The sequence below is a fragment of the Lactuca sativa genome, chromosome 4 (genome assembly GCF_002870075.4).
Source record: "Lactuca sativa cultivar Salinas chromosome 4, Lsat_Salinas_v11, whole genome shotgun sequence".
NCBI classification, from domain to species: domain Eukaryota; kingdom Viridiplantae; phylum Streptophyta; class Magnoliopsida; order Asterales; family Asteraceae; genus Lactuca; species Lactuca sativa.
The window spans coordinates 368,308,082-368,380,170 of NC_056626.2; the positions used below are offsets into that span (position 1 = coordinate 368,308,082).

The 72,089-nt window shown below is 36.0% G+C and overlaps 1 protein-coding gene and 2 long non-coding RNA genes across 5 annotated transcripts; 1 reads left to right on the plus strand and 2 right to left on the minus strand.

Moving 5' to 3' along the window:
* Positions 1 to 11,314: 11,314 nt before the first annotated feature.
* LOC111891516 (uncharacterized) lies at positions 11,315 to 14,874 on the plus strand. The gene is made up of 6 exons (XM_052770650.1): positions 11,315 to 11,696; positions 12,475 to 12,713; positions 12,791 to 13,049; positions 13,922 to 14,101; positions 14,222 to 14,377; positions 14,452 to 14,874. The coding sequence occupies exons 1-6, from the start codon at positions 11,667 to 11,669 to the stop codon at positions 14,617 to 14,619; spliced, it is 1,032 nt and encodes a 343-aa protein (XP_052626610.1). The 5' UTR covers positions 11,315 to 11,666; the 3' UTR covers positions 14,620 to 14,874.
* Positions 14,875 to 31,921: 17,047 nt separating this feature from the next.
* On the minus strand, positions 31,922 to 33,455 carry LOC128133945 (uncharacterized). 2 transcript variants are annotated; one of them, XR_008232264.1, is made up of 3 exons: positions 33,283 to 33,455; positions 32,861 to 32,929; positions 31,922 to 32,108 (listed from the first exon to the last, which is right to left on the minus strand). It is a non-coding gene; the product is annotated as an uncharacterized LOC128133945 (long non-coding RNA). The 2 variants fall into 2 exon arrangements; XR_008232265.1 differs by having other exon boundaries at positions 33,279 to 33,455.
* A 3,555-nt stretch (positions 33,456 to 37,010) lies between these two features.
* LOC128133946 (uncharacterized) lies at positions 37,011 to 38,558 on the minus strand. Of its 2 annotated transcripts, none has more exons than XR_008232266.1 (3): positions 38,386 to 38,558; positions 37,964 to 38,032; positions 37,011 to 37,211 (listed from the first exon to the last, which is right to left on the minus strand). It is a non-coding gene; the product is annotated as an uncharacterized LOC128133946 (long non-coding RNA). The 2 variants fall into 2 exon arrangements; XR_008232267.1 differs by having other exon boundaries at positions 38,382 to 38,558.
* Positions 38,559 to 72,089: the final 33,531 nt, after the last annotated feature.

Consider the following 72,089-nt stretch of genomic DNA (forward strand, 5'->3'; position numbering starts at 1 on the left):
TTCTTCTTATTCGTTCTGCTATTGATTTAAACTTTTTCAATCAATTCATAAGTACACTTAATCTTGTAAGCATAATCATATTTACTAAACCTTTAGTAAATCATGACGAATATCATTGTTACTCTTATGGTGGACTTGATCAACACACAACTTTGTGTACTCGATCTCCTAGTCCTTCAGTTGACACTTTGTCAATGAATTAGTCTAATTTCCAAATATGAAATTTCTCATTCATCGTGCAACCAAGTCGCGTGATTCCAAGTTTCTGTCCAATTGAAACTTGGGCGATGAGAAACTTTCCGTATTCGGTAAATTCTTCGACATTTCCACAAATAACATAATAAGAACCAAATCCATTATTGCTAATAATAGAAACATTCAAACATCAATTTTTCATATACGCCATTGCAAGGATAAATAAATAAAATCAAAATTTATTTTATTGCGTAAAAATTCGTCCTTACAATGCAATTCATTGAAAAACTATGCTAATACATATTTCTTAGCAATCTAATTCTAACTCTAAGTAGCAGCTCAAGAATCTAATCTTCAAGTAATGCGATCGAAATCCATTTCTTCACAGTTAGATTCTGCTCACTTCTTCCATTAAGCTTCCTTTCTTTTCTTCGATCCTATAAAACATCAATTGTAATCTTATCACATTATGTATTAAGAATCTAGGATAGGAGCTTAAAAGAGTTAGTCAATGGATTTTACCTAAAGCAAAGCCATACGTTTTGACTCTCCCATCTCTTAGATCTCTTAGGTAAATAGGGCAGCTTCGTCTCCAATGCCCCTTCTCTTGGCAATAAAAGCAAATCGACTCTTTTGGAACAGCACATGGAACTACTTTAGACATTGCCTTTCTCTTATGTTCAAACTTTTCGATCATAGCATGTCTTTTGTTGCCATTTCCTATATCCATAGAGGTCTGGAAGGCAGATTCACCAATCAACTTTGCTTCTCTATTGCGCCAAACCATTGCTGATTCAACATCAATAAGCATATAGGTGAGATCTATGAGGGTCACATCGCAGTTCATCATATAGTACTCTCTTACGAACTCACTATATGAATTAGGAAGTGACTGAAGAACCCAATCAACAGCCATTTTCTCACAGAAAACGGATCTCAACATTCCTAACCTATCAATGTGTGACTTCATCCCTAGGAAGTGTGCATACACCGACTTTCCTTCTTTATGTTTACTTGCCAAAAGGGCTTGAGTGATTTTTGAACTTTTCAAGCCTTTGAACTTGTGGGTTAGGGAGAATAATTGGAGGAGGTGGAGGAAGTGAAGCATGATTTCTTGTTCCTCGATCGAATCGTGGAATACCATCTTCATGTGGAATGCTTGTTCCACGGGATTTGGGAAGACCATAGTTGTCGAACTTTGACATCTACAAAACGGGAGAAAACAAATTCAAGTTAGTTGATTGATTGAGTCCTTAGTAAATCACCTAAATGAGATACTAAGGCTAGGACCCACCACAATATTCTACAACTCAGGAGAGGGATGCCGTAACACAAATTGCAGAACATTTGAAGGTAAGTGAATGACGATTAACTAATTCCACCATGAAAAACGAAAAAGAAATTTAAGTTTTAAATCTATGAAAACTCCTAGATCCTTTGATATTCATTGAACATTTCAATGGCATGTTTAAATCTCGATATGCCCCTCTTGTTTGTGACTTGGATGCCGAGGATCACAAAGCGGGTGTGAATAACCATGCAAACTACATGGTGCCCCCACATGTTACAGTCACCTATTCGATGTACCGGTAAACCACACACGCTCCACCGAACTATGACAAACATTGAGTCACCCTTTGCTACCTTTGCTTAGAACCATTTAGTGTGTCGGTAAACCACACACGCTCCACTAACGTCTTCGCAAGGGCACAAAGTGTAATTTCATGGAATTCATCAATTCACTTTTGCCTAAGTAACTAAGATTGGGGATTTGTAAAACATTTAGTTACTTTTGTAGTTCATTATACTTATAATAGAAGGTTTCGTCCTATCCTACCCGTTCGGCTAACGACCCTCCACTAGTCAAGAGTGCGGTGGGTAAGAGTGGATACCCATTCAATCGTCATTTTATAGGCAATTTCCTTAAACACCCCTTATAGACCAGCTTCGTGAATGATGCCTACTAACGGTAAGACTGACTTTTACTCATACATATATATAATGTTAGACTTTTAATGTTATATATAGTATAGGGTATATTTTACACTTTTAAAATATTAGGTGGTCAAATTTAACAATTATACTTTTAATTCAATTAAATTGTAAACCAAAACTTTTATGGATTTATTAAGCCTCTTTTAATTATACACCTTAATTAATTAATAAAACCATAAGGGTGTGATTTGAATCTTTTTCAAAACAATACTAGGGTTTTAGAATTTAACATTCCTAAATTAAACCTTTAATCAACTTTTAAACTCCAAAACTTGAGGGCAAGTTTTGAAACATTTCAAAACATTAGGGTTTAGAATTTAAATATACATCAAAATTAAACAATTAATCAAAATTTAAATTCCAAAACTTGAGGGCAAGTTTTGAAACCTTTTTCAAAACATTAGGGTTTCAACTATTTAAATTTCAAAACAACAAAACTTTTGAGGTCAAATTTAAACTATAAAACCTAAAGGGGAAAATGTGAAACTTTTCATAACACAAGGATCAAATAACAAATAATATAAATTAACAATTAATCACATAATTATCCATATTTGATTTATTTAATGATTTCTTGCAAAACAATTTACCAATTTAATCAAAATAATTAATCAATTATCACATAAGGAAACAAATATTTTATTAATTGCTAAATATCTTCAATTAGATCAAGAATATAGTCATATATATAAAAAAATCGGATTTATATTGATCTAATATGATAAGGCAAGTATCCTCAAGCAAAAACAGCAAGAAATCCCGGTTTTCCCTCATTCTGACCAGCCAACTCGTCGAGTCAGGCATGGACTCGTCGAGTTAGCATGGACTCGGCGAGTTCATCTAAAAAACTCGGCGAGTTCAGCAAGCAGAACCACAAAAAACGATTTTTTTCAACATACAAGGCATCAATACAATAGAAACAAATCTAGTCTCTGATACCACTGATGGGTTTTGGTCATAAGAACATCCTATGTGCTCATACAAACCCTAATGCTTGAATCTAGGTTTCTCTATTGTACATGCAAGTTATCCAAGATTATAAACCCTAGATCTAAAATATGACAATCAATATAAGATATAATTAGGGTTTAGATCATACCTTGATTGTTATGTAGCAATAACAATCTCAAATCCTCCTTGTATTGACTTTAGAAAGCTTAGAGTCACAAATGTCACTCCTCTAATGGTTCACAAACACCAAGAGCAAGAGGATGAAGAGGAGAGGTGAAGGAGGCTGCCCTAAAACGTGTGAAACCCTAGAAGGATGCTTAGCCACGGTTTTAGGTTATAAGGGATCTATATATATAGGAGGCTATTAGGGTTATGTAACAAGGAAACCTTAATTTGGATGCTTAAGCCCTAAGCAACCCATGGATCCCTTTCCTTAAGGCCTTGGACGATTTCTTACGGGCTTCCCCATAGAATTCGTCCACTCCTTAATATAAGGCAATCCATGGCCCAAATTGCAATTATCTTATAATTACAATTTCTAGTCCCTTAAGTTTAATTAATCTCTTTCAATCACAAAACTAATTACTAATTAATTCTTGACTAATATTAATTAAACAATATGATTTCTCCTTTAATATATTATTCTCATAATATATTAATAAATCATATTTAATCCTTTCTCTATGGTAAAGGCAACCCAAAAGGACCATGCACCATCGGGTCAAGTACATACCAAAATAGTTATGGACTTAGACACTAATCCAACAGTCTCCCACTTGGATAAGTCTAATAACTATTCTGCGTATGACTTCAGATCCCGATCTGCAATCGTAGCTTTCCAAAGCCGCAGTCAACTCTGATCCTATCAGATACGCGTGTCCTTTAGATAAGGGATCATATATTCCTCCATTCTAGATATCGTATAGACTGAGACATGGATCTAAATCATTCTCTCTGTCTATGTGTTGTTTCCCGAATTCAGATTTATGACGACTGACAACAGACTACAATTGAACACATCAATTTAGTCCCGGCTTGGCCAAGCACTTAGGTGCCATCACTAAATCATCGAGGGGTCCACAGATATCGCTTTCATCCCACTTTGGATAAAAGGAACGGATAAACTTTGACTCAATGCTCGCTTGCACTCACTCACCAATCACACACAACAATATGTTTTATAACACCAAGTTACTGATGCGTTTACATATTATCAATGTGCAACCGACTCGCAAGATACAACTCACACATCTCGGTTTCAAGAATATAAGATGTTATCGTCTCACCAATCACTTGTGATAAAATCCATGAAGTGATCCAAGTGAGCGTGGGTTTAATCCAATGCTTAAATCATATTCATAAGCACTCATGAACGTTGCAGCAAACATTTGCTTATGTCTAATGCTCTTTAGACAATCCACACACCAATTCACGACAATCTTCATTCCTATCTACTTCCAACATATGAACGACTGTGGCCCGTTTGAACAATTTGACTGTTCTAAACCAATTAAGTTATTCAGGAAGTCAAAACATGCTAAGTGAAACACAAGAATAATACTAATCCCATATGACCTCTGATGAGTTATTAATTAACTCTTTGATCGATTAGATCTTTGTAACAGGTATGCGATGAACGTAAAAACAATAAACAAAACACAAGTATGAATCAAGATGTGTCGAATGATTAGATTACTCGATCCTCAGTAGAGCTCGACTAAGAACTTCCGCTGTAGAGGATTCTAGGGTTACAAAAAAAAAGAACGATAAATTTGCTGAACAATAAATCTCTAATCGTTACTAATCGTCTTTTGTTCTAGGATGCATGCAAGCATCTATTTATACTAAACCCTACAAAACTCAAGGATGGACATGCCATACCGGAGATACATATTTCGTTAGCTAGTCCAATATGTATGTTTTGACTTCCTGAATAATTTAATTGGTTTAGAACAGTCAAATTATTCAAACGGGCCACAGTCGTTCATATGTTGGAAGTAGATATGAATGAAGATTGTCGTGAATTGGTGTGTGGATTGTCTAAAGAGCATTAGACATAAGCAAATGTTTGCGGCAACGTTCATGAGTGCTTATGAATGTGATTTAAGCATTGGATTAACCCACGCTCACTTGGATCACTTCATGGATTTTATCACAAGTGATTGGTGAGACGATAACATCTTATATTCTTGAAACCGAGATGTGTAAGTTGTATCTTGCGAGTCGGTTTCACATTGATAATATGTAAACGCACCAGTAACTTGGTGTTATAAAACATATTGTTGTGTGTGATTGGTGAGTGAGTGCAAGCGAGCATTGAGTCAAAGTTTATCCGTTCCTTTTATCCAAAGTGGGATGAAAGCGATATCTGTGGGTCCCTCGATGATTTAGTGATGGCACCTAAGTGCTTGGCCAAGCCGGGACTAAATTGATGTGTTCAATTGTAGTCTGTTGTCAGTCGTCATAAATCTGAATTCGGGAAACAACACATAGACAGAGAATGATTTAGATCCATGTCTCAGTCTATACGATATCTAGAATGGAGGAATATATGATCCCTTATCTAAAGGACATGCGTATCTGATAGGATCAGAGTTGACTGTGGCTTTGGAAAGCTACGATTGCAGATCGGGATCTGAAGTCATACGCAGAATAGTTATTAGACTTATCCAAGTGGGAGACTGTTGGATTAGTGTCTAAGTCCATAACTATTTTGGTATGTACTTGACCCGATGGTGCATGGTCCTTTTGGGTTGCCTTCACCAAAGCAACTTGATATGATGAATTATGGAGAGAAAGGATTAAATATGATTTATTAATATATTATGAGAATAATATATTAAAGGAGAAATCATATTGTTTAATTAATATTAGTCAAGAATTAATAAGAATTAAGTTTGTGGCTAAAAGACATTAATTAAACTTAAGGGACTAGAACTGTCAAATGTATGATAGTTGAATGAGCTAATGGACTCCATATTAAAGGGGTGGACGAATTCTATGGGAAAACCCATTAGAAATCGTCTAAGGCCTTTAAGGAAGGAGCCCATGGGTTGCTTTAGGCTTAAGCATCCAAATTAGGGTTTCCTTGTTAGATAACCCTAATAGCCTCACTATTTAAAGAACCCTTATGCCCCAAAAACGTGGTGAACTTGTTGATTAAGGTTTCCACACGTTTTGGGCAACCTCCTTCTCTTCTCCTATTCATCCTCTTGCTCTTGGTGTTTGTGAACCATTAGAGGAGTGACATTTGTGACTCTAAGCTTTCTAAAGTCAATACAAGGAGGATTTGAGATTGTTATTGCTACATAACAATCAAGGTATGATCTAAACCCTAATTTATATGTTATATTGATTATCATATGCTAGATCTAGGGTTTATAGTCTTGGATGAATTGCATGTACAATAGAGAAACCTAGATCCAAGCATTAGGGTTTGTATGAGCACATAGGATGTTCTTATGGCCAAAACCCATCACCAATACACTTTCAAGCATGATATCTTCTATTTTAAGTTTAAATGAGATTTCAATTGATTACCTGCTAATTTTCATCATATTGACTTGTATATATATTTCAAACCTTTTTAATAATCGATTTACACAAACATTATGTCATAATTCCCATGTAGAAAACAAATGCAAAAAAACTTCAACCTTCCCATCAGTCTGATTAGTCGAATAAATGTATGTATTTCTTCCTTAAATCATTTTAATCTGTAAGTTTGATATTGTTTTTGAAATTATATGTTTTTACTCATTCGTATGGTTCTTTGTTTAATACATATAATTTGGATGTATAATGTTGTTTTTGAAATTTTTTTTGATGTTGTGTTTAGTTCTTGGTTCCATCTTTTTAATCGGTAACTATGATCCTATTTTCGAAAATAGTAAACTCAATGTTAAAATTGGATGTTATATACAATGAAATTATGATGTTACATGTGTGTGTATACCTTTGTAAAAAATCAATAGACAAGACAAGAGATGACATGACATAATATAACAGACGGGTTGTACAAAAGACATGAACGCCCTCATTAGAAAGTTTTTTTTATGTCTCCGGTAGTAACAAAATAAGAATAAGAAATATACCTTCTCAACAATTGATGTGAGCTTTAAAGTTAAATATAAGCATGTTGTGAAAGATGAAAATAGGTTCTCGTATTTTTTTTTTCAAAAAGAATTGGTACCATACATGGGCAGGTAAGAATGCACGGTATAATAGAAGTGTGCACTGAACTAGAGTCACCATTTGACCCTGAAATACCAAAAACGCGCCTCAGAACCTTCTGAAAAAAAAATCAGGTATACTCAAGGACCAAAAATGTAATCTACTCTAAACTTAAGTAAAAAAAAGAAAAAAAAGAAAAATATAAATTTTGTTGTTATGCTATATGTTTTTTAGTTTTGGTTCAAAGGCAAAACGGTGATTTAAAAAAAAACTAATAGCTAGGTTGTTAACTTAGACAATCATAAAAGTTTTATGAAACAGTGAAACAAGGTCCAAAAACTACAACTTGATTCTTTTAGGGACCAAAACCAAAAAAATCAACTAAACACAGGGACCAAATATGTAAATCACTAAAAATAAATGAAAAGACATTTTTGTTTATACTGATCCCCCCCCCTCCCCCCCCCCCCCCCCCCCCCGCGCGGCCGGTTTTGAGGTCATGGTAGTAGATTGAGCTTCATCACTTCTGCCCCTAATTTGCTATTTGCTTTATTGTAAGGAATATTCTTTACTACCATTGGATCATTTCTTGCATGTTCAGGATCCATTGATATAATTCCTGTTGTATTTCAAATTCAATAACAAAATTGTAATTAATTAATTTCTCATTGAAGTTAATAATTTATAAATTTATCTCACTTCCTGCTCATCCAAGTTTTCTCATTGCTATAGCATCACGAAGTTGATCATATCACATATTTTTCTAAATAAGAAACACTAATATCAACAAAAGAAGCTATTTAATTTTGTAATAAAGTTGAATTAAAAAATAAGTAAATAAATAAATAAGAAATAGAGGAACCTTGTATTACCACCATATTTTATGTTTGACCTCATCACCATATTTAAATCCTCCCATAATTTGAGGCATTGTGATTAACCAAAATGCAACAATGCTTGGATCTTTCATGCTATCAATAATATGCTGAAACACAAAAGTAGATGTTTTGAAGTGAGATAATTGCTACAAGAGGAAAAGGGGTAGAATCGTAATTGGCATTTACCTCATAAGGGTTTTTTGTTTTTTTCATTATGTTGTAAGCTTTGCATGGAGGCTCGATAATTTGCAAAGTAAATAAAACTAAAGGGGTGTTTCTTTTTTTCTTCATTAAACTCTATAGTGAATGACTATATGGATAAAGTGTTCTATACATAAAGATTGTAGATAAAGATGGAAAATAAAACGCAATGGATTATGAGAAATCGCAAAAAAATAAGAACCAAACCTAGGAACCAACATCGAACAAAAACCCTACTTTCTTTACTTCAAAAAAAAAAATCAACATACCTGCAGATACTCAAAACCGTAGAAAGAATTTCACAAAAAAAATGTTATTTCATAAAAAAAGGAGCCTGGAAAAAAAGATGGTGGTAAACCGAAGAAGGCATATCAAAATCAACAAAAAAAACGAAGATATAAACATAAATGATGGACCTGATAAATGATTTCTGTCATATTATCCCTAAAATAAAAAAGAAGTCATCAATGAATCTTAACATTGTCAATGATAGTGACAATAACTTAGATTAAGGAAAAAAAGATATGATATTAGAGATGAAATGGAGGGAGATGATTAGCTTCATTGCAGATTTATTGGTTATAGTTTCTTTATATTTAATAGTGTGTGGGGTTTTATGTGGTTCATTTTAAAGGAATATAAATAAGTTGTTATTTTTTGAAATAAAAAGTTATATTTCGCAATATAGCCATAAAATAACAATGTATTTTGAAAGTACATTGTTAAATGTTGGATTATACTTGTGTAGACCCATTTTCATGCATGGTTGGCTACATATAGTTGTTTTCCGTGTCACAAGTAAAAAATGTTTGAAGGTACTTATATGTGATAAACAAGGTCATTGAACTAATAAAACAAAAAATATTTTCTATAAAGAGGTCATTTAACGCTATATATATTTACCTATTTTAGTGTAATTTTTAAACATTTCAATAATACCAATAACCATACTTTTTTTTATAATTTTTTTGTAATATCTATATAAATTTGCATTTTATTTATGTGTTTCTCACGTTTAACGCGGGTCATAATCTAGTTTTTTCTATATAATATAGATTGTCTCAACTCAAATATATGACAATTTAACATATTTAACATGTCATATTTTTAGTATGAAATCTTTATATTATTATTAAACACAATTTTCTTTTTTGTATAATTATAAGGTTTTTTTTTTTTTATTTTTTATTTTTTTATTTTTTTTATTTTTTATTTTTTTAATAATCGCAGATCCGGATGTATCATTTATAGCATCTTATTTTTACAAATAATTAGTTTATAAGTTAATTAGTTTGATTTCTATCATAACATTTATTAAATAACTAGTGGGTGAACCTGTGGTGAACCACGAGTCATCATTGTGGCTGTTTTTTACGTTTATTGAATCCGTTATTACTGAAATGCGTTTTGTTTTATTCACAAATGATGATGATGAGAAAACGATGACAAAACAAGGTTCAAAATGGAACCACAAATCGATAGACAGGAAAGGGACAAAATGAATGTCAAAATGGTCAAATGACTGAAAGTGAGAAATATTAAAATACATATGGCCAATTTGTTATAAAAAATAAGTAGTAAGACGAAAAAAGGGACAAAAGGAAGGCAAAAATGGTAAAATAGACTTAAAGTGGCAAATATTAAAGAAATGACACCAATTTCTAATTACAACATGTGAGGGACCAGAATTGTCAAAATATACACAAAAGGACTAAAATTATCAAAGTATACAAAGTATTGTGGTAAATTGTTAAAATATACAAAATACACTATTCCTAATGTCTATTAATATAGTATATAAATACTTGGTATAAATGTGAATATATAATAATATAAATTTGTCTCAAGCCACATATTATCAGCCTCAAATCCATTTTTATATTATTATAAGCTATGTTTTTTTTTTATATAGTTATAAAACACTTTTTTGTATTACAGATTGACTAATATAAAGTTCTATAAACTTTCAAGTCCTCGATACCTTGACCAACTTTTATATCATTTGCAGTTGAACCTAATATCATAAATGTCATCACATTTCGAATTATATAGTTATAATCTTTTCTAGAGTTTCAGCTTAATCATCCCGGATGGCTACCTTGAATTCAAAGACACTCGCCAACTCAAAGCCCCCAAGAAACCACAACTCAACAAGAGTACATTTAGGGGTGTTCGTTTGGATGGATCGGTTTGATCCGATCCAATCAAATAAATCCAAATTGATTTCGGTTTTCAAAACATGGATCCGAATAGTCCAATCTAAATTCAAATCCGATCCGATTACAATTCGGTTGGATCGGTTTTTTATAATTCGGTTTTCAAAAAACGAAATATTTTAAAACGATATATAATTATAATATTATCCAACTTTACATAAGAACTAAAAACAAATTATTTAGTTGCGTTTTGAAATTTTTAGACAACTACTAAGAAGATATATTATAGTTAAATATTTTATAGATAGAAAACTTTTGAAAGAAGATACATATTAATGTTTTTTTATCGAATGAAACGTTTTGAACCTATTTAAAAAATAAATTACCAAATTAATAAATAACTATGGATATATATTATAAATAGATAAATAATAAATGTTTATTCGGTTTTTTTGGATTATTCGGTTCTTATTTTATAAACCAAAACCAATCCGAAATCCAAAATAACAATTCGGTTTTGTTAGAAAACCAATCCAAAAATCCGAATATCGGAACCTAATAGTCTAATCCAAATTGTCCAATTGGATAATTCGGTTTTATCCAGATAGTGAACAGTCCTAAGTACATTAGATGCATTTTTTAACAAGTAAAAGAAGAAGGATGCATTATGTAAACATGGTAAAACCTCAAGGGGTTTTGTCTGAAACTCGACATATTTTTGTAATGAACGCATCAACAACAGTCGCATTAAAACACGGTCTTCGGTCTCATGACTCTTTCCCCCAAATAAAAGTCAAAATATTCAAAATCTTCCGCTTTAAACGCGAATCGTACCAAATTCATCAAGATTTTGCCATATGGATACGAAAAACAATACGAAATTTATACTCCAAAACCCCAAAATAATTTACAATTTATAGTCTCGACTCTCGAAAAGCCTCTGACGAAGGGGCACACACGCCACACCAGCTGTTTGTTAAATCTCACCGATCTTCCAAAGATCTCAGCTCAGTTATGTCTGCTTCGAGGAATCGGCTATTGAATGCTGCTAAGAAGATGATTCAGTGAAGAAGAAGAAGACAAAGAATTTGTGAACTCTACTTCAAAGATCACTTTAATGGCAGAAACTATTGTGTTCTTGAATAAGGTATTCCTTTTGTTCTAGTTTGGGGTTTTAACTGCTTTATGATTCTATTGGATAAAAAAAGTTCGATTTTTGTTAATTAGCTCTATAGATAAGAATCTGAAGTACATAATTTTTAAATGCTTTTGTTGTATTCAATTGACTGTTTTTTTTCCCTTATTACGAGGATAGTTTTTTTGCCCAAAATTGGAAACTGAAGGTATCATAAATTGTTTTGATTATATGTTTGTAATGAAATCAAAGTGGATTCGATTTGAGTACTATTTTTATGTTCAAATCAACTAAATTTAGTGTAAAGTTTATATTTTTAGTATATGCGGTTGTGGATGCCTTAAGATTCATCAATTTTTGTCCTTAATACTTTCATTTAATCGCTTTTATATCTTTTTCTCGCTAATGATATGCATAAACATTTCGTTTGTGAGTAATGACCATAATTTTTTTGTCCAAAATTAATTCCTAATTTCTTATGAACTGAATGATGCTTTTATGTTTAACTCATCTGATAATGTTTTAAACTTCTGTTCATTGATGTACACCTCTTTGATTCTTTGTTATTTAATCTCTTTAAGAGTATTATTCTTTTATATACTTTTCCCCTTTTTTGCTTTCTTGATTTGGGTTTTGGGTATCCTATAATAAATTACCAACTTTTTCTAAAATTATTTGTAACATTCTGCAATCAATTTATATTCTTTAATTTCCATCCTTCATACTTCATTTAATCTCTTTATTTCAAGAATTCATGTACTCAATATAATCAAATCTCCCGAATTTACAGGATGCTCTCATAATCAAATCTCCAAAGAAGTCTTCTTCACCAGTTTTAAGACTAATTGTATTAATATTTTCAATGGTGTTTGGTGTTTACATTTGTTCAATTTGTTTTAAACAAATAAACATCCAAACAAAGAACACGTTTCTTGACATTGAAGTAATCCAAAGGCCATGTTACAAAGCCTTCATTGATCGATCACAAATCCCTTTCTTGCATTATCCAAATCCCAAAACTTTCAAAAGGTAAAAAAAAAAAAAAAATCATTTTCAAGATTTATAATTTATATATATTATAAATTTTGTTATTTTTGTATTTACAGACTGGAATGTGTTGGGAATCCTGTGCGATTGTTTGCAATTTTGTCAATGCAAAGATCGGGAAGTGGGTGGTTTGAGACTTTATTAAATAGTCATATAAATGTTAGCTCAAATGGTGAAATTTTTGGACAAAAATTTAGGAGAAATAATATTTCATCAATTATTAAAACACTTGATAGTGTTTATAATTTGGATTGGTTAACTAGTTCTTCCAAGAATGAGTGTTCTGCTGCAATTGGCTTCAAATGGATGCTTAATCAGGTATATATATATATATATATATATATATATATATATATATATATATATATATATATATATATATATATATATATATATATATATATATATATATATATATATATATTGGTTAATCACAAAAATAACAAAAATGACCAAAATGTGAGATGTATAATAAGAAAAGGGAAACATGCGGAAAAGTCCCATTATTTGGGAAATTTTTTGATGAAGTCCTTATTTTTTTTTTTGAGCAGAAAGTTCCGATTATTTAATTTTAGTATATTACAAGATAATCTGTCATTTCCTGTTAAAATAAAAATAAGGATTTTTTTTTGTTAATTTGGGCAAAATATTAAATAATCTGGACTTTTATGTTAAATTTTTTTAGGACTTTATCAAAAAAATTTCGAAAATAGTGTGAACAAAATGACCACTTTTTTCTTCACATATAACACAAAATAATCACCTAATTTGCAATATGGATTTTGTGAATTACGAAATTGCTTTATTAATGGTCCCCACCACTAAAAACCTTTTAAAAAATTTAAAAATAATTGTGATTATTTTTGCGAAATGACATTATCATGTCATTTCGTAAAATATGATGCCATTTTGTAATATTTTAAAAGCTTTTTTTTTGTGGTGGATACCATTTATAAAACAATATCACAATTCACAAAATCCATATTGCAATTTGGGTGGTTATTTTGTGTTATATGTGAAGAAAAAAATGGTCATTTTATTATTATACAAAATTACACATCCTATTTTGATATTTTTTATAAACCTATATTTTTTCTTGTATAAAAATGGTCAATTTGGATTAAAAAAAGGTTGATTCAGAACAATTAAAAATGATGTATTTTATGATTTACGTTTTTTTTTAAACACAGGGTTTGATGGAACACCCTAAAGAAATCGTGGACTACTTCAACGATAAGGGCGTTTCCGTAATTTTCTTATTAAGAAGAAACATGCTTCGTAGATTGGTTTCAATTCTTGCAAATTCGTACGATAAAGATGCCAAAATTTTAAATGGCATCCACGTGTCTCATGTCCACTCACACGAAGAGGTGGGCCCCACCATGAAAGAAACCCTCATCTCCCTGACTTTCTTTATCAAGTCGTTCTTTCTGCATTAACTCAAAAATAAAACAAAATAATAAATATTTGTCTTTTTATTATGTAAACAGGCTTCAAAGCTTTCTAAATACAAACCTACAATCAACACATCATCACTAACATTGGATTTAAGAGAAATGGAAGCAACAGCCATGAAAGCACTCGAGTTCTTCAATGGAACAAGGCACATGGTCCTTTACTATGAGGATCTTATCACAAACCCATCTGTAAGTACTTGTTTTATTGCATAATGTACAAGTGTTGTTGCGTAATGTATAATGTTTGATAATGGGGTTTGTAGAAACTTAAACAAATTCAAGACTTTTTGAAGATCCCACGTATGGAGTTGACCAGTAGGCAAGTCAAGATTCACAAAGGGGCGTTATCGGAACATATAATGAATTGGGTTGATGTTAACAAAACTCTTTATGGGACTAGTTATGAGAAGTTTCTTGAAGCTGACTATTGATTTTTGCATTATGTAAATAAGCATTTATCGAAGAAATTCTTCCATCGAAAAGGAGAAAAAAGGATTTTTTTTGGTTGGTTGTCTTAGGTTATTACATAGGATTGTTTGTTGGTTGTTGTAGGATAGATATGTTTTTGGTAGGTTAGGGTTTTTGTTGGTTCGTATCTGCTAGCTAGGTGATTGTTGCAAGTGCAAATAAGCTTCTAATCACATGATTTTCTTCAATTTGATTTGATTTCTTTGTTTTTTTTGTAATTTCTATAGTGAATCGAAAAGCGAAAGGGTTGGTTTTGCAAAATTACCTTGATTATGTCGTAGGTTTTACGTTTGTTTACTTCCATATAGGATGAAAATGTGAAAAAAATGAATACTGGTGTCTGTCATATAGTACATGTCTCTTGCAAATGCTATACTTTTGCTACCAACAAGATGGTCGTATATACGAATATTTTGATGTTCATTTTGTTGGAAATTTTTAGTATAAATATGTATATTTTTACTAACTTTGGACATATATAAATATATATACATATGTTGTATATATAATTAACTTTAAGTGAGTTTGTGTTCTTATTCGTGAGAGCTTCGATATACAGATGCAAATACTCATCTATTGTGGATTTTTTGCCATTACAAACAAGTATAAAAGTGGACCACTGCTGCCTCATTCGAGATACAATGCAAATACTCATCTTCTTTCCTCATTTTCTCTGCAACTATTTACGGCGATTCTTTCAAGCAAGTTGCCATATCCGGCAGTACATACTGTTATGGTACATACTATTATGGTTGTACCTTCACAACAGACAACGATTCTGTTTAAGGGAATTGAGTCCAACTTAAGCCCCAACCATTGTGTTTATTACTAACGTTTTATCTTGCATATTTTTCGATTTAGAAATGAAGCCAAGAACTAACAAATTTTGCCTAGAGCAGCAATAATCTTTGTTCATAGATTTTGTCCATGTTTACATATATACTATATCCCTTTTGTTTATACTGATGGAACCTCTCCATCTTTTCCGTGTTTAGTTGTGGAGTATGATCTGTCATTTGACCTCACTATCTCTATCGAGACTTAACAATGTGTCATGTTGATATGGCCCCCTATGTGGGTCGTTTTGGAATGTTTTGTTTTAAATTAGGAAGGTTTATATTACACAAAACATGTATTAGAATTGGTTAGGAATCTGTTAAGTACCAGGAGTGCAGGACACTATAAATAGTGCTCCATAGCTACAATTTGTGTAGAATGTAGAATTCGTTTAGGAATCTGTCAAGAATCATGACGTGTTTGGCTGGATTTATCGAGCAAAGCGTTTTTTCGAAGTTCATGGTATTGGAGAACGAGACCAGTTGCAAGTAGTTGTAATTTGTTTAGAAGGTGCAACCCTATCATGGTATTGGTGGAGCCATAACCAAAATCCATTTCATTCATGGGAAGATTTAAAAGAACAACTACTAGAACGCTTCCATCCATCATGAGAGGGGAATGCATATGAACAGTCTTTGGCAATCCCTCAAAAAGGCAACATCCAAGACTCCATAACCAAGTTCTAACATATGGCGTGCCCACCTTGACGCGGTAGAAATCTCACTAAACTCGGTAAATGGTCTTACCCCACCTCATACGATGAAACTGGTAGGCGATATGGGAGGTGAAAATGTTGTAGTGTTGATTGTGAAAGATCTATAAGCCCAAGAGTAATTATATAATGATATTTGTTAATGACATATGATCATATAGGGTCACACCTTATAGTAAGTTACTACTTATTGATTATTTATTAGAGTAATTTGATTATTAATAAATACTATCAACACTTGTATTTAATTGGAAAAACATTATTTTATGAAAATAATATTACCAACATATTGAGAATTATTGTTTCTAGGAAATAATAACAAAAGAGAATAAGAGCTAGTTATATTAATAAGGTATGAATATATATATATATATATATATATATATATATATATATATATATATATATATATATATGTTGTGTAGAAATTAAATGGACCCTTTGAGTAACCATTTAGTTCATATTTAACTACTACTTTGGAGATTATGTAAATAACACTCAACTTTGACTCTTAAAAGAGTCAAAGCTGTGGATTCCCTTCATGAAGAAGAGATAATGTGTTGCATGTCCTTATATTCCTACCATGCTTGTCATAGAGTTCCATACTTTCGTTAAATGACTTGGTGCACATATGTTAGTATATAAAGAAGGTCGTGGAGCAAAAACTAACTAGCTTTTCTCATGCTTCATCTCTTCTTTTTTCCTCCCAAAGTCCGAGAACATAAGGTGGTCTTCCCCGCGTACTGCCCAATGACCAAAATGAAAACTTTTCAATAAAAAGGGAAAAATAGGAACTATACTAGGATTCAAGTTTTACAACGGTGATCTCAGCCACTGTCTTAGTAGTTTGGCGAAGGTCCTAAAACTCCCTCGCCAACTGCTGCACCTCAATCACCGGTGCAAACTCAACTAGAAATATAATCACAAAATCATCCCATGTCATCGATTCAACTGCCGCATCACCCACAGAGCACCCAACCTCCTCCCACCAATCTCGAGCTTTTGGTCTGCCACGGATGGCGGCGGATCATTAGGATTTAGGAGGTGATCTACCAGGAGCTCTGTTGGGAGTTCTTTTCGATAGTCAGCTTCGACATGGAGTCGAGGCTCTGGGCTGATCGATCAGTGTTTTCTTTTCACGTGGGTGGCATATCCAGCTCATACAACCTCATAGAGCTGGGAAGATGTCTAGGGATTTACACTGTTGAGTGGATTCATAATCCTCATTTTTATGCGTTCTTAGATAGCAGCATCACTACTCCTCTGCATGAGTATGACTACATGCAGGTTTGGGCCCATGCTCGGGGGACTTATGTCTCCCGGTTGGCCAAGGAGAGTGCCTACCGTTCTCATATTTATCAGTTTCTTCACTAACTGCTCGCGTCCACCGTGTGTCACAGATAAGAGTGTGACAAGGTTCCTTCTTGCGACCTTTTCTACATATGGTGCCTCACTCAGACAGAGGTTCGTCTTCATCTCCCTTTCTCCCTTGCTCTCTAATTATCTGGCATGACTCTAGGTAATACGTCCTTGAGTAGGATTTGTAGGGGTCGCTGGGTTACTAGGTTGGCCATATCATATGGGGTTGACACTAGTGGGATGGTTCCTATATCTATCTAGGAGTTGAGTACTACCACTCTCCGAAAGATGCATATTTTGACCAGGGAGGCAGGGCAACCTTAGATGATACCGGAGGATAACATCATCGAACCAATTCGACAGATGGAGTCGGTGATCATTCCTAAGCCTTCCCTTGGGAGGCCTCAGAGACCTAGGCACATGGAGCCTAATTATCCAAAGCCTACTTTTGATGATGTGATGTGGGGTCTTGTCGTTGTATAGGAGGAGCGTCGTTGGATGATGGCTTTGCTTGTCGTGGTGATGTCGCATCTGGGGATGGACCATCCTCCCTTCCCTAGTGGAGATCCTATCGTACCACCCCCTTCTCAACTACACAACACTGGTTATGATGTTGCTGGTGCTTCAGGCACACGTCCCGGAGATACTAATGACGATGACGAGGAGATCGAGACGGAGTCAGTGAGTAGCAAGGAGTAGATTTGTGTGTTTATTTTGTATTTTGATGATGCATTCTGAAATATTTTACTTGGTTTTGGGATTGTATTTATATATTTATGGTTTTTCTATTTCATTTGTCTATCCCAATTCAGTTGTTGTATTGGGTCAGTTAAGACTAAGCATAGTTGATCAGGCTACGGTTAGGAGCGACTCGACTTCTACACACTGAATTTTTCCTGGATATTTAGCTTTATCTGTTGCGTTTATGTATATTTGGGATTGGCAGTTTATTATTATTTTGTACTTCTAGACTATGTATGGTTCGGCTAGGTAGGAAACGTTAGTGGGCAGGACCATTTTTGCATATAGCTATTCTGAAATCCAGCAACCCAATGCGACAGTTCCAGTCTAGTCACCTTTCCAATACATAATCTATCGGTATAAAATTTTATAGTATAATTTTTATATAGGTTTGAGGACAAACCCAATCGGAGTATATGACCTAAGCTATAGTCGTAATTCTTAAAGAATTACTAAGTTGCTATTCCTAACGAAATACTAATTTGCTATAGCAAAAACCTATGCTCTGAAACCATCTCTGTCACACCCCCTGCCCGAGCTTTGGCAGAAACACCTAACAATGTGACGGTATAACGAGCGCCAATCTTACCGATCAGAAAGTACATGTATTTTGAAATTCAACATAATGTTGGTGAGTGCATGAATTTTTATTTTTGAATCATTTTAAGAATCCTTTTCTTTGAGAAAACCTTTCTTAATTATTGACATAGCTTTCTATCTTTTTAGGAATATCAACCATCCTGACGTATTTTAATTATGATATCTTTTATTGATCCTAATTTACTATCTTTTTAGGATATCAAAAGATCCTAACGTATTTTAATTAGGATATCTTATATTAATCCTAATTTACTATCAATTTATGATCCTAACGTATTTTAATTAGGATATCTTTTATTAATCCTAATTTACTATCTTTTTAGGATATCTAATGATCCTAACATATTTTAATTAGGATGCTTTTATTAATCCTAATTTACTATCTTTTTAGGATATCTAACGATCCTAACATATTTTAATTACCATTCCAGGCGTCCCTAATTGTAATTTAAATTCTAAGGCAATTTTTAATGCGTTATCTTGAGCCCGTATAATCAACGCTATGGCCGTAAATGTATCCCAAATCACGACGCTTCATCGGACGTCGAATAATAACTTTTATGGAAGAAATCCTGTCAGGATTTTAGCTAGCAATCACATGTGGAGTTGTGATGGCCCCGTATAGATCTATACATAACTTCCTAGCTCTCGCATGACTAACTATTATAGGTATCGAAGACATGTCAAATTTAATCAATGCTTTTAGATGAATAATTAACTCACCAACGCATTAACCATTGACTTTTATCTTTTATCTTTTAGTCTTTTATCTTACCATAATTACCCCTACATATATATATATATATATATATATATATATATATATATATATATATATATATATATATATAGAAACACACACATCACACTATCTTTGTATGTACCTCTTTTGGGTATATATCATCAAATGATATATATATATATATATATATATATATATATATATATATATATATATATATATATATATATATATATATATATATATATATATATCCTAATTATGGTTATTTTAACAGGATATTTGGGTAGAGTAACAACTAAGTATTGTGCATAGCCTAAATCTTTTCTAGCATAACTCCTAGGTACGATGGTTTCCTAGGGATTTAAACATTATAACATCAAAGTAACACATGATCCTAGATTATTGGGCATTATAACCTCTAGACAAAAGATCGTAGCCTAAAAATATGCATAGTATCTATAGTTATACTAATCTAAGGCATCTAGCTTATTAGAAAATGATTTGAAATTTATAAAATAAATATTTTTATAAGACCATTTTATAAGCATGTATCCCCGCTGAAAACATTTAAAATAGTAAAATAGGGGTCATGAACTCACTCTAGTAGCGTATCGAGAAGCACCCGAATTGCTGCGACCGAAGTCTCTTTCCATCGATAGGGTATCAATGTATCGAGAGAGAAAGTTTGGAGATTGGTTTGAGATGAAAAACCAGGAAACAATCACGTCTATTTATAGTGGTGGTGCTTGACGGACACTCTCTTGCACGACGTACACTCGCTTCGTGGCCCATCTAAATCTTGCCACGTGTCACCCTTTTGGTGGTCCACGTTTCCAAATCTCCGACGAATCTGGAGGTTAGATATGCACGACGGGCATGGCACGCACGTTGACGCGCACCCTTAATTCCTTTTTAAAAATTCATAGTTTCTTCATATGAACTTTGTTTCTTACCCTCTTTATATATTTGTGTAGCTCTTTCCTAGAACTACAACTTTCCTTTAGGTTGCGTTGTCAAATTTTAACTTTCATTTTTAACCCACATTTTTATATTTTATAAAAATCGTATCACCTTCATACGACTTAAATTTCCCCCCTTTTTCCTTTCAAAGTTCTTATCTCATGCTATACTACAAATTTCCTTTTTGTAGTGTTAGCCGAAACCCAACTAATCTCTTTTTGCCATTTTGACGTTAATAACGTTATAAACGTGGTTGCTTTCTATTCATCGTAATATCATAACTCTTACAATCATAGTTAAATTTTCTCGACATTTATATTTTTAGGATCACTAAGTCGTGTATTTACAAAATACACTAACCATTTTAACGTTTTGATTACTTTATTTTCGACTCAACTTTCCATATTATCATTCAATATGAGAAATTGTATTTTAATTTATTTTAATTTTTATTGTTATGAGTCGATCCTAACTCCTGGTAAATGACAAAAACCTCTCAATTGTTACAACATAGGAGAGAAGGGCATGTCAATTCTAAGTAAACAAAGATTGCTTGGTGGAGAGGCTACTTGAAAGAAAAAGTTTTGTGAAGCTTGCATCAAGGGAAAGCATCGCAAAGTGAAGTTTGATACCGGTCAACATAGAAGCAAGGAAATCCTGGAGTATGTTCACTAAGATCTGTGGGGTCCTACATTAGTGAAGTCTGAAAGAGGATGCTCATACTTAGTGACGTTAATTGTGTTGGATTAGTGTCTAAGTCCATAACTATTTTGGTATGTACTGACCCGATTATGAGCATGGTCCTTTTGGGTTGCCTTCACCATAGCAATATGTAGGATGAATTAAGGAGAGAAAGGTTTAGTTATGATTTATTAATATATTATGAGAATAATATATTAAAGGATAAATCATATTGTTTAATTAATATTAGTCAAGAATTAATTAAGAATTAATTTTGTGGCTAAAAGAGATTAATTAAACTTAGGGGACTGGATATGTAATTATAAGATAATTGCAATTGGGCTATGGATTACTTAAATAATATAGGTTGGATGAATTCTATGGGAAGCCCATAAAGAATACGTCCAAGGGATATGTTTAAGGAGTCCATGGGCTGCTTAGGGCTTAAGCAGCCAGATTAGGGTTTCCTAGTTGTAAACCCTAATAGCCTACATGCAGATAAAGGGACCCTATGCCCCAAAAACGTGGATAAGAGTTCCTTTAGGGTTTCTAGACGTTTTGGGCAACCTCCTCCCTTCTCTTCTTCATCCAAGTTGCTTAGTGGTGTTTGTGACTCCATTAGAGGTGCAACACTTGAGGCACTAAGCTTTCTAAAGCTAAGGATTGATTGTTATTGCTATATAACAATCTAAGGTCAGATCTAAACTCTATTTTATGTTAATATGATTAATTGTATGCTAGATGTAGGGTTTATAGCTTTGGATATTCAATTGCATGTTCATTAGACAAACTAGATCCAAAAGCTATTAGGGTTTGCATGTACACCATAGGAATGATGTATTGCTCAAAACCCTTCAGTGGTATCAGAGTCTAGGGCTGTTTGTTTGATGTATTTGATGCTTTGGTTGGTTATTCTTGCTTAAAATCGATTTTTTTTGGTTCTGGTGGCTGGACTCGCCGAGTCTATAGTGAACTCGACAAGTCCAAGCTTGACTCGACAAGTCGGAGTCGCAGATGGAGCAAATTTCGGGATTTTGACATGTTTTGGCTGTAGATAATTACCTAAAATGTTTTATATTTATAAAATCCGATTTTTATCAATATTTGAAGTTTATCCTTGCCAAAATTGAAGATAATTGTCAAATTTAGATAATCTTTTGTTTTATTAGATAAATATTGATTATTTGTAATTTAGATTTGAATTATTTTGTGAAAAAGTTTCAAATTGCACCCTTCAGGTTTTATAGTTTAAATTTGAACTTAAATGTTTTGTTTTTGAAATTTAAATAAGTTAACCCTAATGTTGTGAAATGTTTCAAAACTTGCCCTCAAGTTTTGGAATTTAAAAGTTGATTAAAAGTTTAATTTTGAAATGTTAAATTCTAAAACCCTAGTAATTTGAAAAGTTCAAATAACACCCTTATGGTTTTGTTAAATAATTAAAGTATATAATTAAAAGAGATTTAATAAACCCATAAAGTTTTGGTTTAAATTTAATTAAATTAAAAGTATAATTTACTAAATTAAACAACCTAGTATTTTAAAAGTGTAAAATACACCCTATACTATATATAACATTAAAAGTCTAATATTATATATATGTATGAGTAAACAGTCAGTCTTACCGTTAGTAGGCCTCATTCACGAAGCTGGTCCATAAGGGGTGTTTAAGGAAATTGCCTATAAAATGGCGATTGAATGGGTATCCACTCTTACCCACCGCACTCTTGACTAGTGGAGGGTCGTTAGCCGAACGGGTAGGATAGGACGAAACCTTCCATTATAAGTATAATGAAGTATAGAAAGTAACTAAATACTTTCATAAATTCCCAAATCATAGTTACTTTAGGAAAAATGTGAAATTGTATGCTAATCCATGGAATAACTCTTTGTACCCTTGTCAAATGTTAGTGGAGCGTGTATGGTTAACCGGCACACTAATTTGGAGTTGGCATTGGTGGCAAAGGGTGGCTTGATGTTTGTCATAGATCAATGGAGTGTGTGTGGCTAACCGGCACATTGATTAGGTGATAGTAGCATTGAGTGCACCACGTGATTCGTATGGTTATTTACACCTTATTTGTGATCCTCGTCATCCCAATCATAAATAGTAGGGAATAATCGAGATTTAAACATGCCATTGAAAAGTTCAATGAATCTTAAAAGATCTAGGAGTTTAAATTCATTTAAAACTTAAACTTCCTTTCACTTTTCATGGTGGAAATTGGTAAATCGTCATTTACCTACCTTCAAATATTCTGCAACTAGATTACGACATCCCTCTTCTAGGTTGTAGAATATTGTGTTGGATCCTAGCCTTAATAACTCATTTGGGTGTTTTATTAAGGACTCAATCAACCTAACTTGAATTTTCTCCCGTTTTGTAGATGTCTGAATCTTACAATGGTGTTCCCAAATCCTTTGGAACAAGCTTTCCAAATGAAGATGATGTTCCGAGGCTTGAAAAGTTCAAGCTTACTCAAGCCCTTTTGGCAAGTAAACACGAAGATGGGAAACTTGTGTGTGCACACGTCTTAGAGATGAAGTCACACATTGATAGGTTAAGCATGTTGGGTGTCGAGATTTCAAGTGAGTTGGATGTTGACTGGGTTCTTCAATCACTCCCTGAATCATAGTGAGTTCGTTAGAGAGTACTATATGATGGATCACGACGTGACCCTCATTGATCTCATCTATTTGCTTATAGCTGATGAATCAGCAATGATTTGGCATGCTAATCAAGCAAATTTGTCTGGTGAGTCAAATGCCCAAACTTCAATGGACACTGGCAACACTAGAAGTCCAGAAAGAACTAAGTCTGTGATTGTCCGATGTGCTGTGCCAAAGGAGTCCATTTTCTTTTATTGCCAAGAGAAGGGGCATTGGAGACGAAGCTGCCCATACTACCTGAGAGATCTAAGAGATGGGAGAGTCAAGACGTATGGCTCTACTTCAGGTAAAATCCGTTAACTAGCTCTTTTAAGTTCCTATGCTAGATTCTTAATAAATGATGTGATAAGATCACATTTTGATGTTTTGTAGGATCGAAGAAAAGAGAGGAAGCTTAAGGGAATAAGTGAGCTGAATCTAATCATGAAGAAATGGATTTCGGTCGCATTGTTTGAAGATTGAATTCTTGAGCTACTACTTGGAGTTAGAATAGGTTGCTAAGAAATATGTAATAACATAGTTTTTCAATTGAATTGCATTGTAAGGACAAATTTTTCCACAATAAAATGAATTTTTATTTTATTTTATTTATTTCTCCTTGCAATGGCATGTATGAAAATTGATGTTTGAAGGTTTCTATTATTAGCAATAAAGGATTTGATTCTTAATTATGTTATTTGTGGAAATGTTGAGAATTTACCAAATAGGGAGAGTTTCTCATCGCCCAAGTTTCAATATCCCAACAACTTGGAATCATACAACTTGGTTGTGTGATGAATGAGAAACTTCATATTTGAAAATTAGACTAATTATTTGACAAAGTGTTAAGTGAAGGACTAGGAGATCAAGTACACTAGGTTGTGCGTTGATTTAGTCCACCACAAGAGTGATAAAGACATTCGTCATGATTTACTAAAGTTTAGTAAATATGATTATACTTATAAGAATAAGTGTAATTCTGAGTTAATTGAAAGAGTTTCAATGAATAGTAGAACGAATAAAGAAGAATCAAGTAGGCAGAAAGATAAAAGTTTCTCTATTCTAAGAAGAAGGGAGAGTACCTTTTATTGTGATTTATGATAAGTCTTAATGATTAAGAACCATATCTCAATTGATCCTCTAAGTGAGTCTTAGTGCATTTATATGTCTAAGAAGAGGAATCGTGAATTGTAGAAATAGTTAAATCAAGAAGTCAATCATACTTCGTTCCAATATCAAGTCTTAGAGTCAAGATTGTGACTTGAGTTAAAAGTCTTAAGTAGGTTTGTAACACTTATCAAATGTAGAATAAGAAAGTGTCTTATTCTTGTACATTTGAAATTGGTAAGTTGTGATGTCTTGGATAAGACAAAGACTAACTAGGACCAATTATGTGATGTGTTTTGTCTTGATAAGAACTACACTAACTCTTGAATATTTGTTTGTCTACGAAAGTTTCCTGACAAGAGAATCATATATGTCAAGAGGACTGTGGAAGTTTTAATGATCTTGAAAAAGTTTCAAGAACAAATCAAGAATAAACCTTATCATCACTAGCACACGACTTGAGGTTTACAACCTATCGTGTTGACATTATTTTGCTTCTGTGCCATTCCAATTGAGTTAATTATGTATGTTAGTTCTATGAGTTCTCATTTGAATACATAAAGACAAAGCGCCTTGATTGATGGAAAGTACATTGATATGTAAGGATAAGTTGCTAAACTACTTGGAAGACATGGTGGGCACTCGTGTTACCATAAGGCTAGAAGTCAAGAAAGTTCAATCCATATGAGTTTGGATTTGTCGAAAACTTGGTTTTGGCAAAATCACATTGTTAGGAACTCATACACCATAAAATCTAAGTGTCATAAGATTCCCTCCTTCATGAAAATGACAGTGAAGAAATGCTTTCACTAAGAGAGATTTTAAGAAGATAGCAATTGTGAGAATTGTATTCTCAAATTCGATTATGGTTACGACATCCCTTTCCATAGTTTGAATTGTGAGATTTGGTAATTAGTCTAACATTTGGGACTTATTGATATAAATTCTGAATTGTTTAGACACACATATGAGCTATCCAAGGCAAAGGTGTATAAGTTTAAGAATCTTAGATAAAGGCTTATCGAAGCATCTAGTATTAGAAATATGAACTTCAGAAATTCAATAAGCATTGTTTTCTGGAAATTCAACTGTTTTCTAAATACATGTCAAAGCTAGTGGGAGCATAAATGTTATGCTTGTATGATTATTATGGCAAGTATTGCAAGTTAGCAATATTAATTATAGAAAAACAAAGATTCAATTTGCAAAGTTGCATGGGTTGAAAAGTTGTTTTGCTATAGTTAAGGGAGAGAATATTATACTTCGTTCAAAATATAAAGCTTAGATTGAGAAATTTTAATAAATATAGTCAAAGGATACATAGAGTGTTCTCAAATTTTGATTATGATTACACCATCCCTCTTCATAGTTCGAATTGTGAGAACATGACACATAAAATATTATGGCAGAAGATTGATAAAGTATCATATCTTTATGTAAGACTTTACGCATCGTGTCCCATACGCTTCGGGTATAGGATCGATTGAAAATGCTATAATATTTGACCATTCTTAAATTTTCCAAATGTCTAGCGCATTAAGAGGGAAAAAGGACTAGAATCGGGTTTGACTAAAATAATTAAACAACTATCAAAGGACAATCCAAAGTTCGCTGAGGATTGGTCGATTGTGAGTAGTTGGAAGTATGGTATTGGATGGACCATATCGACATTATTATGAATAGATAAGATTCTATTAAGAATGAGTTGTCATATGGAAAATATGGAAATGTTTCCATATTGGGAGTTGGATATTGAGAGTCTTTGTCTAGATTAGAAACTTCTATGCAAGAAGGATGTTCAAAGGAATGTACTTTGAATGTGAGACTTCGCATCTATGGAATTGTCTTGTAACAATTTCTAAGAGAGTACTTTGTAATTTCATTAGCCAAGTCTTGGTGACTTTTGTGCTATGACTTTGCGAAAGGATCGTTACATAAAATGTTAGAATCTAGCATATTCTAGTAGTGCCAAGAACCTTGTGTTCTAACACTAATGATAAGGATTGGGAATTGTGAAATGAGCATCATTGAAAAAAGTTTTTGAATTGATCTATTTCACAAAGTAAGGACCATAGGAAACATAGTGTGCATGCTTTGTGCATAGGACAACTATTGTTATAATTTGAGTAATAAGTTGATTTTTTGAAAAAGTAAACGATAAATAATGAGTAATCAATATGGTGGTTAAATAGAAGTGTTTTATTTACTCTCACAAGTTTGGGGCCATATAGGATTAAGTATTATTGTTGTGTTTCATTTTGCATGTTTTGACTTCCAGAATAACTGGGTTATTCGAACCTCTACAGTTGGTCATACGTTGGAAGTAGGTATGAAGGAAAACTGTCATGAATCTGTCTGTAGATTGTCTGAAGAGTTTAGACATAGCACAAGTTTGCTGCAGGGTTCATGAGTGCTTTGATAAGATTAGAGTATTGGATTAAACCCGCGCTCACTTGGATCACTTCATGGATTTATCATGAGTGATTAGTGAGACGATAATATTGTATATTCTTGAAACCGAGACGTGTGAGTTGTTATTTGTTGGTCGGTTACACATTGATAATAAGTAAACACACAAGTAACTTAGTGTTATAAAACTTATTGTTGTGTGTGATTCGATTAGTGAATGCAAGCAAGCATATGAGTCAAAGTTTATCCATTCCTTTTACCCAAAGTGGGATAAAAGCGATATCTGTGGGCCCCTCGATGATTTAGTGATGACACCTAAGCGCTTGGCCAAGCCGGGACTAAGTTGATGTGTTCAATTGTAGTCTTTTGTCAGTCGTCATAAATCGGAAGTCGGGAAATAGTATAGAGAGAATGATTGAAATTCATGTCTTATGTCTATACGATATCTTGAAAATGGAGGAATATATGATCCCTTATCTAAAGGACACACTATTTGATAAGCTTTTGAAAGCTACGATTGCTGATCAGGTTCTGAAGTTATGCATAATAGTTATTAGACTTATCCAAGTGGGAGACTGTTGGATTAGTGTCTAAGTCCATAACTATTTTGGTATGTACTTGACCCGATTATGAGCATGGTCCTTTTGGGTTGCCTTCACCATAGCAATATGTAGGATGAATTAAGGAGAGAAAGGTTTAATTATGATTTATTAATATATTATGAGAATAATATATTAAAGGAGAAATCATATTGTTTAATTAATATTAGTCAAGAATTAATTAAGAATTAATTTTGTGGCTAAAAGAGATTAATTAAACTTAGGGGATTGGATATGTAATTATAAGATAATTGCAATTGAGCTATGGATTACTTAAATAATATAGGTTGGACGAATTCTATGGGAAGCCTATAAAGAATTCGTCCAAGGGATATGTTTAAGGAGTCCATGGGCTGCTTAGGGCTTAAGCAGCCAGATTAGGGTTTCCTAGTTATAAACCCTAATAGCCTACATGGATATAAAGGGCCCCTATACTCCAAAAACGTGGATAAGAGTTCCTTTAGGGTTTCTAGACATTTTGGGCAGCCTCCTCTCTTCTCCTCTTCATCCAAGTTGCTTAGTGGTGTTTGTGACTCCATTAGAGGTGCAACACTTGAGGCACTAAGCTTTCTAAGGCTAAGGATTGATTGTTATTGCCATATAACAATCTAAGGTCAGATCTAAACTCTATTTTATGTTAATATGATTAATTGTATCCTAGATCTAGGTTTTATAGCTTTGGATATTCAATTGCATGTTCATTAGACAAACTAGATCCAATAGCTATTAGGGTTTGCCTGTACACCATAGGAATGATGTATTGCTCAAAACCCTTCAAATTAGTGATTATTCAAGGAAGGTTTGGTTTTACTTTTTGAAGACTATAGATGAGGTGTTTGGGAAGTTGAAGGAGTGGAAGACCATGGTTGAGAAAATGACAAGAAAATAGGTCAAGGCTATGAGGACTAACAATGGGTTGGAGTTTTTTAATGCTCCATTTGATAATTTCTAGAACACATAAAGTATAGTGAGGAACCGCACTATATGGCACACACCACAACAAAATGGAGTGGTAGAACAGATGAACCAAAAACTCATGCAGCGTGCAAGGTGCATGCAAATATTTGTTAACTTATCCAAGCAATTCTAGGCACAAGCAGTTAATACTACTTGCTATCTTGTGAATAGATCACCATCAACTGCAATAGACTTGAAGAATCTTCTAGAGCTATGGTCCGAGAAACCCTCTGACTATTTTGGTTTACATATATTTGGATGCCCCGCATATGCTCATGTGAATGATGGTAAACTTGACGCAAGGGAAATGAAGTGCATATTTCTAGGATGTGCGACAGGAGTAAAAGGTTATCGATTATGGTGTATAGAAGAAGGATGAACTCCTAAATTTATCATGAGCAGAGATGTAACCTTTGATGAATCTGCCATGGGTAACTAGGGAGGAAGTGATACAAGTCAAGAAGGGTACAAAGATCAGCATGCTATCCAGAAGGTGGAGTTTGAAACTCAAACTCCAGATAGAGTTGTGACAAGTGACAAAGAGCAAGGAAACCGTGAACAATCTGGACAAGATGAAACCCAAGAGCAACCCATAGGATCTTCTTCCAGTGGTGCTGATGTCAGGAAAGATGATGGGTATGAATCTATAGCAAAGATAAGATCAAAGAGGCCCATTCAACAACCTGATAGATATGTGGGATGTGTGAATTTAGGTGAATTTGACTCCATTGCATTTTCTTTAGCAACTGGGGAAGACATTGACACTGAGGAGCCTCAATCATATAAAAAGGCTATGGCGAGTAAAGAAGTAAATGAATGGTTGATGGCCATGAATGAAGAAATGCAATCTTTAGAGTAGAATGAAACATAGGAGCTTGTTCCATAACCAAAGGGAGAAAAGCCAGTTGGATGCAATTGGATTTTTAAGAAAAAGGAAAGGATACCAGGAGTTGAAACAACTAGGTTCAAGGCAAGGTTGGTGGCAAAAGGATTTTCTCAGAAAGAAGGAATTGATTATCACAAGGTGTTCTGACCGGTCGTGAAGCACAAGACAATTCGGGTTCTTTTGGCCATGGTGAGTGCATTTGATTTGGAGCTTGAAAAGATTGATGTGGAAACTACATTTCTTCATGGTAACTTAAAAGTGAAGATTTATATGTCCCAGCCAGAAGGGTTCCTTGATTCTAAGAAGGATCATGTATGTTTGTTGAAGAAATCTCTGTATGGTTTGAAGTAGTCTCCAAGATAATGGTACACGAGATGTGATTCATTCATGATCTCGCATGGCTACACTCGGAACCAGTTCGACAATTGTGTCTACTCTAAGGAATTGTCACTAGATTCCTACACATATATGTTGCTATATGTTGATGATAATCTCATTATAGCCAAGGACATGGATGGAATAAATGAATTGAAGGTGACCCAGAAGAATGAGTTTGATATAAAGGATTTGGGAGTAACAAAGAAGATACTGGGATGGAGATTAAAAGGGATAAAAGAGCAGGGTGGTTATGTATTTCTCAACAAAATTACATTGGAAAAGTTCTACAGTCTTTCAACTATGATCAGTCCAAACCAATTGTAACACCTTTGGCAGCTCACTTTAAACTTTGTCCAAGCACTATACCCACTACTAATAAAGAAAGGAAGTACATGAGCAGGGTTCCATACTCAAGTGTTTTTGGAAGTCTTATGTATGCAATGGTCTATACCAGACCTGATTTGGCTCATTCAGTTAGTATGGTAAGCATGTTTATGAGTAATCTAGGGAAGGGTCATTGGGAAGTTTTCAAGTGGATCATATGATACTTGAAGGGAATGATAAATGTTTTCTTAGTGTGTGGAGCCAATAAAAAAAACTGACTTGGTTGGATATGATGGCTCTGATTATGGTGGTGATTTGTTGAAGCACAGATCACAGACGTGCTACATATTCACTTTGTTCGGATGTGCCATTAGTTGGAAGTCAACGTTACAAAATACCGTTGCTTTGTCTATAGCTGAATCCGAGTATATGTCCATGATAGAAGGAATAAAGGAGGATATATGCTTGCACGGGCTTATTAGTAGTCTTGGTCTGAAGGTGGAGAATCATGTATTGTATTGTGAAAGTCAAAGTGCTTTGAGTCTTGTTAAGAACCTAGTGTATCATGAGAAGACAAAACACATTGATGCCAAGCTGAATTTTATTTAGGATATTCTGGAAGAAGACAATTTTTCAATATTGAAGATTGACACTAAGGTGAACCCAACAGACATGTTAACAAAGTGATCGCCCACAGAGAAGTTCAAGCTTTTCTTAGACTTAGTTGATGTTTGCAGGAGGTAGGTCCCTTCGGGGACGAATGGTAGGATAGGAGAGGAAGTTCTTATTCAAGGTGGAGTTCATAGGATGCTCAAGTCAAGGTAGAGATGGTTAAATGTGACTTGAGCATTTGGATCATGCTCATAGAGCATTTTGAGCACATAGATCATAATGGAGCACTTGGGATGCATAAAGCATGTGACGAAAGAACAAATCTTCAGAGAAAGAAACGGATCATCAAAAAAAGGAATGGATCAAGTGAAAAAGGAACGAATCTTCTAAAAGCTGGTTTGGAGCAACTTAGAGTGGTTTAGAGCAGCTTGGAGCAACTTTGAGTCGTTTGGAGAAACTTGGAGCAAATTGTTATGCCATGCATATGGATGTTGCACCAAGCATAGATGATGTTGTGACATGGGATTATATCTTGCTCCATTCATGAAGTTATTGAGCCAAGAGGAAAGGAGTTACGCTAAAGGAATGGATGTTGCGCCATGAAGGAGTAAAGTTGTGACATCCCCATTTTCACGGCCAGAAAAGACCGATGTTGTTTATGCTTTATAAAAATCAGAGTACTTCATTTTATAAAAATGTTGCGGAATTTGTTCCCAGAAAAACATGGTAAATACGTTATTAAAACATTTTCGAAGAAACGTATTTATTTCATTTTAAAATGTTTGGGATGTCATCGTTAATACAGAAACATAAGCATAAACAGAACTTACAATTATTTACACTAGTGATCTACATCTCTTTAAATCTCTCAGTGTAGTGTCACTTCATATCAACACCTGTGATATAAATAAACTGAGTGGGTCAGGTTGGGAAACCTGGTGAGTACATAGGGTTTTCAACCCACAATAATATAATTATTATGTTTAAACAATCAAATAATCAACCCAATTACCCATCCCCATTATCTTCTTTATTCTTAAGGATCTACCCTAAGAATCAGCTATTTCTCATTCATTCATTCCTAAGGATCATCCTAAGGAAACAACATGAAGTCCATTGTTGCCAATGACACTTTGGTCAAGCGCAGCTGCTAATCTTGTCACTTAGGCACAGCTGCCAGAATTGGGACATTTCCTATGAGGCGCTTATGCCGGTATTGACCTTTTAACGCCACTGTCATGGTCATAAGGCTCCCTATTAGGCACAGCTGTTGATACTGTCCTTAGAGCGCAGCTGCTAGGACGTTTACCGTAGATCTAAAACATCTACGGGTTGTGGCGCAGCTGCCAGTGCTCATCTATAGGGTACTTGGTCCACTGCTGCCAATGTATTACCTATAGGGCACTAGGTCCGTACTACTAATGTTCCTCTATTTCAGCTTTTATCCCTCATCATTCATCTACTCATGTTTTACGCAACATATTTTGTAGATATAAAATACTTTATACAGTTTAAATCATTTAAAACATGTATAAAAATCTTTCACCAGCATAGACAGCAAGTATTAAGACAATATGCACACATAACACGTAATTTATATTAAAATACTTCATATCTATGTGTAAGATGAAAGGGACCATGCACTCACTTGAGAAGGTGGTGACTCGGTACTCGGACAGCGCTTCGTTTACTTTAAAATAATTTCCTTCGACGAAACCTAGTATTATTACCACTAGATTTTAGTCTAAGATTTACCGTGACTAATTATTAGTCTTATTATTATTATTATATAAGCGTTTAAACAATACTTTCCAACCACTATGTACAGACAGGGGCCAGACATAAAACATCGGAGGGCAGGACCATTTTGGCATATAGCACTTCTGAAATCCAACAACCCTATGCGGCCCTTTAAACCAGATTTCCCGTACCGCGAGTAGTTAAAAAGATATTCTAACGACACTTATATAATTCATAATAATAGCTCAAATATTTATTATAAATTTGTAATAACAATACTAATTTTAAATATAAACTATATTTAAAATAGGATAAGCATAACTTACTTACAAGGGGATTTTAGCTAGGAGTCGGGCTCTGTAGGGGCAGAACTTCGTCGCTGAATCTTTCTAAGAAAGATTCGTGCAGCGCTTCAGCGCTCACCTTACTATACTAAAACTACAGAAAGAGAAGTCGAATCACGAGGGACCGAAATGCTCGGGGGATAAGGAGAGAAAGACTCTTGAATCAAGAGAATGGTGCAAGAAATATGAGAGCCCAAGCCTCTTATTTATAGTAATTGAATTTACAAAAACTACCCTCCATAATTACTTAATGACCTTATAGTTATATAAACAACTAAACACCCCTTTATAATACTATTTTAAATAGATTTAATGATATTTGCACTAAACTAATGTCGAAAGAACTCAACATTAGTCTTATAATGACCGCATCGTCGATACCTTTCTAATGATATATACATATGTATATATATGTGTACATATATGATTTATACTTTATTTTAATACGTAAATATGCTATTATAATTTGTAACTCGTTCATACGAACTCCGTTTTTGACGTTATTTATATCCACGCGTAGGTGGAGACGTACTCTACAACTTTCGTTTAGACTCCGTCGGCTAATTTTGACTTTATTTTTAAAGTTATATTTTTAACAGGTCGGGACAGGATTGGTCCGTTAAAATCTCATAACTTCTTCATCCGATGTCCATTTTCGTCTGTCTTTTTATTGTTACACTACTAATAATGAGATCTTCAATTCTCGTTTAGGTTGTGTCGGCTAAAAATCGCTCGATCTAATATTCGAATTTCGGACTGTACACTGCTAATCCGAAACTTCGAAAAATCGTAACTTCTTCATACGAAGTCAGATTTGGGCGTTCTTTTTATCGAAGTTCTTAGTTTAACATATTCTACGACTTTCGTTTAGAGCGCTAAATCTAAATCTCGCTCTATCATAAATTTACTATTTACGCTTCTCGGCGCCGTGCCGGTTCCGACGCGAAACTTCGACGGGTCATAACTTCTTCGTTATAACTCGGATTTCGGCGTTCTTTATATGTACGGAAACCCTGTGACATATTCTACAACTTGGTTAAGATTATTTATTCTAAATAATCTTTTTGTCGAAAAGTCGTTTTCGACCCCTATTGCCTCTAAATTGACTAGCCCGGATCTGCAGGCGTTACAATTATCTCCCCCTTTGGATGATTACGTCCCGGAATCATCAATGAAACAGGGTCATATAATGAATCCATACGTCATCTCTTCATCCTAGGTAATAATTATAACTTCTACATTCCTTCAATTCTATCTCTTAAACTCATTGACTGTAAGAGTACTCGATCGTGCACCTGCTCTCTACCTCAGGTTAGACTCCAAATTATGACCTTCAAGTCACAATCTCGATCCTTGCTGGATACGGACTTGAGATAAGTTCTTTTATTACTACTATAGATCGATGTGTCATATTCTAATGACCTATCATCGTATGTTGCAACACTTAGACTTAGGTCTCTTAGAGTTAAATTCTAAAACAGACTATGCATTCCTTCATGTTCTAATGTGATATAATCACACTTTAACATTAGGCATTTCTAGCCACCAACTTCCTTAACAACGAGTGTGATACTTCTATTGATCGCTTTGATTTCAACCGTTTGGTTTAAGTCGGACGCTACATCAAACTTGGTTCTCTGAACCACATAACATACTCATCGTAGTCGGACTCGATTCGATACGACCACTAGGGTCGGAATATCAACAATCTTCTTAGTCATTACCGAAACGATGGTAACAACACACACGAAACCAATTACTAGCTTCTTGGTAACCTTGTGACTTTCCCTGATCCAAGTGTGAGTCCTGTGCTTCCGGTAGTATAGGCCTCTACTACCATTCACACCTACTCATACTCGTCTCAGGTATTGTCCCACAGTTTTCCAAGTCACCACACAAGAAAATCATATAACAGCTTAACACATCAGATATCAAAACGAAGGTTTTTATTATTCCTTGAAACTATTACATAGGTGTTCAAGTTCACCCTAGAATATGCCTCTAACAGGCTACATCATACGATTCTATGGCTACCTCATAACTCGATCTTTGGATGTCAAGTTGTCACTCCTGAATCCTCGCATTGTTATCTGCTTCGTCAAGGATCATTTGAAATGCTCTCGCCTTTGGCTTTGGCGGCACATTTGGCTTTGTAGCCCCCTCTCTCTTTGGGCAATCTTGCTTGAAGTGTCCTTCCTCATTACATTCGTAACACACCCTTTTATTGAATTTACACTCGTTGGCATAATGCCCATGCTTCCCACACTTGAAACAAGTTACTTCCTCACTGCATTTTCCAGAGTGTTTCTTTTTGCACTTCTCGCACCATCTTTCTTCACTCCCTCCTCCTCTAAACTTCCTGGTACTTGATTTGCTTCTCTCATCGGGCTTCGCAGACCCCTCAAACTTCCTCTTTTCGCCAACCTCGGTCTTGTTGGCGGCTCTTCCCTTGATCATCTCCTCAACCGACTTGGCAGCCCAGATAGCTGCCTCCAAAGTAGGTGCCTGATGCACTGACACTGCATATTCCCATGGAAGTCCCTTTGCGTACTTGTCAATTTTTGTCAGCTCATCCGGAACAAGACGTAAGGCGAACTCCATCTTCTCTGTGAAGTTGTTGGTGTATTCATCAATAGACATGCTTCCTTTCTTTAAGGTAAGGAATTGGTTTTCTAGCTCGAGCAGATTTTGGGCTGAGCAGTACCTACGTTTGAAATGCACCAAAAATTCTGCCCATGTCAGTTGCAGGGGCTCATTGGGGCTCAGCGTCTTTCCCAAGGTATTCCACCATCGTACAGCGCCTCCTCGAAACTGACGCACTGCAAACGTGGTCTGTTGTTTTCCCTTGCAACCGCACGTCATGAAAGCTAATTCCATCTCCGAGATCCAATCCATGACCCCGATCGGATCCTCCTTTCCAGTGAAAGTCGATGGCTTGCAAGTCAGAAAATCCTTGTACTTGCATCCATTCCTCTCGACTTCGTCATCTTGGTTGTTTTGTCGAACTATTGGTGGGTTGACTTGACCAACAGTCCCACTGTAGTTTCCTTCCTCAGTCTGCTCTTCGTTCAACTTGGGCTGTTCGATCTGAATAGTCGCTTCCTCACGATTTTGCTGGAGCAAACGTCTGGTTTCCTCCATTTGACGATCCAACATTGCTTGGATCATCGCTTGCACTCCTGCCATCGTTATTGGCTCAGCAGCGGCTACCACAACCGGTATTTGCTCAATCGCTGGGGGTTGATCTCAGTTCCCATTTGCATTCACGTTTCCACTACGGGTTCTTGCCATCTTGATCTATACGCCGAATAAGGTGAATCTAGAACTTTACTTAGGATTGACGTTTAAATCATTCTTATCACTCCGAAACGTTTATATGCTAGTTCTAATATCGTAGTTAAACGCTTAGAATCCTAAACACATAAGGTTTCCAGATCCGGTCGGCAACAAACCATAGATCCGAACAAATAACAGCATATCAGGCACAAGCATTTAGCACATAAAAGCATTTTAGGCACAATTCCTAAAATAAGCTAGTGCTCACACCTCACGATCATCGCTTAGCATTCTAAGTTTAAGTCTAGAAATAAATCCATATTCCTAGTTCGCTTAAACTAATGCTCTGATACCAACTGTGACATCCCCATTTTCACGGCCAGAAAAGACCGATGTTGTTTATGCTTTATAAAAATCAGAGTACTTCATTTTATAAAAATGTTGCGGAATTTGTTCCCAGAAAAACATGGTAAATACGTTATTAAAACATTTTCGAAGAAACGTATTTATTTCATTTTAAAACGTTTGGGATGTCATCGTTAATACAGAAACATAAGCATAAACAGAACTTACAATTATTTACACTAGTGATCTACATCTCTTTAAATCTCTCAGTGTAGTGTCACTTCATATCAACACCTGTGATATAAATAAACTGAGTGGGTCAGGTTGGGAAACCTGGTGAGTACATAGGGTTTTCAACCCACAATAATATAATTATTATGTTTAAACAATCAAATAATCAACCCAATTACCCATCCCCATTATCTTCTTTATTCTTAAGGATCTACCCTAAGAATCAGCTATTTCTCATTCATTCATTCCTAAGGATCATCCTAAGGAAACAACATGAAGTCCATTGTTGCCAATGACACTTTGGTCAAGCGCAGCTGCTAATCTTGTCACTTAGGCACAGCTGCCAGAATTGGGACATTTCCTATGAGGCGCTTATGCCGGTATTGACCTTTTAACGCCACTGTCATGGTCATAAGGCTCCCTATTAGGCACAGCTGTTGATACTGTCCTTAGAGCGCAGCTGCTAGGACGTTTACCGTAGATCTAAAACATCTACGGGTTGTGGCGCAGCTGCCAGTGCTCATCTATAGGGTACTTGGTCCACTGCTGCCAATGTATTACCTATAGGGCACTAGGTCCGTACTACTAATGTTCCTCTATTTCAGCTTTTATCCCTCATCATTCATCTACTCATGTTTTACGCAACATATTTTGTAGATATAAAATACTTTATACAGTTTAAATCATTTAAAACATGTATAAAAATCTTTCACCAGCATAGACAGCAAGTATTAAGACAATATGCACACATAACACGTAATTTATATTAAAATACTTCATATCTATGTGTAAGATGAAAGGGACCATGCACTCACTTGAGAAGGTGGTGACTCGGTACTCGGACAGCGCTTCGTTTACTTTAAAATAATTTCCTTCGACGAAACCTAGTATTATTACCACTAGATTTTAGTCTAAGATTTACCGTGACTAATTATTAGTCTTATTATTATTATTATATAAGCGTTTAAACAATACTTTCCAACCACTATGTACAGACAGGGGCCAGACATAAAACATCGGAGGGCAGGACCATTTTGGCATATAGCACTTCTGAAATCCAACAACCCTATGCGGCCCTTTAAACCAGATTTCCCGTACCGCGAGTAGTTAAAAAGATATTCTAACGACACTTATATAATTCATAATAATAGCTCAAATATTTATTATAAATTTGTAATAACAATACTAATTTTAAATATAAACTATATTTAAAATAGGATAAGCATAACTTACTTACAAGGGGATTTTAGCTAGGAGTCGGGCTCTGTAGGGGCAGAACTTCGTCGCTGAATCTTTCTAAGAAAGATTCGTGCAGCGCTTCAGCGCTCACCTTACTATACTAAAACTACAGAAAGAGAAGTCGAATCACGAGGGACCGAAATGCTCGGGGGATAAGGAGAGAAAGACTCTTGAATCAAGAGAATGGTGCAAGAAATATGAGAGCCCAAGCCTCTTATTTATAGTAATTGAATTTACAAAAACTACCCTCCATAATTACTTAATGACCTTATAGTTATATAAACAACTAAACACCCCTTTATAATACTATTTTAAATAGATTTAATGATATTTGCACTAAACTAATGTCGAAAGAACTCAACATTAGTCTTATAATGACCGCATCGTCGATACCTTTCTAATGATATATACATATGTATATATATGTGTACGTATATATGATTTATACTTTATTTTAATACGTAAATATGCTATTATAATTTGTAACTCGTTCATACGAACTCCGTTTTTGACGTTATTTATATCCACGCGTAGGTGGAGACGTACTCTACAACTTTCGTTTAGACTCCGTCGGCTAATTTTGACTTTATTTTTAAAGTTATATTTTTAACAGGTCGGGACAGGATTGGTCCGTTAAAATCTCATAACTTCTTCATCCGATGTCCATTTTCGTCTGTCTTTTTATTGTTACACTACTAATAATGAGATCTTCAATTCTCGTTTAGGTTGTGTCGGCTAAAAATCGCTCGATCTAATATTCGAATTTCGGACTGTACACTACTAATCCGAAACTTCGAAAAATCGTAACTTCTTCATACGAAGTCAGATTTGGGCGTTCTTTTTATCGAAGTTCTTAGTTTAACATATTCTATGACTTTCGTTTAGAGCGCTAAATCTAAATCTCGCTCTATCATAAATTTACTATTTACGCTTCTCGGCGCCGTGCCGGTTCCGACGCGAAACTTCGACGGGTCATAACTTCTTCGTTATAACTCGGATTTCGGCGTTCTTTATATGTACGGAAACCCTGTGAAATATTCTACAACTTGGTTAAGATTATTTATTCTAAATAATCTTTTTGTCGAAAAGTCGTTTTCGACCCCTATTGCCTCTAAATTGACTAGCCCGGATCTGCAGGCGTTACAAAAGTTGCGCCAAGAGGTTGATGTTGCGTCATAAAGGAGTGAAGTTGCAACAAGGAGGAGAATTTGTGCCATCTTGAGGAGAAGTTGTACCATCCTAATGAGATGTTGCGCTATGGAGGAGATGTTGCGCCATTATGGACCATTTTGGTACATGATACGCCATCTCGATTCCTTTGTTGAGCCATATTGATCTACGTTTGCCTAGAAGATGATCACCAGAATGGATGTTGGCAATTAATGTTCATGATGCCCCACCTGTGCATCATAATGCTCCACTATGGTTAAGGTGGTCCATCATGTGTGTTGCTGATACTCATGAGTTGTATGACATGGAAGAATATTCCAGAAGAAGTTACATGGCAGATTGTGATTGGTTGACACCTTTCATGGGCCTATAGGATAATGGGCTTGGCCCATTAGCGTTTTATATAAATAGGGATGCATGCTAGATCATTTTGTATATTGATTTCTAGAGTGTTAGGCGAGTCTCAGTGAAAATTGTACTTGTAACCTTTGTTTCAGAGCTCTGAAATAAATAATACTCCCCTCTTGGTCGTGGACGTAGGGCACCTTAACTGAACCACGTTAATACTGTATCTTGTGTACTTTTAGTTTTGCTAGTTATCTGCTTTACTTCCTTACACTTATGTATTCAAGATGAGATTTGTTCCTCTTATGTGTTGAGAGCTAGACACCTAATGCACATTACCCAAAGTTGAACACTAAAAGATATTGATTGCGATCCAAGTCACATGTTTAACAGGATCTGTGTAACAAAAGGATAATTGATAAACTTTACATTATACATCAATTGTAGCTTTCAGCTTTTGGGAATTAGATGTTGATGAATGACATTCTTTGGCGTGTGTTATTGGGGGCAGTGAAATGTTCGTAGACATTCATCACTTTCTACATCAATTTATCATGACTCTTGTGCAAGTGGAAGATTGAAAGATCTATATTCCCAAGAGTCATTATATAATGATATTTGCTAATGACGTATGATCTTATAGTGTCACAGCTTATTGAAAGTTACTACTTATTAATTATTTATTGGAGTAATTTGATTCTTAGTATATATTATGAATACTTGTATTTAATTGGAAAAACATTTTTTTTATGAAAATAATATTTTACCAACATATTAAGAATTATTGTTTGTAGGAAGAAATAACAAAAGAGAACAAAAACTAGTTATATACATAAAGTATGAATATATATATATATATATATATATATATATATATATATATATATATATATATATATATATATATTGTTTACAAATTAAATGGACACTTTGTGTAACCATTTAGTTTATATGTAATACTAGTTAGGATATTATGTAAACAACACTTAAATATGACTCTTAAAAGAGTCAAAGTCATTGATTCCCTTTATCAATAAGAGATATTGTGATGACTTTCCTTAGCTTCTTGCGATGATTGTCATAGAGTTCCATACATTCATTAAATGACTTGGTTTGACTTTGTACACTTATGTTAATATATAAAGAAGGTGATGGAGAAAAAACTAACTAGAATTCGCATGCTTCTTCTCTTCTTTTTTCCTCCTAAAATATGAGAACACAATGTGCTCTCCCCTTTCCTTCTTGCAAAGTGTTGTGAAGATAGAGTGTTTATAAGTTAGTTCTCCTTAAGGCTTATTTGGTATAAGTCTTAATGGCCTAAGAACAACTTAATACAAGTGATGTCTAGCATCTTGAAGTGGTTTACTCTTGCTTAGTGGATACTTGTAGAGAGTTTCTCATTTGGAGCTTCATGCATTACTTCATCAACTTCCATTCCCATGAAAATCAAAGTCTTCAAAGGTTATAAAACTTTTCCGTCTATGATTGATTTAATCTTTCCATGATTGCAACATGATCCTTGGTGGATTAATTTTTTTTAAGTTTATTATATTTTAAAGCTTCTGTTGTTGTTATTAACATTTTTGGGAAAATGATTTTGAATTAAACCCAACATATTGATAGCATGGTAATTCATAATTTCTTTTCCCACTATATGGTAGAAAAATTTGGGTTAAAGGTTACCGATAATGGATCGATAAATGTGCGATTAGGTAATCAGATACCATAACAAAGGTCAATGTATGTGTAAATGAGTAGCATTATCACTTCTAGAGTTACAAATCATGGAAGAATTCTTTCCATTAAAATTAGGTGGATCGGATGTCATTTTCGGTGTTAAACAGTTACAAACATTTAGAGATATGATGGTAGATTGGAAGAGATTGTGCATGCAATTCTAGGAAGGAGATTAATTGATTACTCTCACCGACATTCCCAGATTATAAAAAACGTTGGTTTCTTACAAATCGCTTCTCAAAACACTAGAGCATGGTAACGAAGAGTATGTGGTACAAGTTAGTCACACCGAAGCTAAGGACCTCCTCTCATTTTCGCCACATACGGCTGTCAGCTCGGTAATCAGTGACTTTGAAGACGTTTTGTGTTACCCCCAGGACTGCCACCAAAACGCATCCACGAGAATGCAATCAAACTTCATGACGAAACCCAATCGATCAATGTAAGACCCAATCGTTATCCACACACCCAAAAAAAAAGAAAAACAAAAACTGGTATGTGAAATGTTGGACGCTAAGGCGATACGACCAAATACAAGTCCGTTCTCAAGTCTAGCTTTACTAGTCAAGAAAAAAGACGGTAGTTGGAGGTTTTGTGTTGACTACCGAGCCTTGAACAAAGCTACAATACTTGATAAATTTCCAATTCCCGCTATCGATGAATTATTAGATGAGCTTCACGGAGCAACAATTTTTTCAAAATTGGATCTTAAGAGGTGGTACCATCAAATTCGGATGAAGAGCATGAACGTTCACAAAACGACTTTTTCGTATCCATGAAGGACATTATGAATTCTTAGTTATGCCGTTCGGTTTAACTAACACGCCTGCCATATTCCAGTAATTGATGAACAAGGTATTTCAACCATTTTTACGAAAATTTGTGTTAGTACTTTTTTTTAACGATATACTCATATATAGCGCCCATATTATTGATCATATCGAGCATCTATCTGCGGTTATACGAGTTTGAAAGGAGCATAATTTTTTTGCTAATCTAAACAAAATGTACTTTTGCGCAACCGTCGGTGGAGTAGTTAGCGCATATAATTTCGGAAAACGGGTTTTGGTTGATCCCAAAAAAATAGCTACAATGTTGGACTAGCCTATTCCCAAGTCATTACCAGAACTACGTGGGGTTCTCGGGTTAACAGGTTATTACCAACGAACTTATTTTTGGTGTTCATTTTATGATCTTTAATAACCGTTCGTAGTTGTATTTTTTTAACTGAAAAAATATGTTTGATAAATGATGTACCAAAAAAAAAATATTAAATAAAGTTAGTTACCTTGGTCATAAGTCATTATCCCTATAAGTAGGTTCACACCCACGGATGAGTTTTCTATGTGGCACACCAACTCACCAGTGAACACTGCCCCATGGACCGATGGTTTGGCTGTGAAGTGGGTTGTAAAGACCGAAGAAGAGGATAAGTTTGCTGAGCTTTGACTCTTTAAAAAAAAAAAGACCGAAGAAGAGGGATATTTTCATTGGTTCTTTAATTTTTCCCTCATATTTTTTCTCCTATATCCTCCTTTTTGCCTCTTCACTACCAACCCATCGGTGAACATCATTTTCAACCTGGTGGGTTTGTTGTGGAATCGTAAAATACCTATATGACACTGAATTGGCTATGACCACTCCCCACATCGTAATGTAAAGAAAAATGCTAGAAATACAACACCCTAGTTGCAAGAAGCTTTGTGGGAGGTCTGTGTCCTAATTGATTTGCCAATAAGACTGTTGACAAGCCAGCTCGCCAACACTCCCAAGTCCCAAGCTCTGCTTCCAAGTAAACCAATGGGGAGCTAGCTAAGCCGCAAGCAACCTGTATCTGGCATATGTAAGTGTAACTGGAAAGGGTATGTCTAGGCTGGCGAGCTGGTCCAAGTTAACTTTTGTAAAGTTTGTGTTAGTGGCTCAGCATGATGTTCACTAACAAACAAGAACCACACAAACATTAAAAATGATATTGCCTTCAAGATACAATATTTGATTAAAGACATTATTTAATAAACTCTTCCTATAAAAATCAAATACCTGAAATATTTTGAAAAAAACCTTATCAAACAAAATCAATCTTCTTGTTGATATTTTACAGTGTTCGCTAATGAACAAATAAGGAAATTTGCATTAACTGGAATTAAAAATAATAAAAAAATGACAAACATATTGTTCTTTTAGAGCATCCGGAAGTAGAAAGTATTACATTTTTATTGGGCTGTGTGTAATAATTAAAGAAGAGAAAAGGCAGAAGGGTCTCCAAGTGGAAAGGTAGGTTTGACTAAATCAGTGGTCACTGTCAATGGAGGTGAATAAACTTCTCTCTTTGAATCTTTAAGAAAAGTAGAATAAAAAAAACAAGCGGACATCAACTGTTGTATATATACAAAATTAAATAAGCAGTTGCGTCATGTTACTAAGGAGAAATTGGAATTAAGCTGCAGCCACACTTACATATAAACAATAGAAATGAATCAATATCAAAATTCTGAACATGTTTATTTTCACCACCATTGATTGATGAAAGTTAATCGATTTTATGGGTTTCCAAAACCATAAGAACAAAAAAAAATTAATCAACATCAAAATTCTGAACATGTTCATATTCGTCTCATCCACCATTTGATCGATGAAGGTTGTAATCGATCTTATGGGTTTCCGAAACTGTTTATCGTCATCTCCCCATGATGAATGATATAATATGTAATATATTATTGGTTTTAATAAGATTTATTTAAAATAAAGTATAATTAAATGATACATGCAATTAAGTTTAAAAAATCAATTTAAAATAAACATTCACGTGTACACACCTAGGCATATAAACCGGTTTAACAATCCATGACAGATCAGAATGGTTAAATAAAACCCTGATTGTTTAATTAGTGGCAAGAAATAGCTTTGGTTGTTCCTCTATAAATACCACAATACCAATAAGCTTAGGCATATTGCTTCTATATCAACTATCAAGTATCAACCACCTCCCTCTCCTTCCCCACCCCAACATTCTCAAACACATATACACCCCATGAATCAAACAAAGTTAATCCTGCTCATTTTAACCCTCACTTTCACTATCTACCTTCAGTGTGTTGAGTGTAGGCATCTTAAAAGCATCACCCATCACACACAAACCATTGTAAAAGGTGGTGTACATAATACAGCAGCATATCCAAATGCAAATGAAGCTCTACTTACAAAACCTACATCACCACCAAGTGATCAAACTTTAGTTGCGTCTCAACTGCTGGTGCCACCCCCACCACATGCCATTGAAGACTTTCGGCCAACCACACCAGGCCACAGCCCTGGTGCAGGACATTCTATTCATGATTAGGGTACGGAATCCATATGCATGGCATATAAGTATATAACCCATGCAACATTTATTGTATTAATTGTATGTCATGTTTCTTGTGTCGTTTATCATCCTGTAAACTCTCACCATTTCGTATTATGTAGTAGTGCAATTTCATGTATATTATAGTTTCCATTTATATTATATTGTTTCCAATAGTTTCCATTTACATTAATAAAAATATATTAATAAGCCAATTTCCAGTTCCTTATGTTGTTTCCAAACTTTTATTGCGTCTTTTAGAAGAAACAAAATCTACCTTCATTTATTTATCTGTTGTAGTTTCTTACTTTCATTTCTTCGGATATAACATTGTAGTTTCACAATATTTCTTAAGCCATTTTATTTTCCAAGATTTTATTATTAGGGAATTAATACATATGAAAATATAACCAAATACGTACAAGACTCAAAATTGCTTTGTATTTGGATAGCAATGCTATATGCAATCTATATAGGTAGATTTCATACATACAATGTTGTAATAGGAGAAAGTCAATGTAAATACAATGATATTTCTTGTATTGAACCCTATTTATTAATAATATATATTATTGTCTCAATGTCCTTTCTACATAGTTTGTAGTAAAAAAGGTAAACGAGGTAAGTATTTTTTTCAATAGCTTTAATTTATATGAGTAATGTGGTTGTGGTGAATGACATGGTAAAGAAACGTTAGGGAGTGACTCATGTTCAAATCCCATCCAAGGCACATAACGATTAGGGGACTTGGGAGTGGTTTGTGACGTTGTTCGAAACGAGCCACTTAGCTAGAATGCCAAAGGCGACCCCCCAACCTCAAAATATCGCAGAAGTTGTTGTATATGGACAGTAGACAAAACAAATGTACGGGTAAAGTGGTTGAATGGAAAATGATGGCAAACCGTATGTACGTGTAAAATAGTTGAAATGAGGAATTTTGTATTTCTATATATAAGTATTGTATAAATAAGATTTATTTCTTTTCAGACCGAAGAAACTGTGAATGAGAAAAAAATAATTATTCTACAATTATATTCCAAAAAATGAATGATATTAATCATCATTTTTAACAATACTTACCAACTTCAAAGTGAGAGGACTTAGGAGGAGAAAAGAAGATTGACAAATATGTAAAGAGTTATTGTCTTAACCCATTAAGTCAAATTTCTCAAATTAACTCGTTAATTCATTATGTCCAAATTAAGTGAGGAAGAAACAACCATATATAATTGTACATATCAGGTGCTTAGACCATTAAACTCATTAAGAATAAAGCCCTTAATCTATGTATTATATTATAACAGTTGGGATTATATATATATATATATATATATATATATATATATATATATATATATATATATATATATATATATATATATATATATATATATATATATATATATATATATATATATATATATATATATATATATATATATATATATATATATATAAACAAACTTTTAACGCCTGACCAGAGCTCTTGTAAACTACAGCCTAGCATAACAGAGAATAAAATGCTCTTTTTCTTATATTAAACTAAGAACCCCTTTTCAAATTCACTAGTGTGGTGGGAGGAAGGCGGCTAGGGAGGGGCTTCCAAAGCTGAGGGAGCCAACCAGGCCATGCCATCGTGTAAAAGTCACCATTTTTAAAGTCCACTACGAACAGAGATCCTAATAGAGTATTTGCGACTTGCTTTCAAAACAAAAAGGAGTGGTAGGGACCGCCAAGAGGTTGGTGACTTTGGAAAAGCCAAGTTGTTTTGTTCCTTTGCATTGACCATGAAACTTTTCAACAAGGAAAATATAAAATTCAGGCACTACTAGTGATGTGTACGAAAACCAAATTAATGTCTGTTATATTAGTAGTTAAGTGGGGTACATTTGAGGTTTTGTCTATTTCATGTCAAAGATCGTATCTTGACCACGGAGGTGGCATTATCGTCACAAACATGGTTATACATTTAAAACACTAAAATGATTATTAACATTCAAAATAGAGGTAGTGCTGTATATTAGAACAAATAGACAAGCAATCACACCAAAAAAATAATATTGAAAATTATATGTTAATTATTTGGGAATAATAAATCTAATTATTATTATTATAGATACCAAGTTTCGTCAAGAAACTAGATCGATCTTGCACGATCAAATCTGATATTAAGAAAGGGAAAAAGAAAACCGTCCCGTTGTCGGACAAATTAAGATAAAATAACAGTAAATTGAAACCAACATCAAGTTGTTGATCCTTAATTGGTACAAGACTGCACGGAAGAACCTAATGTATTTAAAGGTTTTTACGTCGCTCTAAGGATGTAAGATTCAGCTTAAACAATGGAGATTTGATACAAAATATTTTTCATTCCAATAATATGGAAAAAGATAAACACAAAATGATTACTCAGAAATACGGAAGAACTTGAATTTTGTTGTTTGCAAGAGAGAGAGAGAGAGAGAGAGAGAGAGAGAGAGAGAGAGAGAGAGAGAGAGAGAGAGAGAGAGAGAGAGAGAGAGATGAGATCAAAACACCATGTTTTTTCGGTGTCGAATAAATAGGACCTGAGAGGTCCTCTCTCTCTCTCTCTCTCTTTATATATATATATATATATATATATATATATATATATATATATATAGTTGGATAGCAACACAGTCTTTTTGGGTTGCCTTCAAACCTGACAATTGAATAGGATGACTGTTACAGATAGAAAAATAATTTATTAATTTATTACTTGGTTAATAATTTAATTAGAAATCACATTATTTAACTAATATTTAATCATAAATTAATTTAGAATGAATTTTGGGGTTAAAAGAATTAATTAAATGTATAGGGACTAAAGATGACAATGTTCTATAGTTGAGCATTGGAAATTCTAGAACCTCCCTAAAGAGGGGGAAGGAAATCTAGAGTGCTCCTAGGGTTTCCTTGGGCTCTAAGGGTGTCTTGAATGTCTTAGGGAGGAAGTAAAGAGATTTGGGTTATCTTGGAGATACGTGCCTAATCCAATACCTTCCTATAACCTATATAAACCCTCGTTAGGGTAGAATATCGACCATGCCTCCTTTCTAAGAGCTTTGGACGAAATTTTGGTCCATTCCTTCTCTCTCTCTCTATATATATATATATATATATATATATATATATATATATATATATATATATATATATATATATATATATATATATATATATAGTTTTCCTTGGTTGCTAGGGTTTGTTTGTGAACAATTAGAGGTGCGACACTTGTGTCGCTTGCTATCAAATGTCTTTTAAGCAAGGATTCAAGATTGTTTACTATAACAATCTTATAGGTATGTATCTAAACCGTAGCTTATTCTTATTTTCGAAAATTATAGTTGCCTCCTAGGGTTTCTTGTTTTGTGTTTGATGCTTGTATGTATGTATAATAGAGAAAACATAGATCCAACATATTAGGGTTGCATGCACACATATGATTGTTTGTTATGCTCAAAACCCATCAGTGGTATTAGAGATATTGGTTTTTGTTTTCAATTAGATTTGATGCAATTGATTGAACTTGACAAAATTAGGGTTTATGGCAATTAAACCCTAGGCCTTATGATTTTCGCAATTAGGGTTTCATAACCCTTATTTTCGAAAATTTGCTAAGGGATTTTCAACCCTTTCCTTTGGCCTCCAAAATTTCGAGATCTAGGGTTTCCTAACCCTAGGGTTTTCGAATTTTAGGCATGGATTAAAAACCTTTCCTTTCCCCTACGAAAAGGATAATTTCAAAATTAGGGGATTGGGTAGGGTTGTTATTTTTGGTAATTATCTTCTTAATTGTTTAATTAGATTGTTAAAGATTTTGATATATCTCTCCTATATTTTCGAGATTTAGGGGATAATGGATGAGGTTAAATTAATTTGTTTAATTTAAGGAACAATCCTTAATTAATTTAATAACTTCATTAAAGGTTTAATTAATAGATAATTACTGGATCAAAGTTTTTTTTATTTTTAAATTTGAATTAAAATTGTTTTTAATTTTCGAAATTTTAAAAGGATTTAAAAACCACAGTATTTTGAAAAGTTTAAAATACATCCTTATGATTTTATTACATTCAATTAAGAGATCAATTAAAGGACAATTAATAAATCCATAAAATGTTTAAATTTAAGTAAATTAAAAGCTTAATTTATTAAAAGATTAAACCATTTCTATTTTAAAATGTTTAAAATACACCTTATATTATATATAGTTAAAAGGTTTACTTTATATTGTACGTATAAGAAAAGTCATTCGAACCGCTAGTACGCCTCATTCACGAAGCCATACTTATTTACTTTAAGAAAGCGGCTTGTAAAATAACCGTCGTTGGGTATCCTTTTTTACCCACCGCATTCTTGAATGGTGGAGTTTAATTAACCGAACGGGTTTGATAGGACAAATAATTCTCATTAATAAGTATAATGGAGTTAATAAAGTAACCAAATGTTTTTATAAAATTCCCAAACTTATTTAATTTAGAAAAAATGTGAATTTGATGCTAATCCATGAAATTGCACATTGCACTTTATATAAGTCGTTAGTGGAGCGTGTGTGGTTAACCAACACACTAATATGAGACTAATAAAGTTGGTAATGGGTGTCTCAAAAATTATCGTTTGTTTAATGGAGCGTGTGTGGTTAACCTCCACATTAAAACAAGATGATAAATGACATCGAGAGTACCAAGCTAATTTGCATGGTTATTCACATCTCGTTTCTGATCCTCAGCATCCCAGTCACAAAGTGAGAGCATAATCGAGATTAAACATGCCATTGAATAGTTTAATGAATCTCAAAAGATCTAGGAGTTTCATAAGATTGAAATTGGTAAAAGCTTTACCTACCTAAAATAGATTCGAATTTGATTATGACACCCCGCTTCAAAGTTCGAATCGAAAATATGGATCCTAGCCTTAATTAGAATTTATGAGTTAATAATTAAGGATTAAAATCAACTAACTTGAATTCTCTTTTCTCATATTAAAGATGTTAAGCTCAGAAAACAATGGTCTTCCTCGTTCTTTTGAAAATGTTTTTCCTTCTGAAGATGACCTTCCACATTCTTGTCAAGGTGAAAGAATATTCATTTCTTTTAGCAATGGTGGAAATGGAGGTCATACTTCTTCATCTCTTCTTCCTCCTCCTCAAGTGACTCTCCCCATGTCATGTTTCCTTCAAGATGAAAAATATGAAGTTACTCAAGCCCTGTTGGTATGTAAACATCAAGATGGAAAGTTTGTGTGTGCGAATGTTCTAAAAATGAAGTTGCACATTAACATATTGGGGATCTTGGGTGTCATTTTCCCAAGGGAGCTGGTCATTGAGTTGGTTCTACTTTTGCTCTCTAAAACATATAGCTAGTTCATTAAAGACTACTATATGATGGACCATGACGTGACCTTAATTGATCTAACATATATGTTGATTGTTGCTGAAGTAGAAATGCTTAAGACCACAAGTCAAGCAAAAATATTTGAAGGATCTGAGTGGCAGATTGTCGGATTAGATTGCTAGTATATGTGGCAAGGATCTTGCCCTTTAGATTTCTGAGTTCGAAGGAGTGGGCAGGCTGGTGACCTCCCAAGTTAGGTTGGATTCTTAGCTTGAGGTTTGTTGATCGCGGTGGCTGGCGACAAAATGTCAGTGCTGGTTTGCGCAAGTGGTCTGATGATACACGAGTATCTTAGCGATGCGAGCAAGGGCCGCATTCTTTGGAAATGGGAAAGCCAGGTGCCAGATTGTCGTGTAGGTTGCAAGCAAGGGGTGCATGTTTGGATCGTAAATCGGTAGTTGCATATGCTTTGTAAGTGGTTATTATAGGAAGTTCCAAGGTTTTCAGCTGTAATTCAAGTTTCTCATGGGGTTCCTTTGATCCATATATAGAGGACAATTCTGCAGATGATATTCATTTCATTGTCAAGTATGGTTGTACCTGGTTGGACTGTTTGGGTTATGTTTTGTTTTCGCGGCCAGTGGGTGGTAGTTCGAGTTCTAAGTGGGGGAGAATTTGGAATTCCCAGGCCGAGAATCAGTTATCGAGGGTTCTATCAGTTCGCTGTTTGGTTTGCTGCTCTCAGGTTTATTGGGCATATGTTGATCGGTGAACCCTTTCCAAAGCGGGTATATTCAGCCCTAGGTGGGTTGTGGTTTCTCTGGTTTAGGTGTCAAGGTGTCATAGAATGTTGGTCGTCAAGTTTGTTATTCGGTGAGAATTCTCCGAAGGATTTAAGTGGTGGAAGTTAAAGTTAAAGGAATGTGTCACCTACCCTCCAGTGCAGTATGTATGTACCATTGGTTCATGGGTATGTTTACCCTGAGTGGTGAAGTGAAATTATGATTCGTAGCAGACTCAATTTTTGATAACTTGTAGGATCATCTTAGAGGTCTTCTAGAGCTAGTGGTGTGATGATGGAATTCGTTCAGACTCACAAGTATGGGGTCTTGTTTGACCGATCATCAGGATGTTTTCTGTTTTGATTAAGTTGGCCTTTTGAGTATCTTTGGTGCTTCTTTTCTTTTCGGATGAGATTATAGGTTTCTGAAGTATGTGCGTAAGGGTGCTCCTTGTGAGCTGAGTAAGAGGGCATTGGGGCTCTTGGTTCGAACTATGTGCATGGTTCTCTTGGGTTTCATCTTCCAATTTGGATCAAGAGTCCAACCATTATCCTACCCTCGGGTTGTGTGCGACCATGGTTTCGTAAGGTTTTGCTTGGGTAGCAGCTTGTTCTATAAAGTGAATCATGCATGGTAGTTCTCATCATTGTTATGCTCATTTAGTGTTGTGTGGGACGTTGATTAGGTCCCTTTTGGGCAGTGGAAAGAGGTGAGTATCTTCAGTCCCAGAGTCGCGGGCCAACGATGCGATGACGACAGTATCAATAGATTATCGGGAGCATTCTAATCATAGAATGTGGGCCTAGTGATCATGGTAGTTTTTTTATTCTGCTTGTAGTACTTTTGGTGTAGACGTATTGCTGGGGGTCGGGCGAGTCGTAAATCTGTTGGTTCGATAAGGGAAGCTGCAAGGATTGAGGGAGGTGTCAATCATGTATTAGAAAGTCTCAGAAGGTTGCATGAATTATGAATCTAGTTGTTCGCAAGCGGTTGTTAAATTTATGATTCTCATGTTGGAAATTTCTTATGCAGTCGTAAGTCATAAAATCCTTGGTGATTGTATCAAATTGGTGCCCAGGTGGGGGTGCATCGGGGTCACTATGTGTTTGGATCTCGAGTTGCAAGAGCATGTTTTGACAACCCGAAATTTCTATCTTGTACAAACCATTCACTTCAATCTAATTCAGACTCGTTTCTGCCAACTTTTAGCACTTTTAGAGTCTGTTTGAGCATTCTGAGCCTAGTGCATCATAGGAATCAATGTTTGGATGTATCAGATAATGTTCCAAACCATCTAGCAAACTATAAAAGTCCTCAAAAGGAGTTTACGGTCAGATGCTTAGAGCTTACGGTCATGGTGACCGTAAACTCCCTATATATACATAATTCATGATCCTTTTGATCATTTCCTTCCTTTCCAAGCCAAAAATCTCAAATTCTCTCTCAAGTATAATAAGATCTTCATCTTGATCTTCCAAAAATGTACGAATTCTTTCCTTTGATTTGTTGTTATAATTTGTTGTTACATCTCTTTATCTAGTGATTATGCATGATTTCATCCATGAAATCTCTTCATTTTGATATATCTTCAAGTGTTCTTCATTTCACCAAGAACACACACTAGTGTTCTTGGATCCTAATCACCCTTACAAGCTTCTAAGAAGTAAGTACACTACCCTTAGCTTGATATATGCTTGAATCACTAGCTAATAACCTTGAAAACATCATTTTTAGCCAAGAACAAGGTGTTTAAGGTCTAAGTGAATCTCCTTAGACCGTAAAATCTAATGAAAGGAGCATTAGAGTCCTTAAACCCTCCATAAGGCTAAGCATGGTCCCTAGAATCCGATGCCTTGAATGAAGCCCTTGGAAACCTTCATTTGTGAATGATTTGATGAGTTTACCATTGGATCTCCTTAGACCATAAACTCCATGACCGTAAGGTCATTAGACCGTGAACACATGGACCGTGAACCATCTTGACCGTAAACACTTATGGTCATGCTATTTGGACCGTAAACTCAATAGGGTTACCATATATCCTAGTTATGCAATCATATGTGATTGTATCCCTTCAATCTAAGATTTTCCTAGTCTATTAGGGTGTTATCCCTTATAATTAGTTGTTTATACACTAATCAAATACACATACACGTCATTATATGTTTATTAGGACCTTTGTGTGCTCAAGGTTTCACCTGACACTTTACATCCTATTTCCAAACATACTTCTGTATCACTCACTACAGGTGAGTTCATTCCCCTTAATTTAACTTTTAAATTATTTTAAATGCTTTTATGGGGTGGGGGGATACAAGTTGAAACATTATATTTATTATATCAATCACATGTGATTAATAACTATCAAACAATGGATTTGCCATACTTTTAGTTGTTTTATCAAACAAACTATTTCAAAATGTTTATCAAACTTTTTTACATGTTAAACTCTTTATCAAACTTGTTATTAAATTTCAAACCTTTTCGTTTAACTCTTTTAAACTTATATATTGTCAAAACCATGTTTAATGCGTGTATAGTTATATAAGTAAGGTTGGAAGGACTTATGACTGATAACACACTTTATTTCTTGTTCCTTGTTTGGTTGTGGACTTAGAGTACCCTGTTAATTGTCCGAGTGTCGTTTGATCCTTAGTTATATATTATGCATATAACTATACCTATTACAGTTTAGGAAGATACTACTCATTACTTCTAGTACAATGAATCATACATAGAGTCAGTTCATACATGAGTCAATACATACTATTATGAGAAACTAAGAGAACATACTATTATGAGAAACTAAGAGAACATACTATTATGAGAAACTAAGAGAACATACTATTATGAGAAACAATACATACTATACACTGTACAAGAGAGCATACTATGATGAGAAACAAAGAGAACCTACTGCATACTAGACAGAGAGAACATACGTTACACTAGTACATACAATACATATACAAGAATACTATAACATAAATGTGAGCCACGGTTTCGGGGCATAGCATCACCTGTCATTACTCGTTTTGTATCCAGAGTCTCCTAGAAGGAGAGCGTGAATTTGTGTATAGATCTATACTGGATCGACTATCCTACACCTTGATGTTCGCTACAGTGGCACTTGCAAGTCTACGGGTGCCAAATGTCATTTCTTCTGACGTCTTTCATCTTCGTGTTATTAGTCGATAATATGGTGCAATCATATCACATTATACCCTGAATAACAATTGGTTTAAGGTAGATAGTACAACAGTAGTTACTATTATACAACACTATAGTACTATTATTATTTCCCCATTACATTCAAATTGTGATCTTCTCACATAAGCGGTAATGTAGAAACTATATTTTTGGTTAATGATAGTCACACTTGGGAAAATACACACTTTTATAAGAAACAAACATACAAAACATTTGATGCCTTGGTAGAAATCTACGTTTAGTCGAAAATATAGGATTTTCTAGGAGATACAAACATTTACAAAATTATACATCAAACACTTACAAACAATGACACTAAAATGCTTATGAACTCACCAGCTTTAAAGCTGATAAACTCTTTCAAAATAACTTGTATTCTCAGGTCGTCAGTAGACAGGTACCGATGCCAGGTTTTGAGAAGATGGAGCTCGTTCAATACGCATCGATTATTTTGATATACATCTTTGAGTGTTTTTTAAACTTCACAGAAAACAATTGTATAAATTATATTATTAATGCAATGGATGATGTTGTTGCTTGTTTACTACTATGCTTTGTTGTGATACTGTACATGACGTCCTCCACCCCCGAACATTTCTGCCGTTCCGGTTTTGGGGTGTTACAGATTGGTATCAGAGCATTGTTTATAGTGAATCGAGTATATCAACCCATAAAAGATATAATAACTATAAACACAACGGGATTAAAATACTCTGACTAAGAGTTTATACTTTTAAATAATAAAATATTTAACCAAGTATGCATACCTGCATTCATACTAAAATCAGTGTAACTAGGACAAAACAAAAGTATTACGATTGTTGAACATCACAAGTAAGCTTGGGGATGTATGGTCAGTTCTGGGAATGACATAACCTGATCAACTATGTTGGTCCGAGAAGTGATTAGCATATGCCTGAGAATGGTTGTGATGTGACAGCAAGTCTAAAAACTTACCAACACTACTACAATGAAAACATTAGAACAGAAAATAAACCTAAAATACTATAGGAGTATTTTGTGTTACTATAATTACTTATCTGAGAACTAAAGGTATTTATTAGTAGGCCAATAATTGCTAAGTGGATACGCTAAGGTTATATGTGACTAGGATGACATAGACTTAGAACCTATGATCTTTGCTTTACTTCCTGTTCCTTGTTTGGTTATGGATTTTGAGTTAGGGTCGCTTATTTGAAGGTCTATCCTGTTTTGATTACATGTAACTAGTATGCACTATGCAAGTATTGAAGTAACTGATAAAGATCATCTTATAATTATCTAATTAGTACGTCCATTAAATTATTTCTTTACCCCTTTTCTCACATAGATAACATGGCTGGATTCCATCCCCATGGCGACCCATACTTCCCAAACGAAGGTAATGTTTGATGGCTTGAAGCAGAGCCAAAAGATGATCACCCAATCCCTTTGGATGATCACCTTGCTGAAGGCTTTTCTGATGGTTCTGACTCCGAGCCAAAAGTCAACAACCTACCCCCAGTGGCTCAAAACCCTAATGCTAACCCTCGTCCAGCATTTCAAGGTCCCACACCTCTGTGGGCAACAAACTTGAACCGTTGGAGTGATGAGCAGGGTCAGCCCTTACCCTTCAATGGAGACCGAAGCTTTTACAATCTAAGCGAGGGAGGCTCAACTGACCGAGTCCTGACCATCATGGTTCGTAGGATTGCTCGGAATGTCGAGCAAGGCTGGGAAACCATTGACCGAGTCATGGAAATTGACGCCAACTCTGGCGTTAACACGATCCGCATTCGCCAACTCGAAGAGGCTATGGAAAGGACTAGGAGAGCCAATGAGGCTCTACAGAGAGATGTTGCTGCAACCCAAGCTGAAGTTAGGGATCTTCGAGCTCGATAGGCATCTTATGAAAGGCGTATGAGAGACATGGAGCTCCGTCTGTCAGAGTCAAGGGTTCATTCTAGTGGTTCTCGTCGTAGATAGAGCCTACTCAACTTTCTCTTTAGGATATAAATTAGTTTATGTAAAAACTCTAGGTTAATTTCCTATCCATGGGAAGACTTTGGATCTGTTAAGTTCTTATTAGGTCGTAGTTCTGTCAAAATTTTCGCATCTTGGTTTGATGTAAGACCTACTTCTAGGTCATTTTTCCCGAACTTGTTACATCTGTAATACCATTATTATTGATAGATATCTAATCTCATGTAAATTATTATCCAAATACTATCATCTTTTTAGTACTAGATCTGCATTTAATCGTACTATTCAATTGTGCTGTTGGGCTATGGAGAGTTAGTCCATGTGTCACTATCATCACTCTCTCTATTAAATTCTTATCAATGTCTCATCTTTGTGATCTTATAGCTAAAATATGCCTCCGCTTCGATCAACTAGACACACCACTCCGATAACTCCAGTACCCCCACCTCCTCCACAAATCGATACGGCAGCTCTAAATGTTGCAGTAGCTGCGGCTGTGGCAACAACCATGGCTCAATATCACTCTACCAGTGCCAGCGGAGGTGGAACACCTATTCATTCTACTCAAGGTGAGGTCCCCGTGCGCTCGAGAGAGTGCTCCTACAAGGACTTCACCACTTGCAAGCCATTATCCTTTAAAGGGATTGGCGGAGTGATTGCCCTCTCGCAATGTTTCAAAAAGACAGAGTCAATCTTCGAGATATGCTCATGCCCAAAAGGGAGCAAAGTCAAGTTTGCTGCGTGCACCTTCGAGGCAAAATCCCTGACATGGTGGAATAGCCATGTCAACTCACTAACTCTAATAGTGGCCATTTATATGGGCTGGGAAGCTCTGAGAGAGCTCATGATTGAAGAATACTGCCCGAGGGGCGAAATCCAGAAACTAGAACAAGAACTATGGAGCCTGACCATGAAGGGCTCCGACATAGTTTCCTATACCGCCAGATTTTGCGATCTGGTTGCCCTATGTCCCAACATGGTTCACACGAAGGGAAAGAAAATAGAGCGGTACATCTGGGGCTGGTGCCTCCATTCTAGGGAAATGTCTTGGCTTTAAACCCCACTACACTTGATAGTGCCAAGCGGTTGGCACAACGACTCGTTGACCATGGGGTCCGTACCCTTTCGTCAACAACAACCCTAGCCATCTCAGAACCCTTCAAAACCGCTAATAAAAAGCAGAAATTCCGGGATGACAAGAAGAAGCAGAAAGCTTCCAAAAAGCAGCAGGTCGTGGCAGTTCATGTTGCGATAGCACCTGTCACTACTGCTCCGGTAAAGCAGTATGCTAGAAGTTTTTCCAAGTGCAACAAATGCAACTTCCACCACACAGGAGCCTGCCGGGAAATGCAGTGTTTAAACTGCAACAGGAAGGGGCACACTGCCTGTTTCTGCAAAGCTCCAATGAACTGACTCCTTGGTGCTGGGGTGGGCCAAGCTTGCTACGGTTGTGGCGAGGTGGTGCACTAAAAAAGGAACTGCCCGAAGGCAGGGAATTTCGGTGGAGTAGGGAGAGTTTTGGCTATAGGCCACGAGGAAGTTGTTGCCGACCCCACAGTGGTCACTGGTACGTTTCTCCTCGATAACTCTTGTGCATGCATTATGTTTGATAGTGGGGCAGAGAGGAGTTTCGTGAACCAAAAGTTTACTCATTTAATTATGCAAAAATCATGAACACTTAAAGAACCATTCACTGTAGAAATGGCTAATGGGAAGATTGAGAGCACTAGCAGTAAACACATAGGATGTACTCTAATTCTAGATAGCCATTTATTTACAATCAACCTCATGCCTGTCTCAATTAAAAGTTTCGACGTCATTATTAGCATGGATTGGTTGAGTCTACATCGTGCCGACATCATGTGTTATGAAAAGGTTGTTTGCCTTAATCTTCCGTCTCGCGAAACTCTAGTAGTATATGGCGACAAACCCGAAACAAAACCTTCGTATCATCTCGAGTATTCAAGCCTAGAAATACTTGCGAAAGGAATGTCGTGCATTCCTTGCTCATGTTGTTGATGTGAGCCAAGAGATGAAGGACATTAAGAACATTCCAGTAGTACGCGATTTTCCCAACATCTTTCCAGAAGAACTCCCAGGATTACCTCCACAACGTCAAGTCGAGTTCAAAATCGACTTAGTTCTAGGGGCTACCCCAGTAGCCAAATCGCCCTATCGTCTAGCACCTGTGGAGATGCAAGAACTGTCCGGTCAACTTAACGAACTGCTCAGCGATGGCTTTATTAGGCCAAGCTTCTCACCCTGGGGAGCACCGGTCTTGTTCGTTAAGAAGAAAAATGGATCGTTTCGTATGTGCATCGACTACAGGGAGCTCAACAAGCTTACCGTTAAGAATCGTTACCCTCTGCCGCGCATAGATGATTTGTTCGACCAACTTCAAGGGGCGAATTACTTTTCAAAAATAGATCTGAGATCCGGGTATGACCAGTTATGAGTGCTGGAGGAGGATGTTCCGAAGACAGCCTTCCTTACTCGTTATGGACACTACGAGTTTCTAGTGATGCCATTCGTATTGACTAATGCGCCCGCAGTATTCATGGACTTAATGAATAGGGTATGCCGTCCTTACTTGGATCAGTTCGTCATTGTCTTCATAGATGACATACTTATCTACTCTCGTGGTAAGGAAGAGCATAGTAAGCATCTACGTCAGATCTTTGAAACGTTACAATTAGAGAATCTTTACGCGAAGTTCACTAAATGCGAGTTTTGGATTCGAAGAGTCGAATTCCTAGGTCACGTTGTTAGTGATGAAGGAATTCATGTGGATCCTTCCAAAATTAAAGCAATTGAGAACTAGTCAGCACCGAAGACGCCTACAGAAATTCGTCAATTTGTAGGCCTCGCTGGCTACTATCATAGGTTCATTCAGAACTTCTCGCGAATTGCGAAAGCTCTTACGACTTTGACCCAGAAGGGCGTGGCCTTTGACTAGGAAGAGAAGCAAGAGAAAGCGTTCCAAACGCTGAAACGAGCCTTATACACCACACTGATACTATCACTCCCAGAAGGAATAGAAGACTTCATAGTCTATTGCGATGCATAGAATCAAGGGCTCAGTTGTGTTCTAATGCAACTAGGTAAGGTCATTTCCTATGCCTCAAGGTAGCTGAAGACACACGAGGTCAACTACACCATGCATGATCTTGAGTTAGGCGCAGTTGTGTTTGCTCTGAAGATCTAGAGACATTACCTATACGGTACGAAGAACACTATCTTTACAGACCACAAAATCCTACAGCATATATTCGACCAGAAGGACCTCAACATGAGACAACTAAGGTGTGTCGAGCTACTCAGTGATTACGAATGCGAAATTTGTTACATCCCCAATTTCACGGCCAGAAAAGACCGATTTGTTTATGCTTTGTTTTATAAAATCAGAGTAATCCTTTGATTAAAAGAGTTGCGGAATTTGTTCCCAAAACAAAATATGATAAAATTTATCAAAGCATTTCTTTAAAGAAATGTATTTTCGTTAAATAACAAAATCTCGGCATGTCATGTTCTGGTACAGACCAAAAGCATAAACAATATAAAATAGATCTTACAATAGTTATTTATAACTACTGATCTATAATCCAAAATCTATCGTCAAGTCCACCAACTTATACTCTTTGTGCGATTACCTGTAATGCAAAGAAAACTGAGTGGTTCAGGCTTGGGAGCCTGGTGAGCATATAGGGTTTCCAACCCACAATAATACATTTACTATTCAATCATCAAACAATCAACCCAAATACCCATCCCCATATCTCCTTTATTTCTTAAGGGTTTTCCCTAAGAATCATCTATTCATTCGCTCCGTATTATGCACTAAGACAATAGCTGGCAAGGTTCCTTCGTAAAGCACTAATTCCATAGCTGCTATGGTTCATTCATCTGGTACTAAATCCATAGCTACCAGTGTAGGTACTAAGGCCATAGCTACCAACGTTCGTCTTTCGTCTCATCCTCAAACTCATCCGTCATCACACACCAACTAATTCGTCTACCCATGTTCTACCCAACATATTTGTAGATATAACATACATATACAGTTTAAGTCATTTAAAACCTATATAAAACGTCCATTCCACGCTTATCTCAAATAAACAACAATATATAAACACATAACACGTATTTCATAGAAAATACTTAATACTTATTTGTTAGAAGAAAGTAACTATACACTCACACCAAACATATACTTAATACATTCAAACAATACTTGTATTAAAATCGTGTTTATGAAAGGGACTATACACTCACACATATAAACAACTTTATATTATACACATAACACGCATTTCATAGCAAATACTTAATATTTATGTGTTAGAAGAAAGTGACCACATATTCACTTGATTAGAAGATGATCAGACAGCACTACGGCTCTTAAAATAAACTTTTACGATGAAACCAAGATGTTTTCTCCAAAACCAGGCTTCTCGTGGGCAGAGGTTTGGCTCGAAAACTATTTTTCTCGGGATCATCGGGCTTCAGGACTTGCTTCGGGTGTTGGGGTTGATACCAAGGCTTCGGGATAATTCTGGCACGAAAAACGAGGTAAAACGGGAGAGAGAGAAGAGAAAAGGAGCAAAAAGGCTGGCTGCCCTCGCATCCTTTATATAGGGGTAGAAGCCTCGCATTACGCTGGGCGTAATGCTCAGCTACGTGGGGCGTACGCTTCGGATCGTCAGTGTTTATGTACTTCAGAGCACTCGAGTGCGAGGCGGGTCATGCTTCGCTTTACACTAGGCGTACAGCTCTACGCTGGGTGTAGTGTGGATCGGATTGCTGACTCCTTCGGATAACTATCCGATTTAAATATTAAATAATAAATATTAATTATCTACAAACTTCGGAAATTCATATCTTCTTCATACGAACTCCGTTTTCGACGTTCTTTATATCCATGCGTAGGTGAAACTCCACTCTACAACTTTCATTTAGACTCCATCGGCTAATTTTCATTTATTTTTTTTATATTATTTTAGTAGGCCGGGACAGAAAAACTCCGTTATAAATTCATAACTTCTTCATCTGACGACCGTTTTCGTCCGTCTTTTTACCGTTGCACTACTAATAACGAGATGTTCGATTCTCGTTTAGATTGCTTCGGCTAGAAATCACTCGATCTCATATTCGAGTTTTGGGCTACATACTCCTAAGCTGAAACTTAGAAAAATCATAATTTCCTCATACGAAGTCAGATTTGGGCATTCTTTTGAAGCACACTCTCGGTTTAACGAACTCTACGACTTTCGTTTAGATCACTAAGGCTAAATATCGCTCTAATGTAAATTCACTTTTTACGTCATTCAGCGTCGTGCCGGTTCTGTCGCGAAACTTCGACAGGTCGTAACTTCTTCGTTATAACTCGGATTTCGGCATTCTTTATATATATGGAATCCTTGTAACAGATACCACAACTTAGTTACAATTATTCATTCTAAATAACCATCAATCAAAAAGTCATTTTTGACGCTTAACGTCTCTAAATTGACTAGCTCGGATCTACGGGCGTTACAAAATTCGTTATCATCCCGGCAAGGCCAACGTAGTAGCTGATGTGTTGAATCATAAAAAGTGACCCTCTTGAACTTCAGCTACCGCAGTCGTCAAGCCCCCACAGTCAAGCTTCTTAATCAGCAATCACATCTGCAATCTCTTTACTAGACTACTTTACTTGTCTTTTATTGTAATACTCTCTATTGTCCAGTATGTCTTGCGTGACTACTCTTAGAGATGTAATCTAGTGTACTTCATGAGTCTCTATAAATAGAGCTCATTCTCTTGTATTAAAAAAAACTTACGCATATATTATTCTGAATATAGTTCTGAAGTTATCTTTCTATCTCTCTTACTCATAATTCTCACTCTCACTTAATCGATTATAATCTCTCCTTTGAGCAAGTCTTTTGTGACTTAATCACTAAGTTTGATCTCACTTATTAACTTGGCTTGAATGCATTCCTCGTTATGAATCAGCTTACGTGTATACTTGATATAATAATTGTTGTCATTTCCATTTTTTACTTTTCCGCAACTAACTCTCTAACCATCTAACTCTAAATATTATTGTTGAGCTTTTAGATCCTTCGAGATTAACTATTTTGCAATATACTTGTTCTAACGGTTGTTCAAGTGTGTCTCAAAGTTTTTCTCTCAACAATTGGTATCAGAGCCATATTGGTTGCTTTTTGAAAATCAGAACTCTGATTTTTCGGAGAGCCTTCTATACCACTAATGCTCACTTTTTAAAACAAAAAAATATGGAACAATCGTTATCTCTGAATGTTTTCAACAGTGTTGGTGGTTCTAATCGAGCCCCAATACTTGTTACAAATGAATATCATCACTGGTCACAAAGAATGAAAAGATACTTAAGGAGACTTGGTAGAGATGTATGGAGATCCGTAGAAGAAGGACCACATGTCCCTGTCCTTACACCAGTCTAAACTGACGAAGCTACAACAAAACTAGGAGGAGGTCAACCAGCTATGAACCGTCCCACCAAGGATGATCTCGATAAAATGGAAAATGATGTTGTTGCTTTTTATGAAATCTCATGTGGAGTTGCTCCTGACAACTTCGATATTATCATAAATTGTAAATCAGCAAAAGAGATCTGGGATGTTCTCAAGAATCTGTACGAAGCCTCAGAACAAGGACAAGACAAGAAGCTTACAACCGCACTCAATGAGTTCAACAACTTCAAACCTCATACTGGCGAAAGTTTGGAAGACTCCTTCAAAAGGTTCAATCTGATTGTCACCAAGTTATCCAATGCGGTCACCATTCACAGTAACCATGAAACAAATCTTCAGTTTCTTAATGGTTTGGGAAGACATTGGACTACGACTAAGATGATAGTCCAAGGCGATAGAAAGATTCACTCTACAAACTCTATGGAGAACTGCAAGCATAGAAATCCACCGTACTCAAAGACTATGCTGACTTCGGAGGACCTCTTTCTCTCATAGCACAAACCCCACATAATCAATCTTACTCTCCCTCGTATGACACTTTACCACAGTCATACGAAGCTGATTAAGAGTATGATGATGAAGAAGAATTTCAAAAGGCAATTGCTTTAGTTAGCAAACAATTCAACCGACTACCACCTCACTCTTTTCGCAAAAACCAACAATTCAACAAACCACCTTTCAATCGTAACTTCAACCCACAAAACAATCACTCTCATTATTGTAAAAGTTCTCATCCACCACCGCAATCTCAAAGTACTCAACCAAAGGAAGCACCACAGTCTACTCAAACCACTGACTCTGGTACTCCCTCATAAGACAAGACTGATGTTGTAGTTTGCCACAAATACAACAAAGAGAATCACTTTGCAAGAGATTGTAAGGCCAATGTAGTAAAAGACAGGGCATTCTACCTTAGAATGGCTCAAGAGTTGGAAGAAATGAAAAATCAAGGGCATACGTAGCCCATGTCAAAAGTGACCATCAAGTTTGGTCATCCGGAGACGAAGATGAAGCCATCACCAGTGTCAAAGGAAAAGGGAAGATCTGCATGTTGGCGACTGCGGATGATGATGGGTCTACAAAGATGGACAAAAACTATTGCTACATGGCAAAGGATGGAACTCTAAGTATCGTCGAATAGGTAAATCTCATGATCCAAACTCTAAATTATAGCATGCATGACTGTCAACCTTACATAGATGATCTTAATGACACATGTGTTGCCGTCCTTACAGACTATAACAAAGCCTTAGATGAGAAGAACATTGCGTCCCAGGAGATGTTCCATGTGATAGGATGACTGGATAACAAAAGACTCAAAATGGCTATGTTAGAAAGAGATTTAGAGTAAGAAAAAGATGCAAGAATGTTGAGTGTAACCCAATTAGAGATAGCTTTAAACCAGAGAGATTTAGCTCAGAGTGAAATTGTACGCTTAAATCTTTTAATCGAAAAATTGTTCAATGAAAGTGAAGCTATTGAAAATTTGGTAAATAATGGAACCGTGGACAACACATATAATTGGGGTTGGTTAAATGGATATCCTACTACAATTGATTCTTCACCCCTGTTCAACAAAGACAGACTGTATGTCCCTCTAGACCAAGAATTTCATTTCCTAGTCAATGACAAGACCTTTCCCGAAGATATCAAAACTCACTTCGGTAGATTGCATAATCTAAGCAACAATTGTGTCATTGAGGAAATTGTGCCTGAGGTTTCGGGTCACACATGTGATCAAATTCCTATCTGTGGCACTACTTATCCAAATTCTCAAAACTCATCCGTAGTTGATGAAGAAATTGTCATTGAGGACACTGAAGTCTCGAAAGATTTTCCATCTTTGTCCTCAGACCACAGTGTCCCACACTGTAGTCAAAAGTCCCACAAAAGTCCCAACTAAGACTTACTCTGCGGTAGTCAAGTCATCTCTACCGCAGTCTTCGAACAAAAGTTCTGCCACTCTTCAAACAATTCACCATGAATTATCCATAGAAAACTTTGAAGTGGGTCAATGTTCTCAAATCCCCGAGTCTTCAATTTCGGATGAATCAAGCCCACATTTTCACAAAGTTTCAAAGGATTCTAGGAAACCATAGTTGAATAACAGAGACCGCGGTTCACCAAAATCCTTAGCTAAAAAGGCTTTCAAAGAGGAAATTCGCTCCCGAGGCACAAATAGACAAATTTTTTCAAAAAACAAGAAGCATGTCAGATCTCAAAAGTCCAAAACTCCAGAAAAATTTGTTTTCTCTCACTATTTTTCTAAAAACTCTACCGTCAAGAAAACATTCAAAAAGGAATGTACAGTTTCAACAGTTATTCCTATTTCATCTGACACAACTCAAAAGGGTGTAAATTGTTTTCGAAACAATTGTTTTCAAATCTATTCCTCAGATGATCCGAAATGGAAAGGTATCTTACCCACTCCAACACTTTTAAAGTCACATCAAAGTTTTAACAAGTGGAAGGGTATTATACGAAATCCAACAAAAAGGACACATAGATCTACACATGCTAAACCTTTTTCAAAACAAACTTTTCAGAAACCAAACAACACTCATGTCATATCTTTTCAATCTCGGACTAGTCACAAGCCCAACAACTCATCCTTTATACCGTTAACCACACGTCGTGTCAGAACAAAAGACAAAATCTCAACCTGTGAATGTCAGTGTAGTTGCCAAAATCAGAAACCTCGTAACTTTGCAAAAACACACAACACTCCAAAACTACACAAACATGTAGGACTAGGTTTAAAAGTTGACACGAAAGCAGTCCCTGTAACCTCGGTCCATGCATCACTGAAAAACTCATATGTTGTTCCAGGCTCCAAACTAGTTTGGATGCCTAAAATAACCATGTAATTCTCAGGATTTGTGCAAGGAGGAACAAGAATATGAATGGTTAATCAACAGTGCCTGCTCCTTGCACATGACCGGAAGGTTAGAATACCATTAGGATTTCAGGCCAATTTGCAACGGTGGAAATGTTACATTCGGCAACAATGCGAATGGAATCATCCGAGGTTACGGTGTACTCACTACGGGGAACTTCTCAATTCAAAAGGTTGCTGATGTAGAAAGCCTTAAATACAATCTCATCAGTGTTGGCCAACTATGTAAGGCAGGCCATCGAGTTGAATTTGATGATCAATTCTGTTATGTAATGACAAGTGATAGGATCACCTGTTTGATCAAGTCTCGATTCGAGGGTACCATGTATCCTCTGGATGTCTCTTTGATCATTGGCAAACAGCAGTTGTGTTTCCTTTCCAAAGCTGTATCAGAAGTCAGCTGGCTATGGCACCGCAAGCTCACTCATCTCAACTTCAGATACATCAACACATTGGTCACTGGAGAGCTGGTCAGAGGACTCCCTATTCTCAAGTTCACCAATGACACTTTCTATCGTGCATGTGAATGTGGTAAGCAATCCAAAGCAATTCACCCCATGATGATTGACTCTTCAATATCTGAACCACTTGAGCTTCTGCACATTGATCTCTGTGGTCCATCAACCGTAGCCAGTTTCCATCACAAAAAGTACATACTGGTTATAGTAGATGACTTCACTCGCTTCACATGGGTTTTCTTCCTCAGATTCAAATCCGAAACACCGCAAATTCTCATCAACTTCATCAAAGAAATAGAACTTCAGATCAAGCTGCCAGTAAGAAGAATCTGCAGTGATAATGGAACCGAGTTCACTAATCATCCTCTCAATAGTTTCTTGGTGTCAAAGGCATCACTCACAACTTTTCAGCTCCTTATACACCACAACAAAATGGAGTAGTATAGAGAAGGAACCGTACACTAGTAGAAGCATCCAGATCCATGGTCAACTTCACACACCTTCCTCTTTACTTCTGGGCTGAAGTAGTAGCAACCGCATGCTTTGTACAAAACCGAAGCATTGTGTGAAAACGTCTCAATAAAACACCATATGAGGGCCTTAACAACCGCAAACCAAATGTTCGTTTCTTTCATATCCTTGGGTGTAGATGTTTTGTGATCAACAACAGAGATCCGCTTAACAAATTTGCACCGAAGTCTGATGAAGGCATTTTTCTTAGCTATTCCACGAACAAGGTTGCTTATCGAGTTCTCATCAGACGTACAAGGCTAATAATTGAAAGCTTCAATGTGAAATTTGATGATTCTCACATCCGCAACGCCCCTCCATCCACTGAAAACACCGCAATCATGGAAAGCGATATTCCTGCTTCTTCAGGTCCTTTAAATCTAGTTGAAGTCAATTATTACGATCTTTTCGACCCTGTTGAAACCGCAAGACTATCCAAAGTTCTTATGTCACCAGCCACTCAACAAAAACATGCTAATGTTTCTGGTCCATTTCTATCCGAAGTAGCATCTCTCAATACTTTCACCTCTCCGGTTGAGGGGGACAACTCTACTCCGGATCAAGCAACAACCATCAAGGTTCCAGTACTTGATGTTGTTCAAGTTCCTATCCACAGAAAATCATTACCATCAAATGTATCTTCAGCTTCGGATGATGAACTCATAGAGAACATTGACACTAGAACCGATTCAAGGATTAGCACTCTCCCATCCGCAGTCCAGGGGGAACCTTCTCAGGTTCCAGAGGAACTCCAATCAGCAATCCAGGGGGAACCTCTCCAAACTGCTCAAGAAAATTCCATTCTCGTTCCAACAAGCCAAGATGATTCCACAGGATTTTCTAAAATTCAGGGGGAACTACCATCTCCAATCGAAGAAACTTCTAATATTGAAGACATTCCCTCTACCGCAGCTGCTGATCATCTGATACCTCGTCTACACGTATTGACGAAGGACCACCCACCATGTCAAATTATTGGCAACCCATCCACAGGTATCCAGACTCAATCTTCTCAGGACTTATCTGATCATTGTCACTACGCATCATTTATGTCCTCAGTTGAGCCACGATCGATCAAAGAAGCATTATTGGAACCTGATTGGATATCCGCAATGCAAGAAGAACTGGAAGAATTCAAAAGGAACAAGGTATGACAACTCGTTCCCATACCGCACGGTCACACTATTGTTGGTACAAGATGGGTGTTCAAGAACAAGTTAGATGAATCTGGTGCGGTCATCAGAAATAAGGCAAGACTAGTTGCAAAGGGCTACAGTCAACTTGAAGGTGTTGACTACGATGAAACGTATGCTCCAGTGGCACGAATGGAAGCCATCCGAATCTTCTTAGCATATGCAGCCCACAAAAATGTCAAGGTATATCAAATGGACGTTAAGAGTGCTTTTCTCAATGGGGAATTAAAAGAAGAGGTTTATCTTCAGCAACCTCTCGTCTTTGAAAGTATTGAATTCCCTGAGCACTACTACAAGCTTGAAAAAGTAGTCTATGGTCTGAAGCAAGCCCTAAGAGCTTGGTATGAGACTCTTTCTGAATTTCTAGTCTCTTTAGGTTACAAAAGAGGAGTGATTGATCCCACTCTATTTAGAAAAGCAAATGGTGACCACCTTATGCTTGTACAAATATATTTTCATGATATCATCTTCAGATCGACTGATCAAGGAATGGTGGATGAATTTGCTAAGCTCATGACCAACAAATTCCAAATGAGCATGAATAGAAAGATTAATTTCTTTCTTGGTCTTCAAGTGAAACAAATTCAGAAAGGGATATTCATTCATCAAGAGAAATACACCACTGAATTGTTGAAGAAATATTCTATGGACAACTGTTCTTCGGCTAAGGTCTCCATGGCCTTCGGATATAAGATATCTGCTGGTCCCTCTAGCGAATCTGTGGATCACAAGACTTATAGAGGTATCATTGGATCTCTAATGTACCTCACCGCAAGCCGACGAGACATTGACTTTGCAACTGGTGTATGTGCAAGATATCAACCTGACCCAAAAGTGTCACATATGACCGCAACCAAACAAATTCTTCGGTACCTAAAAGGAAGCAAATCTCTTGGTCTATGGTACCCTGCAGGCAATGGCTTCAGTCTTCAAGCATTTATAGATGTGGATCATGCCGGATACAAACTTGATCGAAAAAGCACCTTAGGTGGATGTCAATTTCTAGGAGGAAGACTCGTCAGCTGGTCCTCAAGAAAACAAAGTTGTGTATCATTGTCTACCGCAGAAGGCGAATATGTGGCCGCAGCCAGCTGTTCTTCTCAAGTCTTATGGATGAAGACACAAAGTCTAGACTACATATACAAAATGCTGCGTATACCAATCTAGTGTGACTCTGAAAGTGCCATAGCAATTTCTCATAATCCTATTCAGCACTCCAAGACGAAGCATATTGAACTACGGTATCACTTCATCAAAGAACACATTCTAAAAGGTAACATTGAACTCATCTATATCCCTACTCATGAAGAGATTGCTGATGTATTTACAAAAGCACTTGCCTCTACCAAACTCAACGCGTTCTTAAAAATGTTAGGAATGATGAATCCGGACCCTCAATTATTCTTGAATTAATAGGTACTGCAGACCATCCTTGGTCTCCGTTGCGGTCCTAACTGAAAGTTATTTATAATAAATGGTTTTGGTATATCCTGTGTACCGCAGTCTATGTACCACAACCATATATTATATTTATCCTTCATTGGTCCTTCATATTCGTTATTACTAACTTATTGTACAAGTGCTCTTCTCAGTTTCTTCCACTGCAGTCACATATCTACTCATCTGCAATGGCAAAGGATCCATCCGCAATGATGTGTCCATCCGCAGTCACATTAATTGATTTTCAGACTGATACATTCTTTTGAAAAACAAAAAAAAACATGGTGTGCTATTTAATGATCCTTCATTAAATAAAAACATTCCTTAAGAAACTGTCTCATTCTTTTTTCTCTAAACCTCGTGTCAGACCTATTTTAGGTTTGATGACAAAAAGAAAGATTTTCCAAATCAAATCCTTTTAATATGTCCTTTCCTATTACCCTAAAACATCACATCCGTTACAACTTCCCATTTACCCAACGGATTAATCTCACCCTCACCACACGATCACCAAACTTGATATCAAATCTGACATTTCATTAAATGCAATCCCTTTTTGGTAAACTCCAAATTCAGATTTAATCCCTCTTTTATCTATATGTGGTTGAGATTAAAGATCCTAATTCAAACGATAAACCCAAACGTTTTCACCCAAATTCTCTTAGGGCAAAAACATTTCCCGCTCCCTTAAGCCACTATAAAACCTCTTTCTTCTCCATAAAGAAAAGTTTACGCTCTCTAATCCTTAAACCTTTTCTTGCACTCTACCTTTCTTCCTCAAAGCTTCCTCAAACTCTCAACAATGGTGAAATCCGGTGTTTCCAATAAACAATCCAAAGCTTCTGGATCAGTGAACCTTATTGGTTCAGACTCTCCCACGATTGCTTCAATCAATTTCAGAGCCGTGTTTGAAGAACACCCTTTCTATAATGCTTCCACGAAACTAATGGTCAAGTTCCTGAAGAATCACCCTCTGTTTGGCCCCTTCGATGCTTTCACAGACGTTGTCCCGATCACAACGCTTTTCAAATGTGCCTTTTCCGCCTATCGCCCACTCGAAAACCCCGAAGAAGTTCATCTCAACTTGATTAACGATTATTTGGTCATTCTGTCCAAAGAAAAGTTTCTTACTGCCATTAACCTTCTGGTTCATCCCTCCATCAAGATTTTCACCCCATCCATGGCGGAAATTACTTCGGCACTTTACCAAATGGGATATTAGAAAAAGATCAAAGGAATTGGTGAGTTCAAGAAGAAACAATTGCCTGCGGTCTGGCAATTCGTGTGCCACTTCGTCATCCGCAGTCTATCCGGCAGAATCAGAGGCACGAATAATATGGGGCTCAAACTTTTAGAGCTAGTATGGAGTATCTTCACAGGTCACGAACTACGGACAGATCCTTTGGGATGACTTTCTTGAATACATTCTCAAGGAGAGCCCAAGGGAGAACCCAACCGAACTCACTTTCGCAAGGTTCTGGTCACTCTGCATTTCAGACCTCCATGCAGACGCAGGGATCGACATGGGCAGTGACATCAACTTCTTTGTCACCAAGGATCTCAAAAGGTACAATCCTTCATCTGATCAATCAATTTCTGGACCAATCCGAAGACTTCCTACCCACATTCTTTCTACCCTCGGTCTTGAGACTGCTGATGTCTCGGACCACATTGATGCTACGGAAGGTATTGACCCATACCTTCGTACCCCACCTCTTCAAAATCGATTTGCAATCCTGAACCCTGAAGGCACCGCAGCCCATTCTTCCACTACTCTTTCTAAGATTTCTCAATCCCAAAGACGCAAGCATAAAGTCTCTGCTCTTCATGCCCCCCCGCAACACCAAGAAGCAAGGAACTCCTAAAAAGGATACTTCCAAGCCTTCCAAGCGTTCCAAGCCTTCCAAGAAAAGAAAAACACCACCAGTAGTTACTATTGTCGAACCAAGCCGACATGTCTCCAGCAGTGACTTTGACGAGGATGATCAACCCATAACTATCCTCAAGAAACGAAAAACCGATCCCACTAGCCATATGCATGACCAGACTGATACCTCAGCCTCTTAACAGGCTCCGGTAGTCCTTGGTATGGCCGCACATCCATTCGAAACAACCATCTTCTACCTCTCAAACTCAGAAATTTAGTCTGACTCACAGCAACGAGGAGACTCCCCCCCAGTTCAATCCTAAGAGGATAATACTGGTTCTCGCCCTAAGATCTCTAGGGCTTCCCAACTTCATTTCTTTTCAGCTGAGGAGTTGAACTCCATCCTCTTGAACGTAACCCAAACACTTCAAACACATTTCCAACCGCATGGCACTTCTTCCACCCATGCCAGAACTGAGCCGATGCCAAACTTGACTACAGATCAAGGAGACCAAGGAAGCTCAGGAAATCCTACTCTGCTTACATCTGTAACAGGTGGTTTAGGCACGGTGACCACAATTGTGCAAGGATCCGTGGACCCGAAGGAGACTTCGGTGTAATATAAAGGATTTGATGGTGAAGACTCTAATGATTCTTGGTTAAACTACAATCCGGTAACAGAACCCGATATTCAGAAATAAGCCGCTTTCCGTAGGTCATTCCTAGCACGCAAAGATCAGCAAGTCAAGCAACAACAGCAAAAGGAACAAGAAATCCAAGCTGTGGCTAAGTATTGGGCAAATGCAGTTAATAATGCCAATACCGTAGCCACCATTTTGAAAGTTCAAGACTGGATGTCTAAAATGGTCAAAACCTTCCACAAGGCTCAGGAAGCAGCTGCTGATCAACATGCTTCCAAAGTTCCTCCCACCCCCACT

Excerpts from the sequence above, each read along its gene's own strand:
- LOC111891516 (XM_052770650.1), top strand. The coding sequence starts at position 11,667 with ATGGCAGAAACTATTGTGTTCTTGAATAAG. Across the intron at positions 11,697-12,474 it reads CTATTGTGTTCTTGAATAAG|GATGCTCTCATAATCAAATC; the intron begins GTATTCCTTTTG and ends CCGAATTTACAG. Across the intron at positions 14,102-14,221 it reads ATGTCCACTCACACGAAGAG|GCTTCAAAGCTTTCTAAATA; the intron begins GTGGGCCCCACC and ends TTATGTAAACAG.